Source organism: Heteronotia binoei, chromosome 20 (assembly GCF_032191835.1).
Source record: "Heteronotia binoei isolate CCM8104 ecotype False Entrance Well chromosome 20, APGP_CSIRO_Hbin_v1, whole genome shotgun sequence".
Classification (NCBI taxonomy): Eukaryota; Metazoa; Chordata; class Lepidosauria; order Squamata; family Gekkonidae; genus Heteronotia; species Heteronotia binoei.
In genome coordinates, this window is record NC_083242.1 from 12333676 (window position 1) to 12404888 (window position 71213).

Genomic DNA, 71213 nt, shown 5'->3' on the forward strand with positions numbered 1-71213 from the left:
AGAAATGATGGGCCCAGTTCGTCACCCAGCAGTGGGAGGTCCATAGTCGAGGTGGTTGTCTTGCCCAGACTGTGGTTGCACGGAGAAGCCACACCTCTGTACAGCCGCTGAGCTGAGCAGGCGACTTAATCGGAAAAACTTAGCGACGATTGGTTGGGATGGATGTTCCTGTTCACAGAAGATTCATAAACAGATTGAGTCTCCCCCACCCCGATACCCCATCATGCTTTCTATGAATGAAACTGTCCTCTCAACCCCACCCCTGCCCCAAAAGCCTAATCTTTAAATCCCAAAATCTAGTCAGGATTTATTTGGTTATCCTACATAGGATTTCTTTTGGCCCCGATGATATGAACATGGTTCCTATCGGACTTCTGACACAGGTGCTTGTGGAAAGACATTTGCAAATATGTTTTTTAGGATGGTCATGCAGCCCATGTACATCTTAAAGTGACGCATCAGTGACTTTAGAAAGAAGATGGATACACTGAAGATATAGATCATTCAGTGGCTACTAGCCACAGCAAGCAAAATGTGACCTCCAATTCCACAAAGAATATGCCTCTGATTACAGTTCTGTGAAAATCAGAATTCCACCAAAGTCTTGTGGAGAGCCATACGTAATAACTTATCAATACAGGCTACAACCCCATTAGGGGAAAAAAAACACAATGTGTGTAGATTTTTGCAAATGATTGTGCTGCCAGTTTTCAAAATAAATAAATTTAAAAAAACAAATAAATAATAAATTCCATTAGCAGGCCTAAGGCGGGGTCTACAGAATATCTGAGGGTAGACCCAACCATTATCAGATGGGTCCAGAGCTAGTGTTGTGCATTTTCAGGATGGCATGGATGTAAAGTCTGACACAAAAATTGTCTATTCCTGGAGTATACAGATAGGATAACATTTTTTTGGGGGGAGACCTTGACTTGCACCTTTCTTGTCCAAACAACTGGCCTGGAATTTAAAAAAAAAGAACCTATCTGATTGGAAACTGGTGGAAAATCCTAGATTATACATGGGACTTCAGCAGGGTAATGCCACATGGTATGAAAGCCACCATGGCAATGTAAGCCAGCTTGAAAATCTGTGGTGGGAGGGAGGTAAGTCACCTCCCCCCCTTACTCATCACCATTCATAGGGTCACTTGGATAGCTTCCAGTCTGAAAGAAAATGTTTAGAATGTACTATTGAGATGGTATCTATCACACAGTAGAACATTCTGCTGTTGGGAAAAGGTCTCTTCCATTGCAAACCATTTCTATTGCTCTCAGGCACAAAATCAGATACAAAATTGGTACAGAAATGAGAAATTAACACCGTAAGATATCCACTGGGAGTTTTTATTCAGTTCCTTTCATTTTTATCACATGCGGTGAACCTGGCCTGTTGTTTTTGGGATGTGGGGAGGATTTCTGGGGGTTTGTTCTGTCGGTTTTAAGTTGTAATGCTTTAACTGCAACTGAGCCATGAGGAAAGGAAGGCATAAATATTTAAATAAATAAATACATAAATAAATAAATAATTTTTTCCCTGGGAATTTTCAGTTTAATGGAACAAGTCTCAGTTCCATACAATACACAAACTTATCTTCTGAGATTATCCAGATGAAGTTTTTTCTCCAGCGCATTGGAGAGAGAACTGATCCAATCCGATGCATGCTTACTCAGAAATGAATTCAATGGGACTTAGGTGAGAATGCAAAGGATTGCTCCCTCAATAATTTGTTTCATCCTTGCTGGAAATTTACAGTCTGACATTCAGGAACAGCATTGATTTTCTTGATAAAACGAGCCTCGGGGAGTTGAGAGGATCTACAAAAGCATTTGACTAATGGTCTGCATGGAATCCAGATTCAACGAGTGTCATATGATGTTACCACAGCATTGTATTGCAGCAGATTGCAATACACCAAAAGGAAGAAAATTCTATTCACAGAAGTGATTGTTTCAAACTTTTGTTGTCCTGCTTTCATTTGATGTTATGAATAGAGAATCAGTTAGACTTAAATCGTCCTAACCTCCACAGGCTGAATATCTTTTCCCAACTCAGGGTTAGGGACTCAATCAAGTCAATTTCTTCTTCCTCTTTGTTCCCTACTCCTTCTAACTGCCCTCAGCATTCCAGGGTAAATTATCTTGAGCATATCTGGTATTGATTGGGCTCGTTTTCAGTTTCCATTAAAAAAAAAAAAAAGTTTGCAAGCTATTCTTTTCTGTGTACCCAGAGGGTCCCCTGAGTAGTATGCAGAACCCCTTACTTTTAGTGTGGGTGTCTTTATTAAGGCGCTATCCAGTTTTCTGTTAGAAGGAGAGCCGATGATTTCTTGATAGCAGTTTGTCACAAAATACATTCTAAGCAAAATATGCTAAACTGTCTTATGGAAATGGATTACCTGATCCTGCTAAAGAGACCCTCAGACATCAGGAGGCTCTTGTAGCCTATCTCTAACTGGATCAGAACCCCTGACTGCAAACAGGATGCTTATCCAGATGTCCAAATTTATGCTTCTGTTTCCTCATTCGTGTAAATGGATAAATGGTTTATAACCTGATTCTAAATTCTTGGGGAAATGTGGTTTTTGGATATTCATTTCAGACTCATCAGAAAACAATAATTTGATTTCCACAATCTGTGTGTGATTAAACCCCTTGGCATTCTGGCTCAAGCAGTCACACAGATACATCTTTTTAAAGAACAGCTGGCACTGGAATTGGGGTGAGAGGTGCAATGGAAGGTTTGTGAGCGAGCCGAGAACTAACTTAGAATTTCTAACTGTCCAGGCAAAATTGACAACTCTAGGACTGAACTGGAATTCTCTCTCTCTTGCTCTCAGTTTTGGGTTGAGACAAACATTGATTCATAAGCTCATTGGCAGATTAGATGGGAAATTGTCTTTTCATATAAGGAAAACCCTGCTCTGTATATTGGCATCAAAATAAAAGGTGTCATTGACTGGTACATTTTTAATAGATTAAAAAAAAGAACAAGAGTGGCGCATGTCTAGAAAAGGGGCAGTCAAGGGGAGCGGTGACTGTCCTCCTTTAGCAAGCAATACTAATACAAATGCATTACTAGTTCTGAAGCGGAGCCTTTGGCTCAAATGAATCCCTGGGTGGAAGTTGAGGATGATGCTGATGATGCTGGGAAGACTGAAGAGAGGTAGGGTGGGCAGTCCCCATGGTCTCTTTCTGCTGGTATTGGGGGGAGGGTGATGGCTTAGCTGCTGGAAGAGCTAGGGGGATTTCAGAATCAGAGGCTGCTCAGGTTGGAACTGGAGGCATACCAGATTGTTTTCCTCTAAACGATCACAGAAAAATTGAGAAGGCCACCAAAACACCCCTGAGTTTAAAATTGCACAGGGGGGGGGGTAATAAAAAGATCTCGAGCTAACCCATGCGAGTGGGTAGCCTGGGCAGTAGAAATCTAGGCTAACTGAGGAAAATCCTCCAGACAATGTGATCTGAGATATAGGGACCAGTGAGGCCCTGCTTTTCTCACCTCTGCAGCTCCCCTCCCCATCTTAGGGGCACACAGAAGTAAAGTCTGTACATTGGTTGTGTTCCTTCCCTTTGTCCTATCCCACATGGATGGTAGAGAGAAATGATTCTGGTTCCCAGCAAACTCGAGTGGAGGGAACACAATGGCCCCATTTCTGCCTCTTGCCATATACAAGCTTCAAGAATAATGGGGTGATGGCAGCAAAATTAGCTTACCTAGGACAGCAAAATTAATTTGCCTAGGGCAGTGAAATGGTTTAACCCTGCCTGGGAAAATGTCAGTGCAGAGCCCCCTAATTCTACAGCAGTCAGTTATTACACGAATCATGGCTTACAAAGCTTTGTTACGTCAACAGGTTGCCCCCAGCCAGCACAGCACAGTAAGGGACACCCTTACTGAAGGCACCCGGTGCCCAGGGTTTTTATTAGAGATGTGGGGGGGGGAGGCACCCCGGGGGAACATGTTCAGTGGCTTGTGCAAGAGATGGGGCTTCTTGAAGACTGGTCGGGAGATAACTTGCTCCCTGCAAATGGCGCTTAAATGTACAGGCACTAGAACGAGCGGGGATGGCAGGTGAACTTTGCTCACCGGAAGCATGAAAGGCAGCGGTTCTATCTGTCCCGCCAGTCACTCGGATAATATTCTGGCCCTGGGATAATACATGCCCTGGTTGCTTTAAGGGGCTCGTGTGCATCCAGATCCTGGTTCCAGATGCTCTACCCTGGAAGGGCAGCTTTGGAGGACCACTTGAGGGCTGAGTCATGTTACGACAGTCTCCAGCACCCCCGCAATTGTGGGGCCAGATAAAGGACTTATGAAAACAACTAAGCGAAAGCTACAAAAAAAAAAAAAGAGCCGAGGACCTTAGGGTCCATAGCATTTTTAGCAGCTAGGAGATGGTAGAATGATGTGGGTCTGTGTACATTGATTAAGGATGGAAAGGAGGATGGGAGGGAGAAATGGGATCTGCAGGATAAGTTGAGGACAGTTCAGGGAAGCAGATCCTCTGTCTCCTCCGGGCAGGAGCAGAACTCACAGCTTAAACCTGTGTCCTGGGTCAATGGAACCATGGATGGAATACAAAGCCACGCCAGCTCAACACTGGAACAGACAAGCCAAGCCGGGGTCAGGACTGCCGCCCGCAGTCCTGCAAGAGCCAAAGCAGAATCCAGAGTCTACCTTACCACAAGACGGAAGCAAGCGAGCATGCGAAGGCTGCAGGTTGTTCCGAAGGAAGGGGGGGGGGAAAGAACCTCTTATTCATTAGCAAAATAATAAAGATCGTTGTTATCATTTCCAAATGTTAAAAAGAAAATAAAAACAGAAGGGAGGTGGACGGCTACAGTCCAAGAGTCACGCAACCTCCTCCCTTGTTCAGGTGAGTTTGTTAAATCCATTTCCTAGGAAAGGATGCTCCCCGATCTGTTCTTCCGATGAAGGCAAATGACAGTCAGCACATCCGCTTCGCCTTTGGGAGCAGCCACAGTCTCAACCTCCAAAGAGGCTCAGGAACAAGCTCCGGGGTGTTTTTTTCTTTCTTTCACAGCATTGATCGGTTTGCTTATTCTTTTTTAATATATGCCCCTCCCCATTTATAAACACTTCACCATAGCGTCCCATTCTTGGACTTCGAAAGTGAATCCGACAGATTAGATACTCCATCCTCCTTCCATGAAATCTCCTGTTTTCTACGGACATTCCTTTTTCTTCAGCTTTCTGTCTCCAAAGTGAACGACGCTTATCATTCCCAACTCCAAGCCTGACCGCTCAGATTCCATTCCTGGGGAAGCCTTCAAGAGGGCCCTGACCCCATATTCTTGCCTCACAACCCATCCCAACTGGGTGGGCAAACGGGCAAACTTCTATCTGCCACGACGCGAGAGACGCCTGGACGGAAACCGCTTTGAACCAGCACTGAGTGGGAACACCACGCCCCAACAAATCTCCAATCCGCCATTATGATTCCTTGCCCCCTTTTTTTTTTTTTGAAACTGTTCCCCTTTTCATTTGGTTTTGGTTTCTTGTGTGTGTGGTTTTTTTTTTCGTTTTATTTTTTCAAAAATTAAGATTTCAGGACAGATCACTACAAGGAAGACGGGAGATGACGAAGGCATGGGGATTTGACAAACTCAAGGAGGGATTCTTCCAGGTTTTCACTGCTATGGCGCACTGGATGTGAACGCACGTGCCAAAACAAAAACAACTCTGTGCGTCACTGTTCAGTCTAGATCTTCCATTGTCGTTCAGTATGCATTGCGTTTGCCTGTCTTTGTGTGTGTGTGTGTGTATGTTTGAAGTCACAGCATCTCTCCCGGAAAAAAAAATAATATATATCTATCTATATATTTATATATATTCAATGAATAAATAAAACCATGACTCTGATTGGTTGGTCAGTGCTGGGTTGGGATTGGAGGACATGGCTCCAGTAGTTGGTCAGATTCTTCCAAGGAGCTGCTTATTCGATCACCATGCAACGTGGCAGATGCTGGGAAAAATACTTGAAGAGCTCGGGTGTGGCCCCGGGACAATTGGTCAGCTCCAGCTCTTCCAGATCTTGAAGCTGGACAAGACCCGAGAGTCCGGTGGTAGTCAGCAGAGGACAACCTGAAAAAAACCAACAGGAAACCCGTGAACAGAAAAGAGCAATGGGATCACCGATGAGCGGGAATTGAACATTAAGAACATAAGAGAAGCCATGTTGGATCAGGCCAGTGGCCCACCTAGTCCAACACTCTGTGTCACATAAGGACATAAGAGAAGCCATGTTAGATCAGGCCAGTGGCCCACCCAGTCCAACACTCTGTGTCACATAAGAGAAGCCATGTTGGATCAGGCCAGTGGCCCATCCAGTCCAACACTCTGTGTCACATAAGAACATAAGAGAAGCCTTGTTGGATCAGGCCAGTGGCCCATCCAGTCCAACACTCTGTGTCACATAAGAACATAAAAGAAGCCATGTTGGATCAGGCCAATGGCCCATCCAGTCCAACACTCTGTGTCACATAAGAACATAAGAGAAGCCATGTTGGATCAGGCCAATGGCCCATCCAGTCCAACACTCTGTGTCACATAAGAACATAAGAGAAGCCTTGTTGGATCAGGCCAGTGGCCCATCCAGTCCAACACTCTGTGTCACATAAGAACATAAAAGAAGCCATGTTGGATCAGGCCAATGGCCCACCCAGTCCAACACTCTGTGTCACATAAGAACATAAGAGAAGCCATGTTGGATCAGGCCAGTGGCCCACCCAGTCCAACACTCTGTGTCACATAAGAACATAAGAGAAGCCATGTTGGATCAGGCCAATGGCCCACCCAGTCCAACACTCTGTGTCACATAAGAACATAAGAGAAGCCATGTTGGATCAGGCCAATGGCCCATCCAGTCCAACACTCTGTGTCACATAAGAACATAAGAGAAGCCATGTTGGATCAGGCCAATGGCCCATCCAGTCCAACACTCTGTGTCACATAAGAACATAAGAGAAGCCATGTTGGATCAGGCCAGTGGCCCACCCAGTCCAACACTCTGTGTCACATAAGAACATAAGAGAAGCCATGTTGGATCAGGCCAATGGCCCATCCAGTCCAACACTCTGTGTCACATAAGAACATAAGAGAAGCCATGTTGGATCAGGCCAATGGCCCATCCAGTCCAACCCTCTGTGTCACATAAGAACATAAGAGAAGCCATGTTGGATCAGGCCAGTGGCCCATCCAGTCCAACACTCTGTCACATAAGAGAAGCCATGTTGGATCAGGCCAACGGCCCCTCCAGTCCAACACTCTGTGTCACACAGTGGCAAAAAAATTTATATATACACACACACTGTGGCTAATAGCCACTGATGGACCTGTGCTCCATATTTTTATCTAAACCCCTCTTGAAGGTGGCTATACTTGTGGCCGCCACCACCTCCTGTGGCAGTGAATTCCACAGGTTAATCACCCTTTGGGTGAAGAAGTACTTCCTTTTATCCGTTTTAACCTGTCTGCTCAGGGTAAAAGGGTAATGTTCAGGCAAAGGGCTTTGGCTCAGTGGTAGAGCACATTTGCGTGTTCCCAGGCATATATGAACATCTGAAGCTGCCTTCTACTGAATCAGACCCTCGGTCCATCAAAGTCAGTATTGACTACTCAGACTGGCAGCGGCTCTCCAGGGTCTCAAGCTGAGGTTTTTCATGCCTACTTGCCTGGACCCTTTTTAGTAGGAGATGCCAGGGATTGGACCTGGAATCTGGGACCTTCTGGTTACCAGGTAGATGCTCTGCCACTGAGCCACCAGCCCTCTCCATCTAATAGGATTTTATTGAATCAATTTATTGAGTCCATTGAATCGTAGGATTTTGGGTAGTGAGAAAAAACCGGTAACATTAAGAAACCCCCAACGGAGTCATTTTAATCTCAAATATTCTTCTTGTATAATATGCTACTGATGTGAGGCTCCCAAAGCCCCCACTGCCCCATCAGCCAGCTTGGAGAAGGCATTTGCCTCTTTAAACCACTTCTCCAAGCCGAGCCAGTAGGCAGCTTGGAGAATGCATCTGAAGTTAAAGTTGCTTTCTTTCCACCTCTGTAGACACCCCTGCTCTTCAGGAAGGAGATTCCTGGAGATCTCCAGGAAGCACTTCTTTGACCTGGCATGACCTGGTCAGTGGGAGGGGTAACAGATGCAATAAAAACTCTTTGCAGGAGGGAGGAGGGCTCTTTTCCCTTGGGCGCTGCGTCCATGGGTGCACACAGACCTCTCCCCTGGGATGGCAGCGAGGGACCATGTGCTCGCCTCAAGACCTGGAGCAAGCTTCGAAGGGATGGCAACTCTCTAGGAATCTGTAACGTCCTAAACTAAAGCAGCCTGTGCTATTTTATCTCTGTTTATTTATTTAGTATATTTCTATTCCTCCCATTCCCTGTAGGGCTCAGGGTGGAGTACAACATATAAGAAAATGCAATAAAAACGTTTTATAAACGAACAACTCAACAGAACTCAGAAAATTTTCCATATAATCACAACATTGCCCAGCCTGGCCGTTTCACAGCATGACGAGATGTTATCCCATAGAGATGGCAGATATTCAGGCCTCAGACTCAGCAGGAGCTCACAGAAGCACAGCCCCTGAACCTTTCTGGGGGTTCCTTTTCCTCCTCCCCACCTTCCTTGTCCATTGAATCGTAGGTGCAGCTGCATGGCAATCCCTGGATTAGGAGAGCAGGCAGCCAGCCAGCCACCAGGGGCTTTGCCATACTCCCAGCAGCCCTCATTAACCCTTGGAGAAGCCCACGCCACCCTTTCTCCACTTCTTATGTGATTTTGGGGGGCCAGTTCCTTGCTGGCCTTTTGACTGGGGGAGGGGCTCAGGAGAACCCCAGGCAAGCGAGGCCTGCTTGGGCTGGCTGGATCTCTAGTCAGCCCAAGCTGGCCTCACTCGCCCAGGGCTCTCCTTTCTTGCATCGGGTTGCTTTTGACTGGAGGGGGCAGCATATGCTAATGATTATGCTAATGAGCGCTGTCAGCTATTTTTCTAAAAAATGACCCCTGCAGATATTATTCCATTTTATAGCACAGATGACTGTGCCGACAGGGGAGGCCAACCAAATAAAATTTAACATTTAATTTTAACATTGGGTAAGGCATGTATAGAGACAAGGACAGAGGATTTGCAGTGCCCCAATTTCTTTGAGTTCCCTTACTCATTTTAGTGCTGTGCTAAAAGCAGGGATCATTTCGTAGAAAAAGAGGTGCAGGAGCTCATTAGCACAACTCATTTGCATATGCCACATACCCCTGACGTCACCAGAAGGGGTACTAAATTATGTCAGCTCCGCATCCACCTTAAAATGCTTCTTGAATTATTATTGTCATAATAAAACCTGACTCCTATCATACTTTTTACATTATTTCCTCCATGAAAAAGTTCCCCTAAGTTCAGCTCTCACCAGCAAGAGACAAAAGCCGTAAACTTCTCATTCCGAGCAGATGCTTCAGGCCAAAATCTTGAATCTGAAACAACAGAAATGGAGGAAGGAATGAGACAACAAAAAACTACAATGTCGAGACAAATGTGTAATTACCAACACATTGCTAGTAAGCTATGTTACAGTCCCTTCACCCCAGGTTTCCTTTCCATCACTCAAAGCTTTCCTTTTGGAGGGCAAATTCTGACAGAGCGATGCTGGGTTAAATCCCATGGTCAGAAATACTTTAGGAGAAGGGAGTTCAAGAGGGGTGAGGGTTTCCAAAAGCGAAATATTGAAGGCACAATCGCAAACAATTCCTATAAGAAGGAAAACTTGGAGGAGCCTAAAGAAGCGAAGATGGCGTCATAAACAGCTTTCTGAAGACTTGAGAAATATTTTAAAAAGACTCATTTAGGAAATGGAAGGAGGGCCTTGTAACCAAGGATGAATATAAACAATTAACCAGTGCTTTTATTTACTTACTTACTTAATTGAGATTTATATCCCGCCTTGTTGTGTCCTAGGCTCAAATGGGAGAACTGTTACTTTTGGAGGGAACTGCTACTTTTGGAGGGAAGCCGAACAAGCCAGAGCTTGAACTCCACACCAGGGTTCCAGAGAAGGCCTAAGCATGCCCAATCAGGGGAAGGATTGAAACATAAGTATCCAATCAACATCCAGGCTCATACTGTACCCTGATAGGCCCTTAGGGCCCTGTAAATAGCCAATCCATGTAGATAGTTAAGGACCAATCAGAAGGGGGCAAGAATTGTATAAAGGAGCGGGAAGTTTGAACAGAGCTCAGTCTGTGTGTGTGTGTTCCTGAAGTAAAGCTTGCTGAAATCACTCTCCGACTCTGGTCTCTTACTGCGCCGATCCCAGTACATTACACGCCCTCTCCGTGGGTGGACTCAGGGCAGCTAACAACGACTTTTAAAAGGTTACATATTAAAATCACAAACAATGTATAATATAGTGGGTTCAATGCATGGAAGACACGCAGTTGCAGTGATCATAGCTCTTTATTTAGTTACAGCATGGTAACAACTGACTAGAAGACTGCTAAACTGGGCCAACTATATATAGGCAGCAGTCATTCTGCAGAAAAATAGGTGGTGGAGCTCATCCAGGGATTGCTATGCAGCTGCACATACTATTCAATGGACAAGGAGGTGGAACTCTCAGAAAAGTTCAGGAGCTGTGCTGCTGTGAGCTCCCACTGAATCTGAGGTCTATGCTAGGTTCCTGCGCTAGAACGCCATTGGGTCATTTGGACCAGCAGGGGGCCTGTGATTGGAGCAGGGCAGCAGGGATTTGGATCCTACTGCCCATTGTTCCTTAGTGCCCAAGCTCAGTCCTGAAGGCTCCAATGAGCCAGGCATAGAGATGTAAAATTTCCGGAAATTTTGAAGCTCGGAAAATACCAAGGTTTTTTTCTGGATTTTTTCCAGAAAAAAAATGGAAAATTTCGGAAAAATTGACAAAAAAATGCTACATTGGGGGCTTATCAGACGCACAGTATAATCAGTTGTCACTGCTGTTTCATACCAGATTAAAAGTGGCTGATCAGACAGCAACATCTGCCTCCCGGTATTGACTTGTAGTAGCCCCCCCAATCCTTCTTGGAACCGGAGCATTTTGTTACCTGCTCCTTTGAGGTGTTTTTTGAGTTCTTCGGTTTCACCTCGTGGTTTCTCCGTCTGGATAGTTCTCAACCAACTTCCAGATGTCTGAAGGCTGTCCTGGAGCAAAAGGAACTCCGGGACAGACATCCAGTTTACGGTTGCCATTTTTTTTTACTACTTAGCGATATGTGCATAACCACATAATGTTTTAACCCATGCTCATGCGCATAATGCACATAAAAGGAGAAAAAAGAACTGCATGGTACCGTCGTGTAGACGGCAGAAGACGCTTTCATCGCGGAGTGATTTGAATTGCAGCATGGCACTCTGATCATAATATCTGGAACAAAGATATTCGGAACAGAACCGGGTCAGTTTAACTCAACACGCTGTGTGAACCGGGCCTAGCACTTCTTTTTTCTTTTCCAAATTGAATGTCATTCTGTTACTTTAGGAACATAAAATATGACTATGGACAATTTTACTTGGCATGAAATTATCACAGCTAGCATATTAAAAATATAGTGTATCCAAATAATTATTACAAACAGAATTTACTTTTAAAATAATATTTATTTGTACTTGTAACAAATGGAGCAACAATCTCCTGAACTGTTTACTAGTTTATGTGGAACAGACAAAAAAACCTCCACAAAACTATTTTTTAAAAATCCAGAAGTAACAATTAATCATATTTCCTCTCCACAGTATTAAATAAAAATAAAAAACTCATTCTCATAAAAAGAACTGAAGAGGGGGGAAGTGTATAGAAGGGAGTGTAGGACTAAGTTTCAATGAATGGGCATGACCTAGGACTTGCTTGTCCTCAGTGCACAGAAATTAGAATAATATGATACCATACATATTTTTTTTAGAAATGATTTGGAAAATATTTGAACGCCTTGTCTTAAAATATTTTATTCATCATGTTAAAATAAAATATTCCATAATCAATTTATTTCATTTTATCTTTTTTCAATTTTTTCCAAATTTTTCAGAAAAAAAACACAAAAAAAGGCTTTTAGAAAAAGACGGGGAAAAACTAGGTTTTTTTCCTGAATTTTTCCGGTTTTTTTCTGGACCTTCACATCTCTAGCCAGGCAGGAACTATTCAGTCCATTTACCACTAAGTCCACATACACAACACAATGCGAACCTAAACCATAAGCACATCATTATTATGATGCCCTTCGCACCTTCTGTGGTGGTTCACAACTTCTTCAGTGGGCCAATTTAATTTCAATTGATGTCTTAAGTTAGTCTATCCATCAGTGGTCCTTGAGACATTATCAAATTACTCATAGTTAGTATTCGCTCAGATTGGGTGGCAGCACTCTCCCACTTAGATGTCATAAGCTATTTGAAATAGTTCTGTTTTACATGCCCTGCGGAATTGGGATAGATCCCTCAGGGCCCATATAGCCTTTAGGAGGGTGTTCCACAGCGTCGGTGTTGCCACCGAGAAGGCTCTGGCCCTTGGAGAGCTCAGTCTGTCCTCCCTTGGTCCGGGGATGGAGAGAAGATTTTGCCCTCCCAAGCACAGTGCTCTCTGGGGAACATGTGGGGAAAAGCGGTCCCATAGATAGGCAGGCCCCTAGCCATATAGAGCAGGGGTGGCCAACGGTAGCTAAGGTTGCCAAGTCTGGGGACTTTGGGGTGGAAATATCTGGGGACTTTGGGGGTGGAGCCAGGAGACTTTGGGGGTGGAGCCAGGAACAAGGGTGTGACAAGCATAATTGAACTCCAAGGGAGTTCTGGCCATCATATTTAAAAGGACAGCACACCTTTTTAAATGTCTTCCTTCCATAGGAAATAATGAAGGATAGGGGCACCTTCTTTTGGAGCTCATAGAATTGAACCCCCTGGTCCAATCATTTTGAAACTTGGGGTGTACTTTGGGGAGAAGCACTAGATACTATACTGAAAATTTGGTGCCTTTACCTCAAAAACAGGCCACCCCAGAGCCCCCGAAACCTCCAGATCAATTCCCCATTATACCCTATGAGAATCGATCTCCACATAGGGAATAATGAAGTGCTCAGCAGATGTTTCCCTCCCCCCCACCCCGTTTCTGGCAACTCTGAAGCAAGGGATTGGCCTCTCTACTCACGAGTTGCTGCCAACTTCTCCAAAGTAACACAGACACCCCATCCCAAGAGGAAGCCTTTCAATCGGAGACTGAAGCCTCCGAAGGGAGAAAGGCACATGGTCCTCAAGTATTTGGAGGGCTGTCATCAGAGTGGTAAAGCAGCGGTACTGCAGTACTGTGAACTGAACTCTCTGCTTACGACCTAAGTTCTATCCTAGCGATAGCTGGTTCAGGTAGCCGGCCCAAGTTTGACTCCGCCTTCCATCCTTCCGAAGTCGGTAAAATGAGGACCCAGCTTGCTGGGGGGAAAGTGTAAAAGACTGGGGAAGGCAACCCCCCCCCGTAAAAAGTCTGCCATGAAAACATTGTGAAAGCAATGTCACCCCAGAGTCGGAAACGACTGGTGCTTGCACAGGGGACCTTTCCTTTCCATCCAGAGGATGGTGAGGAGCTGGTTTCTGTTGCCCCAGAAGGTTGAACCGGAACCAATGGGTTGAAATTAAAAGAATTTCAAGCTAAACATTAGGAAGAACTTCCTGACAGAGCGATTCCTCAGTGGAACAGGCTCTCCTTCCTTGGAGATTTTTAAGCAGAGGCTAGATATCCATCTGACAGCAATGCTGATTCTGTGAATTAGGCAGATCATGAGAAGGAGAGTGGGAAGGGTTGCATCAGTGCTTAGTTCTTGTGGCCCTTTCTTACAAACCCAGGAAATGCTGATTGCCACTTTGAGGTCAGCCAGCAATTTTTCTCCAGGCCAGTTTGGCCAGGGATCCTGGATGTTTCTGCCATCTTCAGGGCATGGACCAGGGGTCAGTGGGGATGTATGTGTGTGGGGGAAAGGCACTGGCAAATTTCCTTCATGGGGCAGGAGGTTGGACTAAATGAGCCTGGAGGTCCCTTCCAACTCTGATTCCTGGGAATTGTAGCTTGGCGCTGACCATTCCCCGTTAGAAATCCCTAACCTCTGTCCTAACAATGAGCCTTAACGGGGTTTTCAGCCATGTGGTTCCTGGATGAATGCTTCATTCCGACCCAATTATCTTTAGAATTTACAGTCGCTGTGTTGAACTGTGAGAACTGCCAATCAAGGACAATCATGTCAAGGTGATCCAGGCCCACATACAGTGGCGAGGTAAGTTTTTGTTAGGTTTATAACTAACAACTGTTTACTGGCTTAAACACAGCAGTGCCTCAAACTGTGCTTGTTTTCTCGACAATGCAAGGCGTAGAACTACAGTTTCTAAGGAGAGGAAACCATTATGAAACCAGCTTAAGACGATTAGAGAAGCCGGCAGCTGACAGTCCTGTTGCATTAGATGGATTAGCCCAGGGGTGGCCAAACTTGCTGAACGGTAGGAGCCATATAAGAGCCACATAGAATATAGGCCAGATGTTTGAGAGCCGCAAGACAGGAAGGAAGGAAGGAAGGAAGGAAGGAAGGAAGGAAGGAAGGAAGGAAGGAAGGAAGGAAGGAAGGAAGGAAGGAAGGAAGGAACGACAGAGAGGGAGGGAGGAGGGAAGGGAGGGAGGAGGGAAGGGAGGGAGGAGGGAAGGGGAGGGAGGAGGGAAGGGAGGGAGGAGGGAAGGGAGGGAGGAGGAAGGAAAAAAGGGAGGAAGGAGGGAAGGGAGGGAAGGAAGGGAGGAGGGAGGGAGGGAAGAGGGAAGGGAGGGATGGAGGAGGGAAGGGAAGGAGGGAGGAGGGAAGGAAGATTGGGAGTGAGGGAGGAAAGAGGGAAGGGAGGTTGGAAGGGAGGGAGGGGAGAGGGAAGGGAGGGGAGGGAGGAGAGAAGGAAGGTTGGGAGGGAGGGAAGAGGGAAGGGAGGAGGGAGGGGAGAGGGAAGGGAGGGAGGGAGGAGAGAAGGAAGGTTGGGAGGGAGGGAAGAGGGAAGGGAGGGAGGAGAGGGAAGGGAGGGAGGCGAGGGAGGAGGGAAAGAAGGTTGGAAGGGAGGGAGGGAAGAGAGAAGGGAGGAAGAGAGGGAGGGAGGAGGAAAGGGAGGGAGGGAGGAGGGAAGGGAAGGAGGGAGGAGGGAAGGAAGATTGGGAGTGAGGGAGGGAAGAGGGAAGGGAGGTTGGAAGGGAGGGAGGGGAGAGGGAAGGGAGGGAGGAGGAGAGAAGGAAGGTTGGGAGGGAGGGAGGGAGGGAGGGAGGGAAGAGGGAAGGGAGGGAGGGAGGAGAGGGAAGGGAGGGAGGAGAGGGAGGAGGGAAAGAAGGTTGGAAGGGAGGGAGGGAAGAGGGAAGGGAGGGAGGGAGGAGAGGGAGGCGAGGAGGAGGGAAAGAAGGTTGGAAGGGAGGGAGGGAAGAGGGAAGGGAGGGAGGGACGGAGGAGAGAAGGAAGTTTGGGAGTGAGGGAGGAAGAGGGAAGGGAGGTTGGAAGGGAGGGAGGGGAGAGGGAAGGGAGGGAGGGAGGAAAGAAGGAAGGTTGGGAGGGAGGAGGAAGAGGGAAGGGAGGGAGGAGAGGGAAGGGAGGGAAGCGAGGGAGGAGGGAAAGAAGGTTGGGAGGGAGGGAGGGAAGAGGGAAGGAGGGAAGGGAGGAGAGAAGGAATGTTGGGAAGTGAGGGAGGGAAGAGGGAAGGGAGGTTGGAAGGGAGGGAGGGGAGAGGGAAGGGAGGGAGGGAGGGAGGCGAGAAGGAAGGTTGGGAGGGAGGGAAGAGGGAAGGGAGGGAGGAGAGGGAAGGGAGGGAGGCGAGGGAGGAGGGAAAGAAGGTTGGAAGGGAGGGAGGGAAGAGGGAAGGGAGGGAGGGAGGAGGAAAGGGAGGGAGGGAGGGAGGGAGGAAGGAAGGTTGGTTTAAATGCATTCTCCAAACTGGCTAATGGAGCGGTGGGGGCTTTGAGAGCCACACAATATGTGTGAAAGAGCCACAGTCTGGCCAACCTGGATCAGCCTATGAAATTCATGGGCTCTGTAAATACAAAATGAATCAGCCTAGAAGGATGATCTTCATATAATTCCTCAGGGGTACACCTTCCCTTAGCCACACACATGGGAAATGTGATGTATGACTTAGCGAGCCATGTTTGGAAATATACGTATTAAATGAGTCTGCTTGGCAGAAGGCTGGGTTGATGGCAGCTCCTCGTTGGGTGAAGAGAGAGAAGATACGGATGTGTGGGGACGGTCAATTGGAAGCCACCGCGTGTCACCCCCTCCCCTTGAGAAACACTGCAAGCCCCTCAGATGTGAGGAAGTGAAACAAGGGAATGCAGGAGAAGACATGAAGAAGGAGCCCAAGATGGAAAAGAAAAGTTACTTTTCCTGAGTTTCAAAATTAAAACTGCCCATGGATTGTACCAGTCGTGAGGAATCAGACATAAGAAGAGCCCTGCTGGATCAGGCATGTGGTCTGTCTAGTCCAGCATCCTGTCTCAAACAGTGGCCAACCAATTCCTCTGGAAGGCCAACAACAGGGCAGAGAGGTCGAGGCCTTCAGAAAAGCATCAGAAGAGCTCTGCTGGATCAGACCAGTGGTCCATCTAGTCCAGCATCCTGTCTCACACACTAGCCAACTAGTTCCTCTGGGGGGCCAACAGCAGGGCAGAGAGGCCAAAGCCTTCCCCTGTTAAGAACATAAGAAGAACCTTGCTGGATCAGACCAGTGGTCCATCTAGCCCAGTATCCTGTCTCACACAGTTGCCAACCAGTTCCTCTAGACGGCCAACCACAGGGCAGAAAGGCTGAGGCCTTCATAAGAACATCAGAAGAGCCCTGCTGGATCAGACCAGTGGTCCATCTAGTCCAGCATCCTGTCTCACACAGTGGCCACCCAGTTCCTCCAGAGGGCTGACACACAAGGCAGAGAGGCCGAGGCTTTCCCTTGTTGTTGCCTCCTGGCACTGGTGTTCAGAGATTTTCTGCCTCTGAAGATGGAGGATCCCTTGACTCGCCATGGCTAGTAGCCACTGATAGACCTGTCCTCCATGATGAGGAGCGTGTAGGGTTAAACAAAAGATTAGAGGGAACATTGCCCACCATCCCAGTCCTTTTACAACAGCTAGTTAAATTCCTTGCACGCCTGCCCTGTCTTATCGTTGTCACCTACCTGGCAGCACCAGCGGAGGTATAAGTTCCTCAGGGAGGACATCGTGGACAGGTAGCTGAGTCCTGTATCAGTGATCCGTACACACCTGTGGAGGAGGTGGGAAATCACAGCAATAAGAAGGAAAGCAAGGGAGAAAAGGGGAGGGAAAACGATGAGCCTTTAAGGCAGGGGTGTCAAACATGTGGCCCAAGGGCTGATTCAGGCCCCCAGAGGGCTCCTATCAGGCCCCCGAGCAACTGGCTTTTGTCTGCTTCCTTCTCCCTCTCTCTTGCTTCCTTCTGCATCTCAACTTGCTTTGCCAGGCTTGCTCAAGATCGCACAGGAGCTACGGCGCAAAACCTCAGCTTTCTCCATTGGTTGAGGCTCCTCCCCCTCCTGTTCCCATGGAGGAGGGAGGGAAAGAGCCAGAGCTTCCTTTGCCCAGTTCCCTGCATCCCCTGGGAAAAATACAAAGAAAGCACCTTTAAGACCAACAAGGGCTAATGTTTTAAGCATCTTTTATTTTAAGGTTTTTCGTTCTTCTTTAAAGAAATTTTTAGTCATGTTTGTCTGTGTCCTTTAAAAAGTTTATATTTCTGCTACCTAAACTTAAATAGGTACACACAAATATCCTGCTGTATCTGTGTATTCTTTCTCAGACGCAGGAGATAATGTAAGGAAATGAATACTCTTTCCAGGCAGAAATCCTCTAATCCAACCGGTGCGGCGACACGAAACCGGCTGTAGCCGGTTTGGTGTAGTGGTTAAGTGTGCGGACTCTTATCTGGGACTCTTATCTGGGAGAACCGGGTTTGATTCCCCACTCCTCCACTTGCACCTGCTGGAATGGCCTTGGGTTAGCCATAGCCCTGGCAGAGGTTGTCCTTGAAAGGGCAGCTGCTGTAAGAGCTCTCTTAGCCCCACGCACCTCACAGGGTGTCTGTTGTGGGGGAGGAAGGGAAAGGAGATTGTGAGCTGCTCTGAGACTCTTCGGAGTGGATGGCGGGATATAAATCCAATATCTTCATTCCAACTTCTACTTGGCCGCATCAATTAACAGGGAACTAATACAATCATGTCATAAATATCTAGAAATCATAATAAATACTTATACAAAAAACAAAACTCCATAAACTCTTGCCCAGTGGGTAAGAGTTTATGGAGTTTTGTTTTTTGTATAAGTGTTCGGTTGGATTAGATCTAACCCGGTTGGATTAGAGGATTTCTGCCTGGAAAGAGCATTCATTTCCTCACGGTATCTCCTGCGTCTGAGAAAGAATACACAGATACAGCAGGGATTGGTACCTTATTGTTTATTTTCAAGCATCCAGAGTGGATAATTATTTTCATGAACTTTGGACTTTGAATGATACAAGAAAACCGGAGTGTATGAAATGTAACGAGTGTATCAAGATAAATGTGCAGTAATTCATATAGCATGAGTTTTTGTAATGCTTTCACACAGTGGTTTCTGCATTGATAAATATCAACCTGGGGATTGGCAACCCTATTGCCAGGTCTGTGTTGGAAAATGCCTAGAGACTTTGGGGGTGGATCGGGGAGAGGGTGGGATTTGGAGAGGGGAGGGGCCTCAGCATGGTGCATTGCCCTAGAGTCCAAACTTCCTAGCAGCCATTTTCTCAAGGGGTGATTAGAACAACTGGGACTGGTGTATATAGGAAAGGAAAGGTCCCCTGTGCAAGCACCAGTCGTTTCCAACTCTGGGGTGACGTTGCTTTCACAACGTTTTCACGGCAGACTTTTGACGGGGTGGTTTGCCATTGCCTTCCCCAGTCATCTACGCTTTCCCCCCAACAAGCTGGGTCCTCATTTTACCGACCTTGGAAGGATGGAAGGCTGAGTCAACCTAAGCCGGCTACCTGAAAACCCAGCTTCCGCCAGAGATCGAACTCAGGTCGTGAGCAGAGCTTAGGACTGCAGTACTGCAGCTTTAACACTCTGCACCATGGGGTTCTTCCCGGTGTATATACAAAGAGCTGCATAAAACACCAGGCACAATAATACTATCACACTGTAAGTGTGTAAATGCGTTCTTGTTTCATGCAAAATAAAATAAGGCAAGGGAACACGTATTGTTTGGGGGTTTTCAAACAACACATGTTCCCTTATCTTATTCTATTTTGCACGAAACAACAATGCATCTACACACTTACGGTGTGATAGTATTATTGCACCCAGTGTTTTATGCGGAATTTTCTCCAAGGGAGCTGATCTCTGCCAGCTGGAGATCTGCAGTCAAGTGGGACTTCTCCAGGTCCTACCTGGAGGCTGGCAACCCTAATTCCAAAATCAGAAGCTGCGGCGAAAAACGTTGCTTGCGTCTTGCAGCCCTGCGCATGACAGGACGACTCACAAGGGGGCAGCATCGGGTTACAGGAGCGGCGGCGTTGGCCATGCAATGCCTAGTCTAAGGAGAACCACAGGGTGCTTCCAGATGGAGACGCCACTCTAGAAGTAATCCCTCCCGAAGGGACAGAGCAGGAAGTGGAGAAGGTTTCCTCCTGCTCCACTCACACACACTCTCTGCGACAGAACAACACTTGGGTGTCTTGCCTATTTCAGTCCCCTCTCTGTTCTGCCTCGCCTGTCACTATTTCCTCTGGTAATCAAACCAGGCTGGGTGGGCACAGAAGGGGAATCTCTGCTTCCTATTCGTCTTGTGTAATTGGGCCAGGCAGGCCTGCTTCTCACTTAGGGTTGCCCAGTCCAATTCATGAAATATCTGGGGACTTTGGGGGTGGAGCCAGGAGATTTTGGGGGTGGAGCCAGGAGCAAGGTTGTGACAAGCATAATTGAACTCCCAAGGGAGTTCTGGCCATCACATTTAAAGGGACCGCACACCTTTTAAATGCCTTCCCGCCACGGGAAACCATGAAGGATAGGGGCACCTTCTTTGGGGGCTCATAGAATTGGACCCCCTGGTCCAATCTATTTGAAACTTGGAGGGTGTTTTGAGGAGAGTCACCAAAGGCTATGCTGCAAATTTGGTGCCTCTACCTCAAAAAACAGCCCCCCCCCAAGCCCCATATACCCATATATCAACTCTTCATTATACCCTATGGGAATCAGTCTCCATAGGGTATAATGGAGTGCCCAGCAGACATTTCCCTCCCTCTCCCCTGCTTTGACCCTGAAACGGAAGGAGGGCCTCTGAACCAGGGAATCCCCTGCCCCCACCTGGGGATTGGCAAGCCTATTCTCACTCTAAGCGGCTAAGCCTGTGGCTGGGCTTCTGCTGCTTTCAAAATGAACCGGAGCCTCCGTGGGGGCTGCGGCTCAGTGGTAGAGCATCAGCTTGGCATGCAGAAAGTCCCAGGTTCAATCCGTGGCTTCCCCAGTTAAAAGGATCAGGCCATAGGTAATGGGAAAGACCTCCGCCTGAGACCCTGGAGAGCCGCTGCCGGTCTGAATAGACAATGATGGGCCGAGGGTCTCCTTCGATATAAGGCAGCTTCGTGTGTTCTTGCGTATGCGACTGGATGCTCTCCTGTAAAGTATTCCTTTGCATGCAGAATCCTACTCCGTCCTGGGTTCTCTCTAAGCACCCTAGACTTCTATGTGGATGCAATGTTTTCATTTGGAGGTAAAGTGGTACAACTCTAGGGTTGCCAATCCCCAGGTGGAGGCAGGGGATCCTCCGATTTGGAGGCCCTCCCCCCGCCTCAGGGTCATCAGAAAGCAGGGGGGAGGGGATGTCTGTTGGTGCACTCCATTATTCCCTATGGAGAATTGATCTGTGGGTATCTGGGGCTCGGGGGAGTCAGGTTAGGTAGATGTACCAGATTTGCAGCATAGCACCCAGTGCCTCTCCTCAAAACACCCTCCAAGTTTCAAAAAGATTGGACCATGGGGTCCAATTCTATGAGCCCCAAATGAAGGTGCCCTTATCCTTCATGATTTCCAATGAAGGGAAGGCATTTAAAAGGTGTGCAGCCGCTTTAAACCTGATGGCCAGAACTCCCTTGGGAGTTCAATTATGCTTGTCACAACTTTGGTCCTGGCTCTACCCCCAAAGTCTCCCGGCTCCACCCCCAAAGTCCCCAGATATTTCTTTAATTGGGCCTGGCAACCCTATACAACCCACTCATTTCCTCACTGAAGACTAGGCCATTGGTTGAGCATGTTGGAACCAGTGTTCCCTCTGAGCTGAGTCAGCATGAGCTAGCTCACAGTTTTTTAGCCTCCCGCTCACACATTTTTGTCTTAGCTCAGGAAGTATAGCCCCAGAGGCACAGTAATTTATGCAGCAACCAAATCACTTGCTCACCACTTGAATGCCGGTAGCTCACAAAGCAGAATTTTTGCTCACAAGACTCTACAGCTTACAGAGAGCATTGGACAGGACTGCCTTTTAACTCCTGCAGACCCACTTGCTGGACCTTTAAGGGCAGGGCTGTGGCTCAGTGGAAGAGCCTCTGCTTGACATGCAGAAGGTTCCCAGTTCGATCCCCAGCATCTCCACTTCAAAAGGACCAGGCAGAAAAGAAATAACATCAATAATGTTGGAAGCAGCTAAATTTTTAGTTGCATGTCAATGGAAAATTAATCAATATCCTTCAAAAAAAGAGAAGGCAACATAAAATCTGGGATTATCTGGCCGGGGGAAAATATCTCTGACCATATTTTTGTTACTGAGAGCCCAATGGATTAATTAAATCTTTTGGAAAAATAGTTTCCCTTTTTTTGAGTTTACAAGGGGAAGAAGAAGATAAAACAAACAACCCTGGGAAATATAGAATTTTATCCAGTGTTCTACTAATTCAGCTTTCTACTAATAGTGCATTTGTATTTAATGTCCTCCTTTTGTTATAGTTATCAATGTTATATCAGTTTTACAACGTTAATGTTTAAGGTTGCATGGATAGTTTACATTATTTAAAAATTTATAAACTAAAAAGTTAGTTTGAAAAAAAGACCAGACAGTAGGCGATGTGCAAGAGACTCTGCCAGTCTGTGTAGACAATACTGATTTTGATGGACCCGGGCCTTTTTCTTTTTGTAGCAGGCATATTAAGCCACACCCCCCCGATGTAGCCAATCTTCCAAGAGCTTAAGGGGGGTCTTCTTACAGGGCCCACTGTAAGCTCCAGGAGGATTGGCTACATCAGGGGTGTGTGTCCTAATATGCAAAGGAGCAAGGGTAAAATTCTAGCAGGAGCTCCTTTGCATATTAGGCCACACCCCCCCTGATGTAACCAATCTTCCAAGAGCTTAAAAGGCTCTTCTTCCAGGGCTCACTGTAAGCTCCGGGAGGCTTGGCTACATCAGGGGGGTGTGGCCTAATAGGCAAAGGAGTTCCTGCTACAAAAATAAGCCCTGGATGGACTTATGGTCTGATTCAGGGCTTTTTTTTTGTAGAAAAAAACAAGCAGGAACTCACTGGCATATTAGGCCACACCCCCTGACATCACCATTATTTCACACAGGGCCTTTTTGTAGAAAAACCCCAGCAGGGACTCGTTTGCATATTAGGCCACACCCCCTGGTCCCAAGCCAGCCGGAACTGTGTTCCTGCTCAAGAAAAGAAAAACCCTGCCAAGCCGCCCGCCTCCTCAGCCATTCACGTCCTCCACCGAAGCCCACACGCCGCGGCTCCGCTCCCTAACAGCCTGTGCAGCACACAAACCGCTTACCAGCTTTATTTTCTTCTCGCCATGAGCTGCACCATTCGGATTCCAAGGGTGGGACGACCCAGGTAGGAAAAAACGCTACGGGGTGCACTTGAGGGAGTTAAGGTTCCTCTCCAATCTCCCTTTCCCGGCGGCACAGTTAGGCACCGAGGTGTTGCTGAGGTATCGGCCAGGGGGAAAACTGGCACTGAGTGAGGAACCTCCGTTCCTCCCCCACGTCCAGAAAGCCCCCCAGGCTTTGGAGCGTCTCCAGACAGCTCCTTAAGAGGTACTTCCCGACCGGGAAGCCCCCTCGATTACCCCACAAACAAAGTTCCCTCCGAGACGGGGAAAGGAGCTTTGCGTCACTCCGCCATCTTCCGGAAAGTCCGCTCAAGAAAAGAAAAACCCTGTTCTGATTTCAGCTTCATGTGTGATCTTATGGCACTCCTCTGCAGTCTCCATAGAATCAAAGAGTTGTAAGGGACCTTCAGGGTCATCTAGTCCAGCTAGGCTTCCCAACCCTCCCGCTCTAGCGGGGGATGCCAGGATTTCCACCCTCTTCCCCCGCTCCCCCAAAAAACAGAAGCGGGGGGAGGGGGGAAATGGTGCCACGAACATGGCGAGCCGCCCCATCCCAGAGCGGGCGACGCCACCCCCCTCCCCCCGCAGCTGCTCCTCAGTGGCGCTGTTGGGCCAGAGGCTGCCGAGGGCGGGCAAGCCGGGCAAGGGGGCTCTGCTCTCAGCCAGCAGGGCATAGCCGGAGGCCAGCACGTTCTTCTTGCCCTGCGCACACATCCGCCCCACCACCCTCCTGACCACCTCGTGGGGGCTGGAAACCTGCAAAGGACGGAAGCGGGACACGCGCTCAGCGGCTGGCGGCAGGGCAGGCAGCCCCACGAGGCACTGGGCCAGCAGGCCGCAGTAGGCCGGCGCGTCTCCCTCCTGCAGCAGCCCCCCTTCTGATTCCAACCCAGAGGCGTAACGGAGCACGTGACGCTGCTGTGCCGCTGCTGCCCCCCCCCCCCCGCAGCTGCTCCTCCGAGATGGGCCCAGCCTGAGCCCATCTCGGAGGAGCAGCCACACTCCCCAGCGTCGTTTCCCCCCCCTCCCCCTAGCTCCACCCCAGTGTCTCCTGGCTCCACCCCCAAAGTCCCCAGATATTTTTTAAATGGGACTTGGCAACCCTAAGTCCAGCTCCTGCACAATGCAGGAAATTTGCAGGTACCTCCTGGTACAACTTCTCTCTTAATGTACGTCGTGCTGCCCCCAGAAATTCAATCCCATAAACCTTATTTAACGTTCCCCACGGAATTGTGCCAAGCTCTAAGGCTTCTTCGCCGGACTATGCGGCCCTGAAGATGAGACTCTGATGCTCTAATAGATGAATCGAGGTTTTAATAAAACAAAATAAAAACTGTATTTGTATATGAAGCATATCGGTTTCAGGAAGTTTAATTACTTATAATTTCAGTGTATAAAACGGCAGGAATTCGTAACTACTCACTGGGGTGTCTCACTCATTCACTTCTCACCAGAACTTTTTTTCCTGCCGGAGCCCACCGGAGTGGAGCTCCACCTGCGTCGGCCAGGGCTCCGGCTGGCCCGACCTGCCATGTGACAGCCAAGTGCTCCAAGTCAGGGGGTGTGGCCTAATAGGTAAATGAGCTCCTGCTGGGCTTTTTTACTCTCAGTTCCTTCTTAAACTCATGTTTCTGCAAGCTTCGCTCTCACACACTTGCTACTTTGGCAGTATTAGGGCTGACTCTCTTTAGCCCCTTAATATGTCCTCTTAGGCTGTGATCGCACACACAAAGTAATGCACCTTCAATCCACTTTCAGTGCACTCTCCATCTGGATTTTTCTGTGGGAGCTGGCAAAATCCAGTTGGAAAGTGCACGGCACGTGGGTGGAAAGTGCATTATTTAGTGTATGTGATCACAGCCTCTGGGTGCTTTCACACATGCTAAATAACACACTCCCAGTCCACTTTCAATGCACTTTGCAACTGGATTTTACTGCATGAGACGGCAAAACCCAATTGTAAACGGTTGCTGGAGTGGATTGAAACTGCATTAGTTAGCGTATGTAAAAGCGCCCTCTCTCTCCACACTCTCTCAGTCTAGGGTTTCCAGCCTCCCCTGGTTTGGGGCCCCCCCAACCTGCTGGCACGAGGCTGGTCCCTGGGGGGATCGCCGCCCTCAAAAAGCTCCATTGTGCACCACATGCCTAGCATGATGATGTCACCCGGAAGTGACGTAATTGCACAGAGCACATCACACAGAGGACGCTCTAGCAATTTGGGTAAAAAACTCTACGGTACCTATGGCGACCTCATCTCCGCCACCAACCGATCACATCACTCGCTCATCCGCCTCTTTCACCCCTCCCTTCTCCAACAGAACTCACCAACAATTAAAGGGACACACATGTATAATTTCATAATCATTACACCTCCCCCCCCCATACCCCCAGTGACATCCTGCCCCATTGTGGCAAAAAACCTCCAGGATCCCTGGCCAAACCAGCCTGGAGAAAAATGGCTTCCCATCGCCCTCACCTGTCAAGCACCAGCTCCTCCAGCTTGTGCAGGTCGCAGGCGATGTACTCCAGCGCCATGTCCGTGATCCGGGGGCACCACGAGAGGTCCAGGCTGCGGAGCTTACGGAGGTTCTCCGCCACCAATTCCACACCGTCGTCCGTCACCTTGGAGCAGCCGGAGAGGCTGAGGGCACTCAGGTTGGGGAGGCTGTGCACCATGTTGACGACCCCGTGGTTCGTGATCTCCCAGCAGGAGTTGAGGCGGAGGGTGTGGGTCGTGTAGCCCTGCTTGGCGGTGAAGTAGGCCAGGGCCGTGTCCGTCACGTGGTAGGCCTGCAGGTTGAGTTCGGTCAGGTTGGGCAGCAGCTGGGAGATGGCGGCGATGGCATCGTCGGCCACGTTGATGCAGTCGCTGACGCTCAGGGAGGTGATGCGGGCGTTCAGGCTGGACCAGAGGCCCGCCTCGGTGAAGTCGTTGCACCCGGACAGCTCCAGCCGCATCACCCCCTGCATCTGTTCCAGCATCACCTGCAAAGAGAGGGGAGGGACGTCACTGCTGTACAAACCTGCTGTTCTCCTAAACCAGGGGTGGCCAAGATGTGGCTCTTTCGTACATATTGTGTGGCTCTTGAAGCCCCCACGTTGGCTGATTTGGAAAAGGCATTGGTCTCTTTAAATCTCTTTGCTAAGCTAGCTGGCAGTTTGGAGAATTCATTTAAAGTTGCTTTCTTTCCACCTCTCGCCCCTCCCTCCACTATCTTCCTTCCTTCCTTCCTTCCTTCCTTCCTTCCTTCCTTCCTTCCTTCCTTCCTTCCTTCCTTCCTTCCTTCCTTCCTTCCTTCCTTCCTTCCTTCCTTCCTTCCTGTCCTGTCCTGTCCTGTCCTGTCCTGTCGCTCTCAAACATCTGACATTTATTCTATGTGGCTCTTACATTAAGCAGGTTTGGCCACCTCTGTTCTAAACACTGGATAACAGCGCACCAATACTACAACTCACAACAATGGGTTTAAATTAAAGGTAGAAAGGTATGAATGGAGAGGAGATGGACTTCATTACTCTAGAAACCTGTCATTCTCCTAAACATTGGGTGACAGCACACCAATACTACAACTCGCAACCAGTGTTCCCTCTAAATTGAGTTAGCGTGAGCTAGCTCACAGATTTTTAGCCTCCAGCTCACACATTTTTGTCTTAGCTCAGGAAAAATGGCTCCAGAGCACACTAATTTGTGCAGTAGCTCACATCTTTAATGCCAGTAGCTCACGACGTAGAATTGTTGCTCACAAGACTCCACAGCTTAGAGGGAGTATTGATTACAACAATGGGTTTAAATTATGGGTGGAAAGGTACAGGTACTTCATTGCTCTACAAACTTGGTGTTGTCCCAAACACTGGGTAACAGCACACCAGTACTACAGCTCACAACAATGGGTTTAAATTTATTTATTCCCGCAGATTTATAGGCCGCCCTTTCCCGTAGTGGGCTCAGGGCGGCTTCCAACACAGTAAAACAATCAAAACAGTTTAAACAGTTAAAACAAATTAAAATTAAAGCGATTAAGCCACCGCTCACATGAAGGCAGCATGGATGGCGTGGACAGATCAGTGCAATCAGTGCAGGGGGTGGGGGGGGCAGTTCTGATTGCAAAGACGTCCGTCCGCCTCAGCCATAGGCCTGGCGGAACAGCTTCGTCTTACAGGACCTCCGGAATGATAACAAATCCGGGAGGACCCGAACCTCCATAGGGAACTGATTCCACCAGGTCGGGGCCAGCACTGAAAAAGCCCTGGCCCCGGTTGAGGCAAGCCGGATGTCCCTTGGGTCAGGGATGGTCAGAAGATGGTGACTGGCGGATCGTAGTGATTACGGGTGGAAAGTGACTACGGGTGGAAAGGTACCGGCTGGGTATGGGGGGGGGGATTACAATAAGAGCAGTTCAGCAGTGAAACAGTGAAACAGGCTGCCTAGGCACTTGCTGAACTCCCCCTCACTGGCAGTCTTCAAGCAGCGGCAGGATGAACGCTTGTCAAGGATGCTTTAGGCTGATCCTGCATTGAGTGTGTGTGGGGGAGGGGATGGACTAGATGGCCTCTACCAACCCTTCCAACCATACGGGTGTATGATTCTGATAGCTACCCCCAGGGGTTTATTTGATGTAGCAGGAACGTCTTTGCATATTAGGCCACACACCCCTGATGTAGCCAATCCTCCAAGAGCTTACAGGGCTCTTCATACAGGGCCTACTGTAAGCTCCAGGAGGATTGGCTGCATCAGAGGGGTGTGGCCTAATATGCAAAACCCTGGCTACACCTCTAAAAATAAAAGCTAGACCCTGTCCTGGGTAGCCCAGGCAAGCCCAATCTCATTTATTTTATTTTATTTTATTTTTTATTTTATTCTATTTTATTTTTATCCCTCGCTCCCCGCCGAGGCAGGCTAAGGGCAGCTCACAGTATAAAATCACAGTAACAATTAAAACAATACATATTATAAAATTACAGATTCTACAATTTAAAACAATCAAAATTGTTTCCTTCCTTCCTTCCTTCCTTCCTTCCTTCCTTCCTTCCTTCCTTCCTTCCTTCCTTCCTTCCTTCCTGTCCTGTCCTGTCCTGTCCTGTCCTGTCGCTCTCAAACATCTGACATTCATGTCTAACAGCTCTGAAACATCTAAGCAGGGTCAGCCCTGGCTAGTAGTTGGATATGAGACCTCCAAGGAATACCAGGGCTGGGATGCAAAGGCACCTTTCTGAGGGTTCCCCCTCTTCCTCCCCACCTGCCTACCTTGTCCAATGAGTAGTAGGTGCAGCTGCATAACAATCCCTGGATTAGGAGAGCAGAAGCCACCAGCCACTGGGAGCTTTGCCACACCCCCAGCAGCCTTCATTGACCCCTGGAGAAGCCCACGCCACCCTTTCTCCACTTCTTATGTGATTTTGGGTGGCAGGTGGCTTGCTGTGCTTTTGACTGGAAAGGGGGCAGCCCAGGAGAGCCCCAGGCAAGCGAGGCCTGCTTGGGCTGCCTGGATCTCTAGCCAGCCCAAGCAGGCCTCACTCTCCTGGGGCTCTCCTTCCTTTCATCCGGTTGCTTTTGGCTGGGGGGGGGGGGCGGCATATGCTAATGAGCTCTGCCACCTATTTTTCTACAAAACGACCCCTGGTTGTATCTATACCCTGTGGCCAATAACCACTGATGGCACTCTGCTTCATATGTTTCTCCAGTCCCCTCTTGAAGCTATCTACGCTAGTAGCTACCACCATTTCTTGTGGCAGTGAATTCCATGTGGTAAAATTTTGCTTCGGCTGAAGAAGTAGTGTTTATGAGCTTTATCGCAGAGATGGGGATTTGAATTCAGGATTCTAAATGCAAAATCCAATCAATCAGTCAATGAGTTAACCAACAAATGTGACTCTAAGTTCCCGGAAGGGAGGGGGGATGGGTTAGATCTTTAAAAATGAAATAAAAATACTACGCTGCTGGCTTTTTATATCATAGCCAGCCATCTGCTCTGGGCGGGTATATTTCAGAGGTGCCAATTTTTTATTTTCTCCTGCTACAATCACCACATTTTCCACAATTATTTCTGTGCTATTTCTGTCCAAATGGCATGGAGAAACATTAGGGGAACCCTGCTGGGTCAGACCAGTGGTCAACCTAGTCTGGAAGGGGCACACAATTCGAAGCTTCCCACCCGCTGTTGTTGCCGTCCAGCCATTGGAATTCAGAGAAGCACGGCCTCTGAATGGAACCATCGTGGCTAATAGCTAGGGGTAGAGCTCTTCTTCCATGAATCTGTCTACACTCTATTAAAGCCATCTAAGCTGGTGGCTGTGCATACATCCCAAGGCTGGCCTGGCCACTAGGCAAACTAGGCCATTGCCTAGGGTGCTGGCCTTTGGGGGGTACCAAATTGGGTGCCCCTCATGTATCTCAGTGACGTTATCATAGGGTTGCCAAGCCCCCTGCGGTCTCCGGAGGGGGATTGTTATTTGACTGTACCATAGAGCTTTCCCTCCCAAAATGCTAGAGTGTCCGGGGAGGCCTAGAGCAGCCGGCGCACAACGTTGCCAGTGTGATGATGTCACTTGTGGGTGATGTCATCACGCCATCGACGTCAGGGGAGGTTCCCCCTGCTGGCTCAATGTGGGCCGGCGGGTTGGGAACCTCCCGGGTGGGAGAATCCCCGCCCGGCCCGGGGGGTTGGCAGCCCTAGGTTATCAGTGCAGTGTGGTGCTAGAAGTTAGTCTTGCCTACGGTGCCAGACAGTCTAGGGTAGGCTTCCCAATCCCCAGGTCCCAGCGGGGGATCCCCTGGTTTTACAGGCTTCCCCCCTCCCCCAGCCAGCTGGCCGGCGGGGGAAGCCCCGCCCCCACAGCCATTATGCACCTCCATGAACGATTCCCATAGGGAATGATGGGGAATTGATCTGCGGGTATTGGGGGCTCTGGGGGGGCTGTTTTTTGAGGTAGAGGTGCCAAATTTTCAGTATAGCATCTAGTGTCTCTCCCCAAAATACCTCCCAAGTTTCAAAAGGATTGGACCAAGGGGTCCAATTCTATGAGCCCAAAAAGAAGGTGACCCTATCCTTCATTATTTTCTATGGAAGGAAGGCATTTTAAAAGGTGTGCTATCCCTTTAAATATGATGGCCAGAACTCCCTTGGAGTTCAATTATGCTTGTCACACCCTTGCTCCTGGCTCCACCTCTAATGTCTCCTGGCTCCACCCCCAAAGTCTCCTGGCTCCACCCCCAAAGTCCCCAGATATTTCTTGAATTGGACTTGGCAATCCTAGTCTAGGGCCAGCCCTGCATACATCCAGTGGCAGTGAGTTCCACACATTACTTATATCGCAGAGCTGGGAACAGTGCAGAAGAGGGCAAGAAAGATAATTAAGGTGTTAAAGCTCCTTTCCTATGAGGGAGGGTTAAAAAGTCTGGGGCTTTGCAGTTTAAAGAAAAGACAAGGGTGTGTGTGTGTGTGTGTGTGTAACAGAGGTGTGTCACTGTGGTGGGGAAAGTCCATCTCTTTCTCCAATCATGCTAGAATTGGCACCGGAGCGGAGTCCCAGATGAAGCTTATGGATAATAGATTCCGGCAGGGCTTTTATTTGTAGAAAAAGACCAGCAAGAACTCATTTGCATATTAGTCCATGATGGTGCATTTGTAAAAGAGGGTACAGGAAGGTGGTCTCATATTAAAAAGGCCAGTAAATAGTGGAAAGAAATACATACTGAAATTAAAAAAAAAATTGAAGATAAAAAGTTTGCTATGCTACCTGAGATAACGTTACGAGGAATTTTACCAGTTAATATAGATAGAACGGTAAAGGAACTGTTTAGATATACGTTAACTGTGGCACGATTAATATGTACAGCTAAATAGAAAGCCAAGGTAAGACAAAATGCAAGAATATGCTGTCATGGCGAAACTGACAAATTATATAAATAAGAGACCGATAAATGAATTTGAGGACAACTGGAGAGCTTTTTATGCTTGTTATAATTAATTTTCCTGTTAGTCTGAAGAAGTTGGTGGAAATGCAGCAGACTGCTACATTCAGCAATTCCCGTGAGTAAAGTGATTGCCCAAGTGAGATTGCAAAAGAGTGGACTTGCAAACTGTTTATTTTGACTGCTTGTGTGTGTGTGTGTGTGTGCACTTTCATTTAGTGGAAGTACAGCTGCTGGGGAACAAGGAAATGAAGACTGTATTCAGGGGAACTGCGCTACTATATTTTTATTTATTTATTTTAGGGAATGGGAAAGTCTCCAGGCTCCACTCCTAAAAGTCCCCAGGTATTTTCTGAGTTGGATCTGGCAATCCTAGAGTAACCCGATATTAAAAAAACCCATAAGAAAACAAAATCTGTACCTAAGTATAGTCATCAAAGAGTCCTAGGACCAATACAAGTCTAAGTTGCTGTAAAGCAAGATCGTTAACAGAAAAACAGTTCTTATGTTTACAGTTTAGCTACATGTCTACTTGCATGCATGAAATACATATGTCTTCAAATTACATATTTCCAATCTACATATCAGAGAGAGTATCAAAGTGGATAATTATTACAAACTGTAAGGCGGTCATCCTAAAACTATACAGAAGAAGAAAAAGACTGCCGTGAAAACATCGTCATGAGACGGCTCCCCAGAGTTGGAAATGACTGGTGCTTGCACAGGGGACTACCTTTACCTAAAGAGTCCCGTGGTGCAGAGTGGTAAGCTGCAGTACTGCAGTCCTAAGCTCTGCTCAAGACCTGAGTTAGATCCCAGCGGAAGCTGGGTTCAGGTAGCTGGCTCGAGGTTGACTCAGCCTTCCATCCTTCTGAGGTCGGTCAAACGAGTCCCCAGCTTGCTGGGGGGTAAAGTGTAGATGACCGGGGAAGGCAATGGCAAACCACCCTGTAAAAAGTCTGCCATGAAAACATTAAAACAACATCACCCCAGAGTCGGAAACGACTGGTGCTTGCACAGGGGACTACCTTTTTTAATGAAAACATACTATGTGAAAATAGTAAAATAATACGTGCAAAGTTTTATTGGGATGCATTGTATCATGCATTCCTTTATTAATGATTGTCCTTGGTATTTTTAAAAAGTGCCCCTGGTATTTTCCTTTATTTTTTTTCCTTTGTCCCCCCTTTTTTATTCTGTATTACTATAAGAAAGTAAACAATATGTTATGAACATATGAACATATGAAGCTGCCTTATACTGAATCAGACACTTGGTCCATCAAAGTCAGTATTGTCTTCTCAGACTGGCAGCGGCTCTCCATGTTTTTAAACAATTCTCCAGCTGTCACTCCAAGCAGTGGGAGGGCAACAGGGAACCCTGTTGTGCTATTTGGTTGCTCTAGCCAGAACATTTAAGACCTCTATGGTTTTCAGATCAGACCTACCTCAAGGCCTGCGTCCGTGATGGTTGATCTCTTAAGGCTCATGGACTTCACCCCTTTCTTGGATAAAGGATAGTTATCGATGAACTCGCAAATGTCCAGGTCAGAGACTCCGACCAGGCAGAAACCGTCGAAGCCCCTGACGGCAAACCCTTGGAGGTTGACAAACTCTTTCTCCCCGCTGGGCAGGACGTTGTAGAGCTCTTTGGTGTGTAGCACCGGCATCAGGCCCACCCAGAACTTGGGCTGGTACAAAACCCTCCTCCACGCTTTACACACCTGGGCCAGGACACACTTCTCGCAGGCCGAGAAGTACCAAAAGAGACGGTTGAGGATCTTCTCGTCGACACCCAGTTGCCTTTCGGTGGGGGAATTGGAGAGCCCCTCCAGGGAAGAGACTTCCCCGTTGGTTGGGGAGATCTCACCGGAGTGGAGTCCCACCACAGCGGCTCCAGAAGGTGACGGCACGCCGGAAAGCGCGGCCAAGGAGAGCGGTGAAGCCAGGCTGGGCATGGGCAAGTCACTGTGATTGGCTAAGGCTGGGCTGATAATGGCAGGCACGGAGGAAGGCTGGCACAAGCGGTTTTTCATCGCAGGTGTCCCTTTGGTGATGCTGGCGGAGCCGAGTCCATTGGCCTGGGCCGGGATCTTCACTAGCCCGTTCCGGGGTAAACATGGGGGTTTGGTATCACCGTTACTCTGGTTCGACATCTTCCAAGGTCACTCTGAAATATAAGGGAAGAGGGCATGAGCAGGGCCGGTTTCAGGTTTGGGGAGGGGCAAAGCAGAGAGTTTATTATTATTATTATTATTATTATTATTATTATTATTATTATTATTATTATTATTATTATTATTATTATTATATTTATGAAATGCCCCAATATATATCAATATATACCTATATATATCAATGATAAAACAGCAGATAAAATCATGCAACCAGGAGTTTTTTTGTAGCAGGAACTCCTTTGCATATCAGGCCACACACCCCTGATGTAGCCAATCCTTCAAGATCTTAAAGGGCTCTTACCTCAGGGCCTACTGTAAGCTCCAGAAGAATTGGCTACATCAAGGGGTGTGACAGCTTCAAGAGGGGATTGGATAAGCATATGGAGCAGAGGTCCATCAGTGGCTATTAGCCACAGCTTATCATTGGAACTCTCTGTCTGGGGCAGTGATGCTCTGTATTCTGGGTGCTTGGGGGGGCACAGTGGGAGGGTTTCTAGCCCCACTGGTGGACCTCCTGATGGCAGTGGGTTTTTGGCCACTGTGTGATACAGTGTTGGACTGGTTGGGCCACTGGCCTGATCCAACATGGGTGTGTGGCCTAATATGCAAAGGAGTTCCTGTTACAAAACAAGCCTTTCATGCAACAATTTAAATATACAGTCAAACATGTAATTAAAATACCTAAAATTCAAGTTGGTGCCCTAATATCTTATTCACGTACTGGATCGCGACGACGCTCCACAGGGAGGGCAAGAGGAAGGACACAGATGAAACAAGGAGAAAGGGGGTGTAGGGTACCCGCCATGATCTCACCATCACCGTCTTCAACCAAAAGTTGGGTGAAACATCTCTGCCTTGCAGGCCCTGTAGAATTACATTAAATTCCACAGGTTTTCGTAGGGTTGCCAAGTCCCTCCACTGCTGTGGCGGGGGACTGTTCTCTCTTTCACTCAAAGCACACATGGCATGATGATGTCACCCGGAAGTGATGTCATCGTTCCGGGAACATCACACCGGGGACACTCTAGGACTCGCGAAAAAAAACCTCTATGGTACCATGGAGTTTTATTGCGAGTCCTACAGCATCGCCCCCTTAGGCATCTCTTTTCTAAACTGAAAAGTCCCAGACTCTTCAGCCTTTCCTCATAGAGAAGGTGCTCTAACCCCCTCATCTTGGTTGCCTTCCTCTGTATTTTTTTTTCCAGCGCTGAAATGATGATGCGATGGTGATGAGTTGCCAAATGTGTACCCTTCTATTCTGCCCTTAAAAGGGCCACCAAAGTGGCTAACAACAAGAACCATAGATTTATACCCCACCCTTCTCTCTGAATCAGAATCTCAGAGTGGCTTACAATCTCCTTTCCCTTCCTCCCCCACAACAGACACCTTGTGAGGCGAGGGAGGCTGAGAGAGCTCTCCCAGAAGCTGCCCTTTCAGGACAACTCCTACGAGAGCTATAGCTGACCCAAGGCCATTCCAGCAGGTGCAAGTGGAGGAGTAGGGAATCAAACCCGGTCCTCCCAGATAAGAGTCTGCGCGCTTCACCACTGTACTCACAATTGAAATTGTACATGATCAATCACATTTCAAAATAATTAAAATCAAGCCCCCCCAACACACATTAAACATTAAAACAATTAAAAACAGAGCTGAAGTGCAGAATAGCGAGTGAGCAGGGGGGGGACGTGTAGCAGTGCCCCCCCCCCAAATACCTGAGGGTTACCCCACCTCAGGGTTACACTGACACCAGTTCTAATATTAAGAGACAGCAAAAGAGAAGCGGCTCCTAAACCCAGAGATCACTAAATTGCTGCACCACCCAGAGCAATCAATTACATAACCAAGACATGAGCTCAAATTAACCACTCACACGAAAGGTTGCTCATTGCACGATAGACAACTGCACGCTACCTATGAGACATTGGCTCTGACCAGTAATCTGTACTTGTACTCTCTGGACCAAAACTGGAAGGCGATAAGAAACATCACTCAGCATGTCTGCAATTGACCAAAGGGCGGAAGGCCAGACTCACCAAGGCCTCACAAACTTCAATGCGGCACAAGGCCATAGAGCAGAGGTGGCCAAACTTGCTTAACAAGAACCACGCAGAATAAATGTCAGATGTTTGAGAGCTGCAAGACATCAATGTCAGGTGTTTGAGGGAAGGAAGGTAGGATGGAAGATGGGGATGGAGGGAGAGGTGTAAAGAAAGTAACTTTAAATGCTTTCTCCAGCTTTGAGAAGTGAACATAAGAACATAAGAGAAGCCATGTTGGATCAGGCCAATGGCCCATCCAGTCCAACACTCTGTGTCACACAGTGGCCAAAAAAAATTATATATGCACTCACACATATACACACTGTGGTTAATAGCCACAGATGGACCTCTGCTCCATATTTTTATCTAACCCCCTCTTGAAGCTGTCTATGCTTGTAGCCACCGCCACCTCCTGTGGCAGTGAATTCCACAGGTTAATCACCCTTTGGGTGAAGAAGTACTTCCTTTTATCCGTTTTAACCTGTCTGCTCAGCAATTTCATCGAATGCCCACGAGTTCTTGTATTGTGAGAAAGGGAGAAAAGGACTTCTTTCTCTACTTTCTCCATCCCATGCATTATTTTGTAAACCTCTATCATGTCACCCCGCAGTCGACGTTTCTCCAAGCTAAAGAGTCCCAAGCGTTTCAACCTTTCTTCATAGGGAAAGTGTTCCAACCCTTTAATCATTCTAGTTGCCCTTTTCTGGACTTTCTCCAATGCTATAATATCCTTTTAGAGGTGCGGTGACCAGAATTGCACACAGTATTCTAAATGAGACCGCACCATCGATTTATACAGGGGCGTTATGAAACTGGCTGGTTTGATTTAAAGAGGAGAAATGCCTTCACCAAGCCAGGTGATGGGGCAGAGAGGGCTTCAAAAGTCACACAATACATGTGAAGGAGCCACGTGTGGCTACCGAGCCACAGTTTGGCCACCCCTGCCATAGAATCTGCCTTCCAAAGTAGCCATTTGAGTCTGCAAGACTCAAGGAGGTTGCGAAGGAGGCCTCACATTCTTTTGCCTTGGGTTATTCTCGGTTTTTAAACTCCTTTTTTCATCCTATATCAATGTGTATATTGTGTTATGAGCCTTTATGCACTAGGGTTGCCAGCCTCCAGGTGGGGCCTGGAGATCTCCTGCTTTTACAACTGATCTTCCGCTGGCAGAGATCAGCTCCCCTGGAGGAAATGGCTGCTTGGAAAGGGGGACTCTGTGGCATTGGACCCTGCTGAGGCCCCTCCCCTCCTCAAACCCCACCCTCTCCCAGACTCACACCCAACGTCTCCAGGTATTTTCCAACACAGACCTGACAACCCCATAATCTGTACAGACATTGATTGGCCACTGAAGCAGGCCTATTTGGGCTGAAACACATCAGGTCGCAATAGTTCCTTTTTGTATAGGTTGTATTTTTATGCTGTAAAGAGGCTATGAGTCACGGGTGGCCAACGGTAGCTCTCCAGATGTTTTTGCCTACAACTCCCATCAGCTCCAGCCATTGGCCCTGTCCTAGGTGGCCACAGTGGCATGAGGAAGATTTCCATCTGTCTGCTTGATACATTTTGGTTATTTTCCCATTCTTTGTGGAGGGAAATATTTAAAAGTTTGTCAGATCTCAGAGTTCAGCAAAATTCTCATGGGGGGGGGGTCATCAATGGAGCCCAGAAGCAAGTTTTTTTTGGGGGGGGGGTTAAAAAAGAAAGAGCACAATAAAATTTAGAGGCTCCCGAGCTCTGCTCCTATGAGCTCCTGCTCAAAACGAGGCCTGCTTAAGGGACAGGGGCTGAGAAAAAGGATGAGAAGACACCAACAGAGGTTTTAAAAAACAGCAATGGTTTTTATCATTGGGATGCTGTTGTCTCATGCTGGTGTTTTGTTTGACTGGCAGTCATTGTGACGTCCACATTAACAGGTCTGGTATCCCACTGTGCTCTGTAGCTTGAGAAATAGCACGGAATGGATGCATGTTAGAAGAAGAGAGGAGCCCCGTGGTGCAGTGTGGTAAAGCTGCAGTACTGCAGTCTACACCCTCTGCTCACGACCTGAGTTCGATCCCAGTGGAAGTTGGGTTTTCAGGTAGCCAGCTCGAGATTGACTCAGCCTTCCATCCTTCCAAGGTCAGTAAAACGATTCCCCAGCTTGCTGGGGGGGGGGGGGGCGGGAAGTGTAGATGACTGGGGAAGGCAATGGCAAACCACCCCATAGAAAGTCTGCCATGAAAATGTCGTGATGTGACATCATCCCAGAGTCAGAAATGACTGCTGCATGCACAGGGGACTGCCTTGACCTTTTTAAGTCTGAAGAAGAAGAGATGAAGAACAGATTGGATTTATACCCCAGCCTTCTCTCAGAGAGGTTCACAATCGCCTTTCCTTCCTCTCCCCCCAACAGACACCCTGTGATGCAGGTGGGGCTGAGAGAGCTCTTGAGAGAACTGCTCTTGAGAGAACAGCCCTCTGGGAACTTGTGACTGACCCAAGATCACACCATCAGATGCCTGTGCAGTAGTGGGGAATCAAACCCAGTTCTCCCAGATTAGAGACTGTCTCAACTGCAGCACCAGACTGGCTCCTAACCATGATGCCAAATTGGTTAGAAATTACTGGGGAGCTTTGGTTTGGTGTAGTGGTTAAGTGTTCAGACTCTTATCTGGAAGAAATGGGTTTGATTCCGCACTCCTCAACTTGCAGCTGCTGGAATGGCCTTGGGTCAGCCATCGCTCTCGCAGGAGTTGTCCTTGAAAGGGCAGCTTCTGTGAGAGCCCTCTCAGCCCCACCCACCTCACAGGGTGTCTGTTGCGGGGGAAGAAGATAGAGGAGATTGTAAGCCGCTCTGAGTCTCTGATTCAGAGAGAAGGGCTGGGTATAAATCTGCAGTCTTCTTCTTCCTCCTCCTCTTCCTCCTCCTTCTGAAATCCACATTCCATTCAGTTTTGCGAACAAATAGCCCCCAGACATTCTATCGCAGCTGCCACATGATTGACGGAAGTCCGGATTGACCATTCGGTTGAGAAGGGCAGAACGCTTCCTGTACGTCTGTCCAGATTATACAGACCAAGTGAAACCACTGCTGAACCGCCGGGCAGAAGGAAGGCCATTAATCAAACGCTTGGGGTTTGTTGCGCATATCCTGGCAAGACCTTTTGTGTCTATTTGCATATGCTGCCGTACGCGATCTACGGCTTCCAGCCCTGCAGGCTTAATTTGTGTTTCCAGCGAAGTCAATTTTTGATCAGTTTGCGGAGCTGCTTAATTGAGGCCCTGGATACGAAATAACATCTGCAACCCAATTTGCCGGGGGTGGTTCCCCTCCCCCCCTGTCTTCAACAGCCCATCCCCGCATTTAGGAACTGAACGTATACCATCCTCCCTTTCAAAACTCATATGCTGTAGGACAAGGTAGATGTCGCATGGGAAATCTGTGATCAAAACTGCCCACATGAAGGAAAAAAAAACCCTATATTAAAAGCAGTCATTTAAGGCAGGGGTGGGGAACCTCCGTCCCGAGGGCCGTATGCGGCCCTTGAGGTCACTTGGTGTGGCCCTCGGGGATTGCTGGGTTGAACCAAGCCATGTGGCAGCCTCTCTGGGGCCTGGCTGGCCAGCGAGGATCGTGGGGCCCAGCTAGGGTTCCCAAATCCCCCGCTAGGCCTGGAGACTCCAGATTTGGAGCCTCCTCCCCCCGCTGGCCATAAAAGGGAAAGCGGGGGGAGGGGAGGGAGGAGAACGGCAGCCAGAGCTCTTCCGTTTTCTCAGGCTGCTTCCCGCCCCCAGTCAGCTGGCCGGTGAAGGGAGGGGAGCCCAGCCACGCCCCCAAAGGACCATGTGCCTTTGCACCTCCGGAGGTGAGTGAGTTCTGTCCCCTGCATCAGATTTCCCAGAAACGAGGGGGGGGAGGGGGAGGGGGGGAGAGGGAAACGTCTTCTCATAGGGTATAATGGGGAATTGATCTGGAGGTTTCGGGGGCTCTGGGGGAGCTGTTTTTTGAGGTAGAGGCACCAAATTTTCAATATAGTATCTAGTGCCTCTCCCCAAAGTATCCCCCAAATTTCAAAACGATTGGACCAGGGGGTCCAATTCTATGAGCCCCAAAAGAAGGTGCCCTTATCCTTCATTATTTCCTATGGAAGGAAGACATTTAAAAAGGTGTGCTGTCCCTTTAAATGTGATGGCCAGAACTCTCTTGGAGTTCAGTTATGCTTGTCACACTCTTGTTCCTGGCTCCGCCCCCAATGTCTCCTGGCTCCACCCCCAAAGTCTCCTGGCTCCACCCCCAAAGTCCCCAGATATTTCTTGAATTGGACTTGGCAACCCTAGGCCCAGCTGTGCAGCCTCCCCAGGGCCAGGCAGAGATCACAGGCCCCAGATGTACTGTGCGGCAGCCTCCCTGGGGCCTGGCTGGCTGGCCAGAATTGCTGCAGGGCCTGGAAAAGTTACTGTCACAGTTCAGGTTGCACTTGATGATCCCAGAGGGTGTATGCTAATGAGTGTGTGACCTAATAAGCTAATATCAGGGGATGTGGTCTAATATGCTACTGAGTGCCTGCTGGGCTTTTTGTACAAAAAAGCCCTGGACCTATGCAGGTGGCGGGCCATGTGTGTGTGTGTGTGCCAGATTAGGCTCTCCCCACATGATTTCAAATAGAAAAATAATTATTTGCATTAATTTTGCTGGTCTGAATCATTCTCCCTTGGCGGAGCACTGTTTTTTACGTTGATAATTTTTTATGGCCCACAAATGATGTTATAAATATCCATATGGTCCTTGGCAGAAAAAAGGTTTCCCACCCCTGACTTATAGAAAAGCTCTATGATAATCATCGGGCATTCAGTGGTGCATATTGCTATGCAGTCCACCTTCCGAAGTGGCCATTTTCTCCAGGTGACTGGATCTCTGCCCCCTGGCAATCAGTTGTAATCCCAGGAGATCTTCAGCCAGCACCTGGAGGTTGGCAACACAAATAGGTTTCTATTTGCAGTGAGGCTTCCCAATCCCCAGGTCCTAGCGGGGGATCCCCCTGTTTTACAAGCTTTCCCCGCCCCGAGCCAGCTGGCTGGCAGGGGAAGCCCCGCCCCCATCTATTATTCCCTATGGAGAATGATTCCCATAGGGAATAATAGGGAATTGATCCGCAGGTATCGGGGCCTCTGGGGGGGCTGTTTTTTTAGGTAGAGGCACCAAATTTTCAGTATAGCATCTAGTGCTTCTCCCCAAAATATCTCCCAAGTTTCGAAATGATTGGACCAGGGGGTCCAATTCTAAGAGCCCCAAAAGAAGGTACCCCTATCGTTCATTATTTCCTATGGAAAGGGGGAATTTAAAAAGGTGTGCTGTCCCTTTAAATGTGATGACCAGAACTCCCTTGGCGTTCAATTATGCTTGTCACATCTTTGCTCCTAGCTCCACCCCCAATGTCTCCTGGCTCCACCCCCAAAGTCTCCTGGCTTCACCCCCAAAGTCCCCAGATATTTCTTGAATTGGACTTGGCAGCCCTATTTGCAGTCCTCAGAATGAGCTCCCAGACCTGATTTTCTGGACCACAGCTGGTCTACGCACCCTTCCTGTACTCTGTGCCAATATTGGGTTCCCCCCCTCTCAGTTGGAAACAAATAGATTCCAGGTGTTTTTACATTCCGTTTGATTCAGAGTTTTAGAGTCCTCAAATCGCCTTCCACTTTAATTATTTTCGTTTTACATTTGTGGATTTGCTCTGCATATTTTGCATAGCCAAACTTCTATATTTCCTGTTGAAAACGTTTCAATTGGGGGGGGGGGGAGGGCAGATGGAATACCAGTGCTTAGTTAAATGTATACGATCACTTGGAAGTCCTGTCAACACTGCAAAAACAAAACAAATTTAAATTACAAGATGAGGCAAGCAATGATACATAAAAATTTCAAGTACTGTCAGTTCTCATGCAAATTACTGCACCTTGTGGCTGTTAGAGGAGTCTTTTAAAATGCATGAAAACTTCTACAATACAAGTTTGAAACGCCTATAGAGAAATGACTGGATCAAAACTAGTTTTGAGAAAAATGTTGTAGCAGCAGCACCAGAACTCATCTCACCGAAACAAATGTAGATGCTTCAGGCAGTAACGATGCAAAACAGTTGTGAGAACGTTAGGTAATGTAAAAGATGAGTTTCCAATGCGGTGATAGAGAGTCACAAACTGTCAGTGCAAAAACCTCCTCCATGTAAACCAGGCGTGTCAAACTAATTTGTTATGAGAGCTGGATTTGACATAAATGAGACCTTGTCGGGCTGGGCCTATAATGCCAGGTAGCAGAGATATAAGCTTTATAAAGGACACAAACACAAAGATTTTTTTAAAGCGTAAAGTAAAACATTAGCATTCATTGGTCTTAAAGGTGCTTTCTTTGTATCTCTCCTGTGCGATCCAGGGAAATGGGCAAAGGAAGCTCTGGCTCTTTCTTTCCTTCCCCAGAGAACCAGGAGGCGGAGGAGCCTCAGCCAATGGAAGGAAGAGAGGCTTGGCTCAGTAGCTCTGTTGTGTGACTGAGAGAGCTTGGCAAAGCAAGCTCTTCCACCCCAAGGGAGAAGCCTCAGCCAATGGAGAAAATAGATGCTTTGCTCTGTAGCTCCTGTGCAATTGACCAAACCTGGCAAAGCAAGCTGCGATGCAGAAGGAAGCATATGACGGCCAGTTGCTTTGGGGTATCAAGGGCCACAACAGGCACAAGCCAAAGTAGGGCTCCAGTCCATGCTAGCTTCTGCTAAAGCAGGGGTGGCCAAACTGTGGCTTAGGAGCCACATGTGGATCTTTCACACATGTTGTGTGGTTCTCAAAGCCCCCCACTCCACCCCATTGGCCAACTTGGAGTAAGCATTTGTTTCTTTAAATCACATCACCAAACAAGCCACCCAGCAGCTTGGAGAATGCATTGAAATTTAAAGTGCTTTCTTTCCACCTCTCTCTCCCATCTCTTTTCCTCCTTCCTTCCTTCCTTCTTCCTTCCTTCCTTCCTTCCTTCCTTCCTTCTCCTCTTCCTTCCTTCCTTCCTTCCTTCCTTCCTTTCCTTCTTCCTCCTTCTTCCTTCTTCCTTGTCTTGTGGCTCTCAAACATCTGACGTTTATTCTTTGTGGCTCTTCATTAAGCAAGTTTGGCCACCCCCTGTTCTACAGCAAAAAGCTGCTTCCTCTTTAAGGTGCTGTGTGAACGCTCCTGTTTATTTTCCACCGCCCCAGCCTCACACGACTCCCCCTCTGGGATCCTTATAATAGCAATGATCATTATCCTGCAAATCGTACCGTAATGTTGGAGGCAAAGTTAATTCAGTAATTTGCCGGGAAGCCGGTGTGATAAACAGAAGAGGAAGACTCATTTTCTAGATTATAACTCTCCAATCAACAAACACCGAAATCTGCATTTAGAAGACGAGGGAAGGGAACAGATTAATGAGAGCGTGCTCTCTCCGCAGGTTCGTCTGGAGAAACAGCCTGGCACAGAGAAAGAAATGCCGTCCCCGTTTCACCTTTTGGAGTGGTTTTTTTAAATTTCGAGGGGGGGGTGCCCCTTTAAAAAAGTGGCCAGTGGGTGCACACACGGCTGGGGTGGCCAGAAGACAAAGGGGGGCTCATCAGAGGGCCACTGGCCAATTTCTCGCGGTCATGTAATGCCTGGTGTTTGCTGGGATTATGCAAGAATGTAAGCAGGGCTTTTTTCGTGGCAGGAACTCCTTTGCATTTTAGGCCAAACACCCCCGATGTAGCCAATCCTCTTAGAGCTTACAAGACACCCTGTAATAAGAGCCCTGTAAACTCTTGGAGGATTGGCTACGTAGGAGGGGTGTGGCCTAATATGCAAAGGAGTTCCTACTACGAAAAAAAGCCCTGAATGTAAGAGTGTCCATACTGTATCAAACTAATGGACCACCAGCCTTCAGGTGCAGCCTGGGAATCTCCCAGAATTCTCTCAGCCTGCAGAGATCAGTTCCCCTAGAGCAGTGGTGGCCAAATTTGCTTAACGTAAGAGCCATATAGAATAAATGTCAAATGGTTGAGAGCTGGAAGGAAGGAAGGAAAATAGATGGAGAGGAGGGAGAGGTAGAAAGAAAGCAACTTTAGCATTAAATTCATTCTCCAAGGCACCAGCTGACTTGGCTTGGAGAAGCGATTTAGAGAGACAAATGCCTTTTTCAAGCCAGCCAACAGGGCAGTGGGGGCTTTGAGAGCCACACAATGTGTGTGAAAGAGCCACATGTGGCTCCCGAGCCACAGTTTGACCACCCCTGCCCTAGAGGGTGGACTCCATGGCATTTATACCCCACTGAAGTCCCCCCAAACCCTACCCTCCCACTAGCGTTGCCAGGTCTGTGTTGGAAAATACCTGGAGACTTTGGGGGTGGATCTGGGGGAGGGCGGGGTTTGGGGAGGGGAGGGGCCTCAGCATGGTCCAAAGCCCTAGAGCCCACCCTTCCAAGCAGCCATTTTCTCCAGGGGAGCTGACCTCTGCCAGCTGGAGATCAGTTGTCAAAGTGGGAGATCTCCAGGCCCCACCTGGAGGCTGGCAACCCCAGCAGACTCTAGTAAGAAAGCAAGTAAGCCACACAAGACTGGAGCTACAGTGTGAACGTACTCCCCCCCTCCCCCCTCCAATAACAGCCTATGCAGATAGTAAACATTGTTGGATATTTTGGGAACAAAATTCTAGAAGATCGGTTACGAGACTGAATATCCCACTGAAGGCTTAACGTTTTTGAAAAAGGAAACTGCTCCAATTTGTTTGGTGACCCTGCAGGAGCTGGCACAGGACGGACACTCGAAATGAATTCAGTGGTAACCAGCTAAGAATAGCTTTCAGCGCTGCAGAATAACGGGTGAGGCGTGTGTGACCATGCGTGAGCATGTATGCATGCCCAGACAGTGATCCTCAGTCGGAGAACAGATGAACGCATGATTTATTTTCTCTCCTTTGAGATAGCTGCAAAGCCCTAGGATGTAACGTCTGCTTTGGAGAACGGTGAGTCCAAGAGAAGACTTAAGTCCACAGGAATCCAGCCTTCTGCCACCCGGAGACAGGATATTGCTGATGAAGAGATATGGATTCTGACCACACTGAGAGCCAGCACAGCGTAGCTGGGGTTGCCAACATTCAGGTGGAAGAGACCCGGGCTGGCCAAACTGTGGCTCGGGAGCCACATGTGGCTCTTTCACACATGCTGTGTGGCTCTCGAAGCCCCCACTGCCCCATCAAATTGAAAGCCACCAGGGGAAGGGCCTTCTCGATCGCAGTTTCCCGCTGGTGGAATCAACTGCCAGAGGAAGTGCGGGCCTTGCGGAACCTTGTCGAGTTCTGCAGGGCCTGCAAGACCACTCTCTTCCAGCTGGCTTTTAATTAACATGAGCCTACATCGTAGAAGAAATAACATCGCCACTGGAAAACTGGAAAACTGAATAATATATAACATCTAGATCTTAGCACCAAATTAAATGCTGACTGTTTTATTTATTTATTTAATTTATTGTTTATTCTTCGTATTTATATCCCGCCCTCCTCGCCAAAGCAGGCTCAAATAATTTTATAGAATAATTTTATAGAATATTTGATTTATAATATGTATTGTTTTAACTATTGTAGTGTTTTTATGCTGTGAGCCACCCTGAGCCTGCTTCGGTGGGGAGGGCGGGATAGAAATCAAATAAAAATAAAATAAATCAGCCAGTTTGGAGAAAGCATTTGTCTCTTTAAATCACTTCTCCAAGCAAAGCCAACTGGCAGATTGGAGAATGCATGTAAAGTTAAAGTTGCTTTCTTTCCACCTCTCTCCCTCCCTCCCTCCCTCCCTCCCTCCCTCCTTCCTTCCTTCCTTCCTTCCTTCCTTCCTTCCTTCCTTCCTTCCTTCCTTCCTTCCTTCCTTCCTTCCTTCCTTCCTTCCTTCCTTCCTTCCTTCCTTCCTTCCTTCCCTCCCTCCCTCCCTCCCTTCCTTCCTTCCTTCCTTCCTTCCTTCCTTCCTTCCTTCCTTCCTTCCTTCCTTCCTTCCCTCCCTCCTTCCCTCCCTCCCTCCCTCCTTCCTTCCTTCCTTCCTTCCTTCCTTCCTTCCTTCCTTCCTTCCTTCCTTCCTTGTCTTGCATCTCTCAAACACCCGGCATTTATTCTATGTGGCTCTTATGTTAAGCAAGTTTGGCCACCTCTGGTAGAGACCATAGGAGATTCACAGAAAACAGAACGTGAGCAATAGTACAACAGTGAATGAATTAACAAGGTTCAACTATGATAAATACGTTTCGATGTTTATAATATCATGAAAATGCTTGGTATCAAAACAGGTGCAATCCAAAAAGTTCACAAATAGCAATTTCAAAATTCTCAAATCCCCAGCTCGCTAAGAAAGGCAAATGGACAACTCTCGAGAAACTGGAGTCCTCGTTTGCACTCCGACATTTTCAGGAAGGCAAATGGACCACTCCCAGAAGAAACAGAGCCTTCGCTTGTGCTCACAGTGTCCACAAAATAAAGTTGCTCAGTTAATATTAATTTCCCATTTGAAATTAAAGTGCTTGTGCAGAGTCTAAATACATGGTTTTTAAATTTCCTTAGCTGTGTCCCCCCCCCCTCCCCTCCCGCATATGCGACTGCTGGTTCCTAGGGTTGGCAGGTCTGTGCTGGAAAATACAGGGAGACTTTGGGGGTGGATCCAGGAGAAGGCGGGGTTTAGAGTCCCCCCTTCCAAGCAGCCATTTTCTCCAGGGGAGCTGATCTCTGCCAGCTGGAGAACAGTTGTAAAAGTGGGACATCTCCAGGCCCTACCTGGAGGCTGGCAACTCTGCATTATACATGTTCTCATTAGTGCAGGAGACAGAGCCGAAGGAATGCTGGCTTTTATATTTTCAAAGGGGAAGCATTTATTCTTGCGAGAGAGGCTTTTCTTTTTTTTTTTGCAACTAACAAGGACTAACCTAATTGAGGCCAAAACGGCACCTCCTCCGCTCCATCCTTCTGAGCGCGACAATCTGCAAACTTTAGCTTTCCTTTATGCCCGCTGGTATTTCCTCTTGCCTTCCCCCCCCCCCCAATTTTTTAAAAAATGTTCCTAACATCCATTTAAAAAAGCAGTTCTGGGAAACTTAAAACCTCTCTTGTTCTGTTTTTGTCATTTAGAATGGTGACCCCACCAAGGGGGTTTCAAGGCAAGGGAGAAGCAGAGGTGGTTGGCCATTGCTTTCCTCTGCAGAGTCTTGCTTGGTGGTCTCCCATCCAAGACTTATGGTGACCCCAGCAAGGGGCTTCCAATGCAAGAGAGAAACAGAGGTGGTTCGCCATTGCCTTCCTCTGCAGAGTCTTGCTTGGTGGTCTCCCATCCAAGATTTATAGTGACCCCAGCAAGGAGCTTCCAAGGCAAGGGAGAAACAGAGGTTGTTTGCCATTGCCTTCCTCTGCAGAGTCTTGCTTGGAGGTCTCCCTTCCAAGACTTATGGTGACCCCAGCAAGAGGCTTCCAAGGCAACTGAGAAGCAGAGGGAGTATGCCATTGCCTTCCTCTGCAGAGTCTTGCTTGGAGGTCTCCCTTCCAAGACTTACGGTGACCCCAGCAAGGGGCTTCCAAGGCAAGGGAGAAGCAGAGGTGGTTGGCCATTGCCTTCCTCTGCAGAGTCTTGCTTGGAGGTCTCCCTTCCAAGACTTATGGTGACCCCAGCAAGAGGCTTCCAAGGCAACTGAGAAGCAGAGGGAGTATGCCATTGCCTTCCTCTGCAGAGTCTTGCTTGGTGGTCTCCCATCCAAGATTTATAGTGACCCCAGCAAGGAGCTCCCAAGGCAAGGGAGAAACAGAGGTGGTTTGCCATTGCCTTCCCCTGCAGAGCCTTCCTTGGTGTCCTCCTATCCACGACTTACGGTGATCCCAGCAAGCGGTTTCCAGAGCAAATGAAAAGCAGAGGTGGTGGGCCATTGCCTTCCTCTGCAGAGTCTTCCTGGGTGGTCTCTCTTCCAAGTACCAGCCTTGCTTAGCTTCTGAGCTCAGACAACATTGGGCTATGCAATGCTGCCTTCCCTCCACATACTCTGTTTGGGCAAAGTGGAATTTTAGCCCCTTTTCTGTTAAGCTCAGCATGACCGAGAAGATCCTCCTGTCCCGCCATTGTCATGCTAACAAAGCTTTCCGTAGTAACCACAGCAACCCAAGCTGGCAGTTTTGATAACAAATTAATCCTAGAGCTAGGGCATGGGCGGGGCAGGGGGGGGGAAGCCTACCCGTTTAAAATAGGGTTGCCAAGTCCAATTCAAAAAATATCTGGAGACTTTGGGGGTGAAGCCAGGAGATTTTGGGGGTGGAGCCAGGATACTTTGGGGGTGGAGCCAGAAGCAAGGCTGTGACAAGCACAATTGAACTCCAAAGGGAGTTCTGGCCATCACATTTAAAGGGACGGCACACCTTTTAAATGCCTTCCCTCCATTGGAAATAATGAAGATAGGGGCACCTTCTTCGATGCTCATGGAATCGGACTCCCAGTCCATTCCTTTTGAAACTTGGAGGGTATTTTGGGGAGAAGCACTGGATAGTATGCTGAAAATTTGGTGCCTCTGCCTGAAAACAAACAGCCCCAGATACCGATGGATCAATTCTCCATTCTACCATATGGGAATCGGTCTCCATAGGGAATAATGGAGTGCCCAGCAGACATTTCCCTCCCCCCCCTCGCTTTCTGATGACCCTGAAGCAGGGGGAGGGCCTCCAAACCAGGGGATCCCCTGCCCCCACCTGGGGATTAGCAACCCTAATTTAAAATTAGCCATCAGAGAGCTTTGAGCAGAACAGATGTCCTCCCCAAGAGGAAGCACTTCGGTGAGGGGCAGAAAATGGGGAGGCTGGAGGAGTCATGCTTCGAAGCTACCGGTAAATTACTGTCCCTCTTTTTGCCTTTCAAGAATTCCTTACTGCAATATTGTCGGCGCAAATCACGGGAGTCGTCGTTCTTCAGGGGTCAGCTCCCTCTGTGAGAGATTATATCTCTGATAGAGTGCGGCGTGTCGCTAGCACACACAGAAGCAATGCACATCAACAGCACGGCATCGTGCACCATGTTTCGCACGCTGCAGCAGTTGAACTTTTGAGAACATCATATGCAAGGCTAGAGTGGCTTTCCATTAGAGAAGACCAGATGAACAAAGCAGGAGTCAAGTGCGCCTTTAAGACCAACCCATTTTTCTTTTGAACGTCAGCTTTCGTGTGCTCTTAAGCACACTCCATCAGACGAGGAATCCAGCACAGTGAGCAAAGCCAAACAGAGCTGAGCAGAGCCATACATAGCTGGTAGGCAGTGGCCCAGAATGTTACATGGTACAGATTTAAGAACCAAGGACAGTGAAGTAAAATTATCCGGTAGGCAGTGGTTTAGAATGTAAAATGGTGCAATGACAGAATAGTGAAATTAACAAATTGAGCACACCTTTGATCTGAGTAGCATGAGCATGCAAAAGCAACAAAACAGCAGTATCTCAAAATGTGAGATTGTCTGTCAATGACAATGGGAGATGGGTTCAATATATGTAATGGGATAAGCAACCAAAGTCACTGGAATCCAGAGTCACTGGAAAAGACAATTCCACTAGCAAAAGCTGAAGGCTGCAGGAAGGTGGTGGAGGAGGAGGAGACTGGATTTATACCCTGCCCTTTACTCCCCAAGGAGTCTCAGAGCAGCTTACAATCGCCTTTCCCTGCCCCTCCCCACCTGTGAGGCAGGTGGCACTGAGAGAGCCCTGACAGAAACTGCTCTTGAGAGGAACAGCTGTGTGAGAACTTGTGACTGACTCAAGGTCACATCAGCAGGTGCATGTGGAGGAGTGGGGAATCAAACCAGGTTCTCCCAGGTGAGAGTCCAGACACTTAGCCACCAGACACTTAACCACGCCAAATGGAGGAGGAGGAGGAGAATTTATACCCTGCCTTCACTTAGAGTCTCAGGGTGACTTACAAACTCCTTCCCTTCCTCTTCCCACAGCAGACACCCTGTGAGGTAGGTGGGGCTGAAAGAGGTCTGAGAGAATTGTGACTGGCCCAAGGTCACCCAGCAGGCTGCATGCGGAGACTGTTAAATAGCAGGACATTTAGGTCATAGAGAAGGTGGAGAAAGATGTCCTTTTCTCCCTTTCTCACAATACAAGAACTTGTGGGCACTCAATGAGATTGCTGAGCAGTTGGGTTAGAACGGATAAAAGGAAGTCCTTCTTCATCCAAAGGGTGATTAACACATGGAATTCACTGCCATAGGAGGTGGCGGCGGCTACAAGCATAGCCAGCTTCAAGAGGGGAATGGATAAGCATATGCAGCAGAGGTCCATCAGTGGCTATTAGCCACAGCTTATTGTTGGAACTCTCTGTCTGGGGCAAGTGATGCTCTGTATTGTTGGTGCTTGGAGGGAGGCACAGTGGAAGGGCTTCTAGCCCCACTTGTGGACCTCCTGATGGCATTTGGTTGTTGTTTTTTTTGTTGCCACTGTGTGACACAGAGTGTTGGACTGGATGGGCCACTCGCTTGATCCAACATGGCTTCTCTTATGTTCCAAAGGGTGATTAACACATGGAATTCACTGCCGCAGGAGGTGGCGGCGGCTACAAGCATAGACAGCTTCAAGAGGGAGTTAGAGAAACATATGGAGCAGAGGCTACTAGCCACAGCGTATTCTTGGAACTCTCTCTGGGGCAAGTGATGCTCTGTATTCTTGGTGCTTGGGAGGGACAACAGTGGGAGGGCTTCTAGTGTCCTGGCCCCACTGATGGACCTCCTGATGGCACCTGGTTTTTTGGCCACTGTGTGACACAGTGTTGGACTGGATGGGCCACTGGCCTGATCCAACATAGCTTCTCTTATGTTCACCATAAGTTGGAAACAACTTGATGGCACTTAAGGCACAGAGAATGGTTTCCCCAGTTTATCATTAATCCTAAATAGCAAACACCGCCTAGGGTTTGAAAAGGTTTTCCCTAATATATCTTGAAGGGAGCCCCGTGACGCAGAGTGGTAAGCTGCAGTCCTGCAGTCCAAGCTCTGCTCACAGCCTGAGTTCGAACCTGGCGGAAGTTGGGTTCAGGTAGCCAGCTCAGGGTTAACTCAGCCTTCCATCCTTCCGAGGTCGGTAAAATGAGGACCCAGCTTGCTGGGGGGAAAGTGTAGATGACTGGAGAAGGCAGTGGCAAACCACCCCGTAAAAAGTCTGCCGTAAAAACGTTGTGAAACCTGCGTCATCCCAGAGTCGGAAACGACTGGTGCTTGCACAGGGGGACTACCTTTAATATATCTTGAACCCCCAAACAACAAACACCTTCCCTGCATCCCTGTTATGTCGCTGAACAATATCATCTGCAAGACCACTAACAGAGTAATATAAGGAACAGAGAACTGAGACGTGGAGAAGCCGCCTTTGTTATGAAATCTTTTTATAGCACCTAATAATGTAGTTTTAAATTGTTTATATGTGTTTTATTCTTTTATAATTGTATTTACGTTGTTTCATTATGATTGTTTGCCGCCTAGAGTCCGCTCGCGGAGTGGGCGGCTTAGAAATCTAAAATAAGTAAGTAAATGAATGGATGGATGGAGGAGAGTCAGAGATAGGGTCCATGAATATACCACACAGCCAGGGTTGGAATTCTAGCAGGAGCTCCTTTGCATGTTAGGCCACACACCCCTGATGCAGCCAATCCTCCAAGAGCTTACAAGCCTCATTTTTGTAAGCTCTTGGAGGATTGGCTACATCAGAGAGGTGTGGCCTAATATGCAAAGGAGCGCCTGCTAGAATTCCACCCCTGCACACAGCAGAGCAGAGAAGAGCCTCCCGCAATGAAGAAAGCCCAGGGCTGTGATCCTTAATACGAGAAAAGGGATATATAGGGAAGTCTCGATATTTCACCTACATATCGACGGAGGGATCCGGGGAGGATCAGTCAGGCCTCAGAGCCTTTTCAGACTCACAACGCTCCCGAATGGGAAATGTCAACAGAGGACTAAAAATAAAAGCCAGGCCATGAATATTTATGCCCGTGGCCCATTGTTTATTTACAGCACTGGAGTGCCGCCCATCTGGCATGATAACCCTTGGAGACCGGTGGCTCTCCCCTTCTCCCCACCCCCCACTGCCACCTCCCCGCCTTCTATTTCAGACACCATGTGATTATTCCTCAGGGGTGGGGGGATGTCTATTTCTGATCTGTTCTCAGTTCCGCGCTCTGGCATGGCTCAGATTTTTGCACGGGTCCTGTTCCTTTGTGTTGGGCCTTGCTAAGGAAGACTCTCTCGAGGGTTGCCAACCTCCAGGTGGGGCCTGGAGAGCTCCTGCTTTGACAACTGATCAGTGGGCAGAGATCAGATCCCCTGGAGTCAATGTTCCCTTGGTCAGATACATTGGTGGAATTCTAGCAGGAGCTCCTTTGCATATTAGGCCACACCCCTCTGATGTAGCCAATCCTCCAAGAGCTTACAAAAAGAGTCTTGTAAGCTCTTGGAGGATTGGCTACATCAGGGGTGTGTGACCTCCTTGGAATACCAGCAGTCAGGAGGGCAGAGGCAGGCTTTATTCAGCCTCCTCTCTGAATATCCTCCAGGCCCCCAGCAGGAGTCAGTCACCAGGGGTCACCAGGACTTCCAGGTTCTTCTCTGGCAAGTTCTTGGATGGGAGACCTTCTTGGAATACCAGCAGCTGGGAGGGCAGGGGCAGGCTTTATTCAACCACCTTCCTGAATATCCTTCAGTTCCCCAGTAGGGGTCAGTCACTGGGGTGACCATGACTTCCAGGCGCACATGCACACGCACCCATAGTCATGCACATGTGCACATATTTCTTAAAAATACAAAATGACCAGGTGATGTGAAAGATCTCTGCCTAAGACCCCGGTGAGCTGCCGCCAGTCTGAGCAGACAATATTGACGTTGATGGACCTGTGGTCTGGTCTCTATAAGGAAGCTTTCATGTGCGTTCATATGTGTACTGGACTAGAATCGGGCTCTAATAATAAAAACAGAAGCAGACAGCAAATCCGAATAATCATGCCCAGAAGCAATAATGTAGCCAATGTTAACAAAGGTTATATGTTCTTCTTCTAAGGATATGACCTATGACAAACTTTCCTGTAAATTAACATGTATGGATTTTTAAAACGCTTTGTACCTCTTCTGTCTTCCTATTATATTTATTTTTGTGATACTGTCTGTATACTCTGTATACTCAGTCATTGTTGACTGAAGTATTAATGGTTTTATTGTTACGGTCAAAATAAAAATGTGAAATTAAAAATGGGGGGGGCGGTTTTGAGCAGGAATGCAATTCCACCTGGCTTGGTGTCAAGGGGTGTGTCCTAATATGCAAATCAGTTCCTTCTGGGCTTTTGTGCAAAAAAGCCTTGCGCGAAACAATGGTGACATCAGAGGGTGTGGCCTAATATGCAAATTAGTTCATTCTGGGCTTTTAATGCAAAAAACCCCTGTGTGAACCAATGGTGATGTCATGGGGGTGTGGCCTAGTATGCAAATAAGTTCCTGCTGGTCCTTTTCTACAAAAAAGCCCTGATTAAAAACAACAGCAAAGCTTTCTCTGCAGAAAGTCCAGGAGGTGGGCAAAGGGTTGCCAACTGACCCTAAACAAACCCAGCCTGGCCTGCTCCTGTGCTTTAAACCACCTTTTTTGGGGACACAAACATCCCTCTTGCTAACGCCAGCGCATTCAAGCTGCCATTCAGAGGATGGCAGCCACGGCTGCCTGAAAAGTTGGCAGCCCCCTAATGCCTTCCCACCCCCGGCAGGATCTGTTACCGAAGTGCCTTTCTGTCTATCCAGATGCCTGTGAATTATTGATGGCCTCTTCGGGCAGGCCTCCAAGCCCGCCACGCCAAGGAGAGGCCCCCCCGGTGGCACCAGCCAGCCGAGTCGAGTGTCACATTCGATTAGCTTTGCCCAGGCTCTCCTGACCTTGAGAGGCAACGGAGCACACGCATCTCAGCAGACACTCGCCGGCTCAGACATGTCAGAGCCGAGGCCCTGAACGGCTGTCTGCTTCCTTGGCCACCGCGTGAGATCACGTGCCAATGCAGAAGGGCTGGCAGCGCTGAAGCCAGCTGGCTCGGAGGAACCCCACATGGATGCACGCTAACCAGGAGCTCCTCCGCTCCACCCACAGGGAGGCCCGGAGCAGCTGGGTACTTGGATTCGGCTCTGCAAGCAAACAGGAGGCTGCAAGAAGCAAGCCTTGTTTGGGGCAGAAGCTCACCAGAGCAGAGCCCTGGAACCTCTAAACAGGTAGGGTTGCCAAGTCCCCGGAAGTGATGTCATTGCGTCAGTGACACCGCGTGTGGCCGCTCTAGGCATTTCCGGGAAAACTCTATGGTTTTCCTGGACACTCTAGCCATTTGGGAGGGGGGACTCTATGGTACCTATTGTCCCATAGAGTTTTCCCTCCCAAATGACTACAGCATCCAGGAAAACCATAGAGTTTTCCTGGAAACGCCTAGAGCGGCTGCTGCGTGCCCTCACCTAATGTGGGGACCTGGGGATTGGCAGCCGTAAAACCAGGAGTGTCAAACTCTTTTGTTATGAGGGCCGGATCTGACATATTGCAATAACCTTTTCTGGAATTACATGGAACATAACAGGGAACCCATCCATCCGTCAAATGGCAATGTGCAAATACATTAAGCGCCTCCTAGATGCTAGATATATAAAAAAATTTGCAGCAGTTTCAATTACCAATTGGTTCCAAGTTGACAACAAGAAGACAATTTTATGTTTGTCGGTCCTCGCTATTTGCTCACTCCGACAGGGGCCAATGAGTATGGAGCGCAGGTCAGAGTAAAAAGTGCAGTTTAAGAACACAGGTTCTAAAGTTTCTATCTCTGGACATGCACAAGTGCACTCTCTGTTAGCATAGGGAGTTTTATGGCATCTTCCAAGAAGTATCGCAGATGGTAGCGCATTGAAACTAGCTCGCGAATAGGTTCTGTGTTGCCAAGGGGCAGCTAAGCAGGTGAAATATTCAGCCCTATACCCAGGAGGTAAAAACCCCAAACTCAAGGGTGAAGGATCTGACATAAATGAGACCTTGTCGGGCCGGGCCATGTGTGTACCTATTTAACATTAAGTAGCAGAGATATAAACTTTATAAAGGATACAGACAAACACAATTAAAGATTTTTTTAAAAAAAACCCTTAAAATAAAACATGCTTAAAACAGTAACACTCATTGGTCTTAAAGGTACTTTCTTTGAATGTCTCCCATGGAATCCAGGGAACTGGGCAAAGAAAACTATTGCTCTTTCCTTCCTTCCTCAGGGGACCAGGATGGGGAAGAGCCTCAGCCAATAGAAGGAAGAGAGGCTTGGTTCAGAAGTTGTGCTGTGCAATTTGTGGAGCTTGCCAAAGCAAGCTCTACCTCCCCCCACTTCCTCCCCAAGGGAGGAGCCTCAGCCAATAAACAAAATAGCTTTGCTCTGTAGCTCCTGTGTGATTGAGCAAGCCTGGCAAAGCAAGCTGTGATGTAGAAGGAAGCAAGAGAGAGGGAGAAGGAAGCAGATGACAGCCAGTTGCTCAGGGGCCTGATTTGGCCCCTGGGCTGCACGTTTGACACGCCTGATCTAAATGTTATTGTGCTCTTTCTTTCTTACCCCACCCTCCAAAAAAATACTTGCTTCTGGGCTCCATTGTTCAAACCCCCTGTAAAAATTTTGCTGAACTCAGAAAGCTGACAAACTTCATAATATTTCCCCCACAAAAATTGGGAAAATAACCAAACATATAAAACAGACAGACCGATGGAAATCTTTGTCAGGCCACATAAGAGAAAGTAGGCCTCATTTTAGGCAGGAGCTTACAGGAGCAGCACTGTGGAGCCTCTAAATGTTATTGTGTTCTTTCTTTCTTACTCCCCCCACCAAGTAGGGTTGCCAAGTCCAATCCCAGAAATATCTGGGGACTTTGGGGGTGGAGCCAGGAGACTTTGGGGGTGGAGCTAGGAGACACTGGGGTGGAGCTACGGGGGAGGGGGGAAACGGCGCCAGGGAGCGTGGCGAGCCGGCCCGTCTCGGAGCGGGCGACACCACTGCGCTGCTGCCGCCTCTTCTCCGCTCGCTGTGGCTGCTCCTACAAGATGGGCTCAGGCTGAGCCCATCTCGGAGGAGCAGCCACGGCGAGCGGAGAAGAGGCGGCAGAGCCCATCTCGGAGGAGCAGCTGCCGGGGGGGGGGGGGTGGCAGCAGCGCGGCGGCCTCGCCCGCTCCGCCTCTGGAGTGGAATCAGAGGGGGGGTGGAGGCGGGCCGGGGGCGTGGCAAGCCGCGAGTCCAGGTCCTAGAAGGGCCCGGATTCGCGGCTCGCCATGCTCCTGGCCTGCCTCCGCCCTCCCCTTCTCTGGTTTTGCCTGCGCTGCTGCTGCCTCTTGGCTGCTCCTCCAAGATGGGCTCAGCCTGGGCCCATCTTGGAGGAGCAGCTGCGGTGGGCGGGGAGGGGGCGGCAGCGGCGCGGTGGCCTCGCCCGCTCCAGGATGCGGCTGCTCGCCATGCTCCCTGGTGCCGTTTCCCCCTCCCCCCGCTTCCGTTTTTTTGGGGAGCGGGGGAAGAGGGTGGAAATCCTGGGGTCCTCCGCCAGGGCGGGAGGGTTGGGAAGCCTACCCCCAAGGCTTCCCAATCCCCAGGTCCCAGCCAGGGTTCTCCCGCTTCCCCAGCCTCCTTCCCGCCTCCGGTGGGGGGAAGCCCCACCCCCACAGCCATCATGTGCCTTTCCCCCTATGGAGGCTTCAGTCTCTTCTTGGAAAGCCTTCCTCTTTGGATGGTGTGTCTGCGTCTTTAAGGCTGAAGGGGAGCCGGGGAGGGGGTGGGGGGAGGCAGAACAACATGGCTGTGAAAGGAGCCCAGACCCTCCCTTTGTTGCACAATCCTTGCAGAGGTCGTTTGCATAGTGTGAAGGTAATCCTGAACGTTTGGTTGCCCTGTGTTACTGTGGAAAACGTGAAAGTTCAGCAACTCGTGAGCAGAGGTGCCAATCCCCAGGTGGGGGCAGGGAATCCCCGGTTTGGAGGCCTTCCGGAGCTCCAGGGTCATCAGAAATGGAGGGGGGCGGAGGGAGGGACCCCCTGGTCCAATCTTTTTAAAACTTGGAGGGTATTTTTGGGAGAGGCACTGGATGTTATGCTGCAAATTTGGTGCCTCCATCTCAAAAAACAGTTCCCCCAAAGCCCCAGATACCCGTGGATCAATTTTCCATTATACCCTACGGGAATGGGTTTCCACAGGGAATAATGGAGCGCCCAGTAGACATTTCCCTCCCCTCCCTGCTTTCTGACGACCCTGAAGTGGGGGGAGGGCCTCTAAACCGTGGGATCCCCTGCCCTCCCCCCCCGGGGACTGGCAGCCTTAACGCCAACTCTTGGAAGAAGTAACCAAAAAAGCACTTACAGAAAGATTTTGGGAAGTAGCAGAAATGGATATATTGACTTGATATTTTGAAAGAACAAAGCAAGCAAGATATCAAGGAACTTTAGGCAACATTTAATAGATGGATTAAAACAAAGGATTGAATACAGAATTTTTGTACTACAATATCTATTAGATTTTTAGAGCAATTTAATTGCAGGTTGAAATTCAGATAGTAACCATTAATAAATGGTATATCAGTGGGTGACCAAACTTGTTTAGGAAAGGAAAGGAAAGGTCCCCTGTGCAAGCACCAGTTGTTTCCGACTCTGGGGTGACGTTGCTTTCACAACATTTTCACGGCAGACTTTTTATGGGGTGGTTTGCCATTGCCTTCCCCAGTCTTTTACACTCCCCCCCCAGCAAGCTGGGGACTCATTTTACCGACCTCGGAAGGATGGATGGCTGAGTCAACCTCAAGCTGGCTACCTGAAACCAGCTTCCGCTGGGATCGAACTCAGGTCAGGAGCAGAACTTAGGACTGCAGTACTGCAGCTTTAACACTCTGCGCCATGGGGCTCTTCTAAACTTGCTCAACATAAGACCAAAAAATAAATAAATAAACATCAGATGTTTGAGATCCACAAGACATGAATGTCAGATGTTTGAGAGCTGCAGGACAGGAAGGAAGAAAGGAAGGAAGGAAGGAAGGAAGGAAGGAAGGAAGGAAGGAAGGAAGGAAGGAAGGAAGGAAGGAAGGAAGGAAGGAAGGAAGGAAAATAGATGAGGGAGAGAGAGGTGGAAAGAAAGCAACTTTAAATGTATTCTCCGTGCCACCAGTTGAAGAGAGAAATGCCTCCTCCAAGCTGGTGGACAGGGCAGTGGGGTCTTCAAGAGCCACAAAGTATGTGTGAAAGAACCACACGTGGCTCTTGAGCTGCTGTTTGGCCACCCCTGTGGTATATCTATGAAGATATAAAAATATATTTATAAAAGAAAGGATGATAATAGATATGCAGGCATTATGTTTATTATTTTTGCAGGCATTTTGGCTGTTATTTCGTTGAGAATTTGTAGCAGAAAATGAGACAGGGTTGTAATAGTAGAAGTGTTTAGGGATGTTAAATTTGTTTCTTACTTCCCTTTATTTTCTTTTCCCACTCTTTCCCTTTGTATTTTACCCTGGAAACTTAATAAAATATGATATACAGTGAGATTTGAGGGTGAAGGCTGGGGGGGTCGGCAGGGACCTGAGTGGGGTACTCGTAGGGTTGCCAATCCCCAGGTGGGGACAGGGGATCCCCCAGTTTGGAGGCCCTCCCCCTGCTTCAGGGTCATCAAAAAGCGGGAGGGGGGAGGGAAATGTCTGCTGCACACTCCCATTATTCCCTATGGAGACCGATTCCCATAGGGTAGAATGGAGAATCGATCTGCAGTTATCTGGGGCTGTGGGGAGGGGGCTGCTTTTTGAGGTAGAGGCACCAAATTTGTAACATAGCATCCAGTGGCTCTTCTCAAAACACCCGCCAAGCTTCAAAAGTATTGGACCAGGGGATCAATACAGTGGACCAATTCTATGAGCCCCCAAAGGTGCCCCATCCTTCATTATTTCCAGTGGAGGGAAGGCATTTAAAAGATGTGCAGTCCCTTTAATGATAGCCAGAACTCCCTTTGCAGTTCAATTATGCTTGTCATAACCTTGCTCCTGGCTCCACCCCCAACGTCTCCTGGCTCCACCCCCAACGTCTCCTGGCTTCACTCCCAACATCTCCTGGCTCCACCCCCAACGTCTCCTGGCTCCACCCCCAGCGTCTCCTGGCTTCACTCCCAACGTCTCCTGGCTCCACCCCCAATGTCTCCTGGCTCCACCCCCAATGTCTCCTGGCTCCACTCCAGCGTCTCCTGGCCCCACCCCCAACGTCTCCTGGCTCCACCCCAACATTTCTTGGCTCCACTCCCAACGTCTCCTGGCTCCACCCCCAACGTCTCCTGGCTCCACTCCCAACGTCTCCAGGCTCCACCCCCAACATCTCCAGGCTCCACCCCCAACGTCTCCTGGCTCCACTCCCAACGTCTCCTGGCTTCACCCCCAACATCTCCTGGCTCCACCCCCAATGTCTCCTGGCTCCATCCCCAAATCCCCCAGATATTTCTTGAATTGGACTTGGCAATCCTAGGTACAAGGCTGTAGAGTCCACCCTCCGAAGCATCCATTGAATCCAGGGGAACTCTGGAGTTTGGAGATGAGCTGTAATTCAAGTGGAACCCCTGCAGGCTGGCATCGCTAATTGCCGCTCCTGGGGCTACCAACATCCAGGGGGGCAAAGACAGAACCAAAGGGTTCAGGGATAAACGTGTCTCAAAACAACTTGGATACAGTCAAATACACTGAACCGTTCTTATGAAAGACAGTGAAATAAGGTACAAACTGAATTCAAAATAAGTATTTCAGTACAGCACAGGAATGCATCAAAAATCTATTTCATCAAGAATAGTCCAATATATTTCAAGTGCTTGCGCACAGCTGCGCATCCAGAATTTTCTCTGCTGAGGAGAACGGAGTTTTATTACGGTTGGAATTTTGAAGATGGTCTTGGACAGACTTGAATTGAAATATATTGGGTTATTCTTTAGTCTGTTTGTGAATTATATCACTGTCTCCAATAAGAATAGTTCAACGTATTTGATTGTATTCAAGCTGTTTTGAGGCTGTTTAGCACTGAAGCCTCTGGTTCTATCTTTGCCACTTTATCAGTGTTTCTTTTTTTGGTTGTTTAACCTCCAGAGGGGTGTGGTGGGGCTGGAGATCTCCTAGAATTACAGTTGATCTGCAGACTGCATCAGTAACTCTTCTTCTTACTCTTCCTCCTCCTCAGAACATAAGAGAAGCCATGCTGGATCAAGCCAATGGCCCATCCAGTCCAACACTCTGTGTCACAGTGGCCAAAAAATCCAGGCGCCATCAGGACTCCTCCTCCAGCCAGTTTGGTGTAGTGGATAAGTGCGTGGACTCTTATCTGGGAGAACCAGGTTTGATTCCCCACTCCTCCACTTGCACCTGCTGGGATGGCCTTGGGCCAACCATAGCTCTTGCCAGGGGTTGCTTTTTAGAAAAATAGGTGGTGGAGCTCATCCAGGGATTGTTATGCAGCTGCACCTACTATTCAATGGACAAGGTGGGGAGAATGAGGGGGAACCCTCAAAAAGGTTCAGGAGCTGCACTCCTGTGAGCTCCTGTTGAATCCAAGGCCTGGCTCTTGCAGAGGTGTCCTTCAAAGGGCAGCTTCTGGGAGAACTCTCTCAGCCCCACCTACCTCACAGGGTGTCTTTTGGGGAGAGGGGGTTAAAGGACATTGTAAGCTGCTCTGAGATTCAGGGTGGAGGGTGAGGTATAAATCCAAATATTTCTTCTCCTCCCTCCCCCGCCCCCTCAGTGTTCATAAAGGGCCAGAAGGCTCTGTGAGGCAGCTGCCTCCATCTTTCGTGTGGGCGTAGGGCCCAAGGCAACTACGGGACGTGCCACACAAGGGAGGGGGCCGATATCCATTTTGATGTTGGAGGTTTGTGGGGCTCTGCCAATTCCCATTAGTCAGCTGTGCTGCTTTGCAGGCTGATTAGCTCAAATCCTTACACTACCAAAGCAAAAAAAATAAAAAAAATAAAAACTTTTCCACTTCAAAAGGAAAGGTTTCAATTAGGGGCTTGAATCCTCCCACGCCACTGGTTGCGCTGGCAGCGGGTGCACCGTGAGATTCCCAGCATGGGAAGGGAATGCGCCGAGACGGTGCCCTAGCGTGTTCTGTACAGGCTCTGAATACTAAGCCTGCAGTCCTGGGGAGAATTGCAGGGGGAGAATCTCCATGGGTGATATATTGACAGAGGTGCCTGGCCTGTTCCCGCACAGAACTACAATTCCAGAATTCACTGGGGGGGAAGGCACGTTCAAATCTGTAACGGATGCCAGCCTCCAGGTAGGACCTGGGGATTCTCCTGGAATCACAGCTCATCTCCAGACTACAGAGATGTAGAAATCCAGATACCTGGAGAAAAATGGATTCTTTGGAGCAGGGGTGTCGAACTCTTTTGAAATGACGAGGACCGGATCTGAGTCTTTGTCCAGCCGGGCCATGTGTGTCATAAAATATAATGCCAATAGGGTTGCCAAGTCCTCTTCATCCCAGAGAGGGGGACTTTCGCATGTGCACAATGCAATGACGTCACCCGGAAGTGATGTCATTGCACCAGCGATGCCACACACAGCCGCTCTAGGCATTTCCAGGAAAACTCTATGGTTTTCCTGGATGCTCTAGCCATTTGGGAGGGGAAAACTCTATGGTACCTATTGTACCATAGAGTTTTCCCTCCCAAATTGGTAGACCGTCTGGGAAAACCATAGAGTTTTCTTGAAAACGCCTAGTGGCCACTGCGCACCATCGCCAGTGTGATGACGTTACTTCTGGGTGATGTCATCACACCAGCGATGTAGGGGGAGGTCCCCCCACTGGCCCAATGTGGGCTGGCAGGTTGGGAACCTCCCACATGGAGGAAGCCCCGCCTGGACTGGGGGCTTGGCAGCCCTAAATGCCAGGTAGCGAAGGCATAAACTTTATAAATGACACAGACAAACACAATTAAAGAAGAAGAAGATATTGGATTTATATCCCGCCCTCCACTCCGAAGAGTCTCAGAGTGGCTCACAATCTTCTTTCCCTTCCTCCCCCACAACAGACACCCTGTGAGGTGGGTGGGGCTGAGAGGGCTCTCCCAGCAGCTGCCCTTTCAAGGACAACCTCTGCCAGAGTTATGGCTGACCCAAGGCCATGCTAGCAGGTGCAAGTGGAAGAGTGGAGAATCAAACCTGGTTCTCCCAGATAATAGTCCACTCACTTAACCACTACACCAAACTGGCTTAAAGATGTCTAAAAAAACCTCCTAAAATAAAACATGCTTAAAGCATTAGCACTCTTGCAATACTGTGGTCGGTACTGAAGCAAGTTCTCCCCCCCTTCCTCTCCAAGGGAGGAGCCTCAGCCAATGGAGAAAACAGAGGCTTTGCTCTGTAGCTCCTGTGTGATTGAGCAAGCCTGGCAAAGCAAGCTGTGTTGCAGAAGGAAGCAAGAGAGAAGGAGAAGGAAGAGGACTTTGTCACGGGTCTGATAGGAGCCCTCCAGGAGCATGATCCGTTTGACACCTCTGCTTTGGAGGGTGGACTCAGTGGCCTTGTACCCCACTGAGATCCCTGTATCCCCCAGGTTCCATCCCCAAATCTCCAGGAGTTTCCCAATCTGGATCTGGCAACCCTACCCCCCATCTTCCTCCAGTAATCAGAGAGAACCTGGCAACTTTACATGTATATGCACTTTCTCTCTTATATAAGCACCATCTTTCTTCTCTGTTTCCAAACTAAGTAAGGTCGAATCTGGCAAGTATTTGGATGGGAGACCTCTTTGAAATACCAGAGCCAGGAGGCAGGGGCAGCCTCTATTTAGCCACCTTCCTGAATATACTCTAGGCATCCAGTAGGGATCGGTCACCAGAAGTTGCCATGACTTCCAGGTTCTTCTCTGGCAAGTGCTTGGATGGGAGGCCTCCTTGGAATACCCAAGCTGGGAGGCGGGAGCAGGCTTTAGCTACCTCTCTGAATATCCTCCAGGTCCCCAGTAGGGGTCAGTCATCAGAGATCGCCATGACTTCCAGATTCTTCTCTAGCAAGTGCTTGGATGGGAGGCCTCCTTGGAATACCCAAGTTGGGAGGCCTCCTTGGAATACCCAAGTTGGGAGGTGGAGGCAGGCTTTATTCAGCCACCTCTCTGAATATCCTCCAGGCCCCAGTAGGGGTCAGTCACCAGAGGTCCCTATGACTCCCAGATGTACACACACACATGCAAAGTGAGACATATAGGCCAAACCGTAAACCTTTTAACAAATTTTAAAATGACTTTTTAAAATGGTTTAAATGGTTAAATAATAATCTTTTAAATTTTTTTTTTTTTTTTACTGTTATAACCCTCAAGCCATCAAATTTTAACATGCAGATTCTTTGTGGGACTTTTTATAAGGTACTTTTTAGGTTGTTCTAGATGACTAAAATGTTCTGGTCCATGACTGCAACAATAAACTGAACTGAACTGAATGCACGCAAGCAACTACAAAAAAACACCAAATAGGTGTCTTACATTGACACCTGAATCACACATATTAAAAATAACCTTTGAGAAAGCACCTTGGTTGCTAGGCATGCAAAACGGATCGGAGATGGTGAGGCAGAAGCCTGATGATGCAAATAAAAATTATACATTAAAAAGCCAGCCTATGCCATCCCTGTCTTTCGAGAGGAAGACTGAAAAGCATGAGTGGGACATTTTCAAACCACCTGCTTGCGGCTGTCGCATCGCGAGGGATCAATAGATTTGGGAGGGCTTGTGAGGTGTGGCTGCAACCCATCTGTCTTCCCATTCAGGCCTGCTCAATTGATTTGGAAGGAGATGAGCCGGGCGGGGAGGAAAGGAAGGAGGCGGGAAGAAAAGGAAGCATAAAAGACTGTCAGCTGAGCGCCTGGCAGCAATTAGAGGAAGCGAAGAGCACAACACAGGCAAAAAAGAGGACGTCTAAATTAGAGGGATGCAACACAAATCCAAACAGATAATTACGGCACAGTCCGTGCAAAGAAGGGGGGAAAAAGAGGCAGATGACACAGCCCAGAGAGTGGGCAATTTGTCGCGGTTGCTGTTGCTGTCTGGAAGGAAGGGGGGAAATGCTCACTGGCTTGAGAGTCAGGACTCCGGCAGGCCAAGGGCACATCTGTGCTAAGGAGTTTAAAGCAGGCTTCACCCTCAGGGAACCCTGGGAATTGTAGTTCTGGGGTAAGAAAGTCAGAGTCTCCGGCAGACAATTCCTTGCCCCTTCCAACTGCAATGTCCAGGATTCTTAGGGAGGGAAATAAAAAGTCATGCCAGTTAAACTGTGTTGTGTCTGACGTTCGTCCCGGAAGGTACAGGACAGCGCACCTGTGGGCGGTGCCTGGAAGGGACGAACGCAGCCCGCCTATGACGACCAGTGGTGGGAAGTTTAACTGGACAGGATTGGACCTGACCAGGAAGAAGGCTGTTCCGAGAAATGTATATAACAGGGGACTCGGCCCTGCCATGTTTTCTTTGTGATGGACTCGCTAATAAAGCATGTTGCCATCTGAGCGTCTCCAACCTCAGTACATTACAAACTGGAATCAAAGAGAGAGAGATGGAGGGCAGAGACGGACACCCTTTAAGCTTTTGGCAACTGCATGGACGATTGCCAGGTCCGACTCAGGAAATATCTGGGGACTTTGGGGGTAGAGCCAGGAGACTTTGGGGGTGGAGCCAGGAGCGAGGTTGTGACAAGCAGGACTGAACTCTGAAATGAGTTCTGAACATCACATTTAAAGGGACTGCACTCCTTTTAAACACCTTCCCTTCATTGGAAATAATGGAAGATGGAGGCACCTTCTTTGGGGGCTCATCGAATTGGACCCCCTAGTCCAATCTTTTCAAAACATGGCAGATTTTTTTGAGGAGAGGCACCAGATACTATGCTGAGAATTTGGTGCCTGAACCCAGGGGTCGTTTTGTAGAAAAAAAGGTACAAGAGCTCAGTAGCATATCTCATTTGCCTATGCCCCGGGATCTGTGTGCAGCAGGGAGAGAATTCCCCACTGGATCCAGACTCTGGCTGGAGGTTCAGGAGCTGTGCTTCTGTGAGCTCCTGCTGAATTCAAGCCCTGCTTCTACCTCGAAAAACAGCCCTCTCGGACCCCCTGATACCCACGGATTGATCATACCCTATGGGAACCAGTCTCCAGAGAGTATAATGAAGTATCTGATACCTCTGAAGTGGGGGAAGGGCCTCCAAGCCAGGGGATCCCCTGGCCCTAACTGGAGATTGGCAACCCTAACTGCAGGCCAGTTGAGAGGGACAGCAGGAGAAGGACCTGCTGAACGCAGTCCGTTTCTCCCAAGCGACTGTTCTTCTTCCAGGTGAAAGATGCAGGGGGGAAATCCAGGTGCCGCTGAAGCTGGAGTAATTCCAGGGAGGCACAGGATCGAGGTCAAAGACACAGGCCTTGAATCCAGCAGGAGCTCACTGGAGCACTGCTCCTGAACCTTTCAGAGGGTTCCTCCTCCTCCTCCCCACCTACCTTGTTCATTGAGTAGTAGGTGCAGCTGCACAACAATCCCTGGAGTAGGAGAGCGGGCAGCCAACCAGCCACCAGGAGCTTTGCCACACCCCCAGCAGCCCTCATTAACCCCTGGAGAAGCCCATGCCACCCTATCCCCACTTCTTATGTGATTTTGGGCTGCGGGTGGCTTGCTGGCCTTTTGACTGGGGGAGGAGTGGCCAAGGAGAGCCCCAGGTGAGCGAGGCCTGCTTGGGCTGGCTGGATTCTAGCCAGCCCAGTCAGGCCTCATTCGCCCAGGGCTGTCCTTTCTTGGGTCGGGTTGCTTTTGGCTGGTAGGAGAGGATGGCATATGCTCAGGGGGGTTTTGGTAGAAAATCCCAGAAGGAACTCATTTGCATATTAGACCACACCTTCTGACATCGCCATTGTTTTGCGTGGGGCTTTTTCCAGAAAAAGCCCAACAGGAACTCATTTGCATATAAACACCCCCTCCCCGCTGACATCGAGCCAGCCAGAACTGCGTTCCTGCCCAAAAGAAAGCCCTGTGTATGCAAATGAATTATGCTAATGAGCTCCACCCCCTGGAGAGATGTCATGGTTTACAGTCGTCTCCCATAAGAACATAAGAGAAGCCATGTTGGATCAGGCCAATGGCCCATCTAGTCCAACACTCTGTGCGACACAGTGGCCAAAAAACCCAGGTGCCATCAGGAGGTCCATCAGTGGGGCCAGGACACTAGAAGCCCTCCCACGGTTGCCCCCCCACAAGCACCAAGAATGCACTGCCCCAGGCATAAGAACATAAGAGAAGCCATCTTGGATCAGGCCAATGGCCCATCCAGTCCAACACTCTGTATCACACAGTGGCCAATATATATATATGTACACACACACACACACACTGTGGCTAATAGCCACTGATGGACCTCTGCTCCATATTTTTATCCAATCCCCTCTTGAAGCTGCTTGTAGCCACTACCACCTCCTGTGGCAGTGAATTCCACATGTTAATTACCCTTTGGGTGAAGAAGGACTTCCTTTTATCCGTTTTAACCTGACTGCTCAGCCATTTCATCGAATACCCAGGAGTTTTTGCATTGTGAGAAAGGGAGGAAAGTGCTTCTTTCTCTACTTTCTCCATCTCCCAGCTCTGTTGGCCCTTAAAAACTCCCTGGCCCACGCACACCAAGAAAAAAGGCCTTCTTTTAAGACGTACAAGAAATAGATCCCTATGCACATTGCATGCCCTTACGCTGGGCTTTTGTAGTAGGCATATTAGGCCACATCCCTCTTATGTAGCCAATCCTCCAAGAGCTTACAGAGCTCTTATTCCAGGGCCTACTGTAAGTTCCAGGAGGATTGGCTATGTCAGGGGGGCGTGGCCTAATAGGCAAAGGAGTTCCTGCTGCAAAAAAAGCCCCAGCCTTACTTGACCAGGAAAGAAGAAGTCAAGGGCAACCACAGCAAGGCTGAACCTGAGTATGCCAACTGCTGTGTGCCGTTTGGGCCCGGCTGGGAAACTGAGCCACGGTGACGCGGTAAATAACGTTTCCTGGAGCTAAAGGAGACAGCCATTTCCTAGAAGCTGAAGCTTAGAAGGCTCCTCGGGTATGCACAAAGGGGACCATCTGTTCAGCTCTTCTGCAACGAGAGACTCCGTGGCGGAGACACGCCATCCACAAAAGTTTTCTTGTTTGGGGAAAAGGCCTCCCCTGGGCAGTAGGGTTGCCAATCCCCAGGTGGGGGCAGGGGATCCCCTGGTTTGGAGGCCCTCCCCCCGCTTCAGGGTAAGTAGAAAGCAAGGGGGGGGGGAAGTCTGCTGGGCACTCTATTATTCCCTATGGAGACCGATTCCCATAGAGTATAATGGAGAATTGATCCATGGATATCTAGGGCTCTGAGGGGCCCTGTTTTTTGAGATAGAAGCACCAACCTTTCAGCATAGCATCCAGTGCCTCTCCTCAAAACACCCTCTAAGTTTCAAAAAGATTGGACCAGGAGGTCCAATTCTATGACCCACCCCCCAAAGAAGGTGCCCCAATCCTTCATTATTTCCAATGGAGGGAAGGCATTTAAAAGGTGCGCTGTCCTTTTAAAAGTGATGGCAGGAACTCCCTTTGGAGTTCAATTATGTTTGTCACTATCTTGCTCCTGTCTCCCCCACCCCCCGCCAGAGTCTCCTGGCTCCACCCCCAAAGTCCCCAGATATTTCTTGAGCCTCCGGCTCACACGTTTTTATCTTAGCTCAGAAAGGATGGCCCCAGAGCACACTAATTTATGCAGTAGCCAGATCGCTCGCTCACCACTTGAATGCCAGCAGCTCACGAAGCAGAATTTTTGCTCACAAGACTCCATGGCTTAGAGGGAGCGCCGCTCTCTACCTACCTACCTTGAAAGGGTCGTACAGGCCCTGCAGTCGGATGGTCCGCTTGATAGGGCAAAAACTCCGTCCAGATCTCTAGGTTCATGTCTTCACCCTCTTGCTGAATAATACTGACATTCAGCCATGCAGGTTTTACAATGGTATGGATTCTGTCATATGACTTTGCATTTTTGTTTTTACACACAGCTTGCGAAGGGACACCAGTGAGATCCCAAGCTGAGCCATCGGCTGCGTGTGTGTCTGTAGGTGCGCGCGCGTGACAACCGCGATCACCTTCCAGAGCGACGGCAGCCCGGAAGCAGGGCAAAAGACACAGCAGAGGGTGGTTTCGCTGTCTGCAAAACTGGCAACGGCCGAGCGAAGCATTCGCTCATCCTGAGCTCACTGCTGGCAGGCTTTCCGGGCAGAGAGATGGCCTTACGGTCCCCGGTTGGAGCAGCTGGGAGAGATAAAGCCGACTTCTTGACAGCCTGCTCAAATATAATGTTGTTCTGCCCACAGAGGTAAATGCAAGTGTGTGTGTGGGGGGGGAGAATGTTATGTTAGAATGAAAACGTGGATCTTGCAAAGCGAGTGCCATTAAGCAATAGAAAACAAAAGCCATGCATTGCCGTTTGTTAAAGCTAACCAAAATCACACAAGCTTTTACAAAAGGAGGAGGATTTACATAAAAACAGAAGAGACGCCATGTTCAATCAGTCCAACACTCTGTGTCACACAATGGCCAAAAAACCCCAGGAGCCATCAGGAAGTCCACCAGTGGGACCAGGACACTAGAAGCCCTCCCACTGTGTCCTCCCAAGCACCAAGAATACAGAGCATCACTGCCCCGGACAGAGAGTTCCAGCAATACGTTGTGGCTAAGTGACAGCCCTTCAATTACTTCAAGTCACCTCCTTAAGAACATAAGAGAAGCCATGTTCGATCTGACCAATGGCCCATCCAGTCCAAAACTGTGTCACACAGTGGCCAAAAAACCAGGTGCCATCAGGAGGTCCACCAGTGAGGCCAGGACACTGTTCCCCCTCCTCACACAAGCACCAAGAATACAGGGCGTCACTGCCCCAGACAAAGAGTTCCATCAATACCCTGCCCTTTGCTTGAAGTCTCACTGGAGAATCAGTTTGGTGTAGTGGCTAAGTGTGCGGACTCTTATCTGGGAGAACCAGGTTTGATTCCTCACACCTCCACTTGCACCTGCTGGAATGGCCTTGGGTTAGCCATAGCTCTTACAGAGCTGTCCTTGAAAGGGCAGCTTCTAGGAGAGCTCTCTCAGCCCCACCCACCTCACAGGGTGTCTATTGTGGGGGAAGAAGATAAAAGAGAAGTGATATGATCACCATCTTCAAGTACTTGTAGGGCTGTCCTATAGAGGATGGTGTGGAATTGTTTTCTGTGGCCCCAGAAGGTAGGACCAGAACCAATGGGTTGAAATTAAATCAAACGAGTTTCCGGCTCAACATTAGGAAGAACTTCCTGACCGTTAGAGCAGTTCCTCAGTGGAACAGGCTTACTCGGGAGATGGTGGGCTCTCCTTCCTTGGAGGTTTTTAAAAAGAGGCTGGATGGCCATCTGACAGCAATGAAGATCCTGTGAATTTAGGGGGAGGTATTTTTGAGTCTCCTGTATTGTGCAGGGGGTTGGACTAGATGACCCTGGAGATCCTTTCCAACTCTATGATTCTATGAGATTGTAAGTCGCTCTGAGACTCTGTTTCAGAGAGAAGGGCGGGGTATAAATCTGCAGTCTTTTTCTTCTTTGTTTACAATCTCCTTCCCTTCCCCTCCCCTCCCCACAACAGACACCCTGTGAGGCAGGTGGTGCTGAGAGAGCTCTGAGAGAAGTGCTCTTGAGAGAACTAGGACTGACCCAAGGTCACCTGGCTGGCTGCATGCAAAGGAGGAGTGGAGAATCAAACCCGGTTCTCCCAGATTGGCGTCCCTGCTCTTAAACACTACACCAAACTGGTCCTGCAGCTGCCATATACTGACTCAGACCAGCGGTCTATAAAGGTCAGTATTGTCTGCTCAGACTGACAGCGGTTCTACAGGGTCTCAGGTGAAGGTCATTCAGATCATTGACTACCTGGTCCTTTTAGCTTGAGATGGTGGGGATTGAACCTGGGGCCTTCTGCCTGCCAAGTAGATGCTCTGCCACTGAGCCATAGCCCTTCTCTAGAACTCTTCATCAGGCTGGCGGTGGGAAAGGTGAAAGAGGAGAGATGGAAGATGTTCAGTTCCCCACTCAAGTGAGTGACCCTGGGCCACTCATTCTCTCTTGGCCTGGCCTACCACACAGGAGAGGTTATAGCACAAAATGGAGGACAGTGGCGGACAAAATGGTGGACAATGGAGACTCTGTAGAGCCGCTGCCAACATGAGTGCACAATATTGACCTTTATAGGCCAGCAGTCTGACTCAGTAGAAGGCAGCTTCATAGGTGCAAAATCTTGTGTGGTTTTGGATAGCTTTAATAAAAGGCAGGGCTTTTTCTGTAGCAGGAACTCCTTTGTTTATTAGGTCATGCGCTCCTGATGTAGCCAATCCTCCAAGAGCTTACAGGGCTCTTCTTACAGGACCTACTGTAACCTCTAGGAAGATTGGCTACATCAGGGGTGTGTGGCCTAATATGCAAAGGAGTTCCTGCTGCTGCTGCTGCAGAAAAACCCCTCTGATAAATGGCAATACGTGGCTTATACTTTCTGTTGCTTAATGGATCTCTTCCAGCAGCTTCTGGACCAAGAGAGCTACGTGTGCTGCCCTAAACTACAGGAAGAAGAAGAAGAAGAAGAAGAAGAAGAAGAAGAAGAAGAAGAAGAAGAAGAAGAAGAAGAAGAAGAAGGAGGAGGAGGAGGAGGAGGAGGAGGAGGAGGAGGAGGAGAAGGAGGAGGAGGAGGAGGAGGAGGAGGAGGAGGAGGAGGAGAAGAAGAAGAAGAAGAAGAAGAAGAAGAAGAAGAAGAAGAAGAAGAAGAAGAAGAAGAAGGAGGAGGAGGAGGAGGAGGAGGAGGAGGAGGAGGAGGAGGAGGAGGAGGAGGAGGAGGAGGAGGAGGAGGAGGAGGAGAGAAGAAGAAGAAGAAGAAGAAGAAGAAGAAGAAGAAGAAGAAGAAGAAGAAGAAGAAGAAGAAGAAGAAGAAGAAGAAGAAGAAGAAGAAGAAGAAGAAGAAGAAGAAGAAGAAGAAGAAGAAGAAGAAGAAGAAGACAGTAGATTTATACCCTGGCCTTCTTTCTGAATTAGTCACAGAGTGGTTTACAATCTCCTTTATCTTCTTCCCCCACAACAGACACCCTGTGAGGTGGGTGGGGCTGAGAGAGCTTTGACAGAAGCAGCCCTTTCAAGGACAACTCCTACGAGAGCTATGGCTGACACAAGACCAGTTTGGTGTAGTGGTTAAGAGGAAGAAGGAATGGGAAACATGCTCTAGATTAGACTGAAGTCACTTTGCAGCTCCAGTTGAGCAGTTTTCTTACTAGAAACCCAATCACCTTCCTAAATTTCTATCTGCCAGGAAGCTTGGTGGATTCTGATGGGATCCCCTGCTTGGAATATTCCAGGATTTGACAGACGCTATTGGCATTGCCAAATTCCTCCATCCCCTGCACACTCACACAAAATCCAAAACAAACCCAAGGAAACCATCTGTGATTTTTCACAGGCTTTTGATTTGCGAAAGTGCTTCATTTCAGCACCACGGACAGCCAGATAAGTGCTTGGCTGGCACTTCAGTACCTTGGACAGCGGCAAAAGGCCAAACAGGTGTAGTGGCAGGGCATTTGAGCTTCTTTGTGTACCGCAGGGGTGGCCACCCCTGGTGTACTGCACTGGCCATCCCAACCTACAGGAGAGAACTCGGGGCTTTTTTTGTAGCAGGAACTCCGTTGCATTTTGGGTCATACACCTCTGATGTAGCCAGTCTTCCTGGACCTTACAAGGCTCTTAGTACAGGGCCTACCGTAAGCTCTTGAAGGATTGGCTACATCAGGGTGGTGTAGTCTAATCTGCAAAGGAGTTCTTGCTACAAAAAAGCCCTGAATAACATCACCATACCACGTGGGGGATGCCCAGTTTGGTACCCCCAGAAGGCCAGCACCCTAGGCAATAACCTACTTTGCCTAGTGCCAGGGCAGGCCCTGATTTCACCTTGGGTTCCCTTCAAAAAAAAAAAAGGCTCTATTCTATCTGTTGGCTACCATCTTCATTCACTCTGCAGTAGCATATCCTGCTGTGTGGTGAAAGTGTGTGTGTGTGTGTGAGAGAGAGAGAGAGAGAGATATTCTTTACATTAAACCAG

The 71213-nt window shown here is 48.7% G+C and overlaps 1 protein-coding gene across 1 annotated transcript; it reads right to left on the reverse strand.

The window, feature by feature from the left end:
- Positions 1 to 5495: 5495 nt before the first annotated feature.
- FBXL16 (F-box and leucine rich repeat protein 16) lies at positions 5496 to 32986 on the reverse strand. Its single transcript, XM_060260906.1, has 5 exons — positions 32269 to 32986; positions 25389 to 25897; positions 17220 to 17304; positions 9445 to 9508; positions 5496 to 6111 (listed from the first exon to the last, which is right to left on the reverse strand). The coding sequence occupies exons 1-5, from the start codon at positions 32974 to 32976 to the stop codon at positions 5963 to 5965; spliced, it is 1515 nt and encodes a 504-aa protein (XP_060116889.1). The 5' UTR covers positions 32977 to 32986; the 3' UTR covers positions 5496 to 5962.
- Between the last annotated feature and the right edge of the window lie 38227 nt (positions 32987 to 71213).

Coding starts and splice junctions, on each gene's coding strand:
- FBXL16 (XM_060260906.1), bottom strand. CDS start 32,976: ATGTCGAACCAGAGTAACGGTGATACCAAACCCCCATGTTTACCCCGG. Junction 17,305..25,388: donor GAGGAGCTGGTGCTTGACAG/GTGAGGGCGATG, acceptor CCTCCTCCACAG/GTGTGTACGGATCACTGATA. Junction 6,112..9,444: donor ACGGCTTTTGTCTCTTGCTG/GTGAGAGCTGAA, acceptor GGTTTTTTTCAG/GTTGTCCTCTGCTGACTACC.